This window comes from Platalea leucorodia (assembly GCF_965183815.1).
Source record: "Platalea leucorodia genome assembly, chromosome: 3".
In the NCBI taxonomy this organism is placed as follows: Eukaryota; Metazoa; Chordata; class Aves; order Pelecaniformes; family Threskiornithidae; genus Platalea; species Platalea leucorodia.
In genome coordinates this window covers 82,512,432-82,567,285 of record NC_138825.1, presented here as the reverse complement: position 1 = coordinate 82,567,285, position 54,854 = coordinate 82,512,432, and the positions used below count along the sequence as shown (strand labels likewise).

General features: G+C 42.7%; 2 protein-coding genes across 14 annotated transcripts; both read right to left on the bottom strand.

Annotated features, from left to right (window-relative positions):
- Nucleotides 1-6,999: 6,999 nt before the first annotated feature.
- On the bottom strand, nucleotides 7,000-19,822 carry COQ3 (coenzyme Q3, methyltransferase; the record flags this gene model as incomplete). Of its 9 annotated transcripts, none has more annotated exons than XR_014227599.1 (10): nucleotides 7,000-7,809; nucleotides 8,206-8,436; nucleotides 9,390-11,360; nucleotides 12,192-13,033; nucleotides 14,466-14,625; nucleotides 15,709-15,951; nucleotides 17,543-17,642; nucleotides 17,804-17,956; nucleotides 18,345-18,468; nucleotides 19,726-19,822. XR_014227599.1 is itself a non-coding variant. In XM_082306157.1 (7 exons), 7 exons carry the CDS (start codon nucleotides 19,820-19,822, stop codon nucleotides 12,837-12,839), a joined length of 1,074 nt encoding a protein of 357 aa, XP_082162283.1. In that variant the 3' UTR covers nucleotides 11,936-12,836. The 9 variants fall into 9 exon arrangements, 1 of the variants encoding a protein (XP_082162283.1); XR_014227600.1 differs by having other exon boundaries at nucleotides 7,000-8,436; nucleotides 9,390-9,623; nucleotides 10,739-11,360; XR_014227601.1 differs by having other exon boundaries at nucleotides 7,000-8,436; nucleotides 9,390-11,144; nucleotides 11,229-11,360.
- A 2,850-nt stretch (nucleotides 19,823-22,672) lies between these two features.
- On the bottom strand, nucleotides 22,673-52,985 carry PNISR (PNN interacting serine and arginine rich protein). 5 transcript variants are annotated; one of them, XM_082306007.1, is made up of 12 exons: nucleotides 52,893-52,985; nucleotides 39,988-40,106; nucleotides 38,541-38,726; nucleotides 35,301-35,524; nucleotides 33,430-33,616; nucleotides 32,974-33,164; nucleotides 32,227-32,364; nucleotides 30,965-31,064; nucleotides 30,173-30,226; nucleotides 28,709-28,879; nucleotides 24,942-26,043; nucleotides 22,673-24,689 (listed from the first exon to the last, which is right to left on the bottom strand). In XM_082306007.1, exons 2-12 carry the CDS (start codon nucleotides 40,073-40,075, stop codon nucleotides 24,659-24,661), a joined length of 2,472 nt encoding a protein of 823 aa, XP_082162133.1. In that variant the 5' UTR covers nucleotides 40,076-40,106; nucleotides 52,893-52,985; the 3' UTR covers nucleotides 22,673-24,658. The 5 variants fall into 5 exon arrangements, 4 of the variants coding, with proteins under 4 accessions (XP_082162133.1, XP_082162136.1, XP_082162134.1 ...); XM_082306010.1 differs by having other exon boundaries at nucleotides 24,942-26,040; XM_082306008.1 differs by lacking the exon at nucleotides 52,893-52,985 and adding an exon at nucleotides 43,243-43,323.
- Between the last annotated feature and the right edge of the window lie 1,869 nt (nucleotides 52,986-54,854).

The following is a 54,854-nucleotide window of genomic DNA, read 5'->3' as shown; positions in this document are numbered from 1 at the left end:
GCGGGAGGGGCGCAGCGGCGGGCCCCGTGGGGTGACCGTTCTCCGAAGTTCAGGGCGAAAAGCCCGGCCGCTGACCGCGCTTCACGCCCGGGGGCTGGCGTGGAAGCCGGTCCTGTAAAAGCATCCGCGACCCGCCGCTGCCTCACGGGGGAAGCGGGGCCCCGTGTTCTGTCCCGCGTCGGGGGCGAGAGGCGCCGCGCCGCCGCGGGCCGGTGCCGGGCCGCCGCGGGCGCTGCCCCAGGCGTCTGGGAGCTGCTGGCGTCCGCCGCCGTTCTCCGTCTGCCGTTCCGACGAGGCGAGGTGGCCGCGGAGAACAGCCCGACAGGCAGAAGGGCACAGGGAGAGGGCAGCAGAGCGACCCTGGAGCAAATCCCCCGAGATGTGTCTGGCACTGAGGGTCCCACTGCTCCCTTGCCTGCGGCCTCCCTGCCGCCGTGGGAGCCCTGGGTGCCCCGTGGTGCTATCAGCGGGACTTCGCGTGACATTCTGCCAAATACCCACAGCTCTGCACGTCACACTGACCCTAAACCGCTAACAACACCCTTTGTTTTGTGATTAATACCACTGCCCAAATTTAGTCCTTCATTAAATGCTGTGGTGTGTACACAGCTGCCCTGAAAAGCTCCCACAAGTTAGATATTTCATTCCTCCATCAGGGGCAATAGAAGCGACCCAATTCTTCACACAAATGGAGCAACTTCCAGTGTCCGGTTGCGGATAGGCAGGGTCTATGACCAGGGCTCTGTAGACACTTTACCTCAGGGTATGGGACAGATGAGACAAAGGAGGAAGATGAGGAAGGGGAGAGCCCTGAGCGAAGCCATGGAGTTCAGATCCGTGTGCCAACTTCCCCAAGTGCCAGCGGTGAACAGTTGCACTGGTGTGCAACATCGCTGAGAGCAAGGGTCTCTGCCTCCTGCCTGCACTCACCGGGAAGGCTGCTGTGCACTGACACTTCCCTGCGGTGGCTCCTTGCAGCATTTTATTTTATTCCTCGCTTTTAACTTGTTGTTTACAGGTATGCAGTAACCACAGGCTACAGTGCAAGAGCCCAGTGTTTGTTACATAGCACGTGTTTGATGCTGTGCTGATGCCCCGCTCTCGGGAATTAATGGGATCAGAGAGGTCCCAGGGACCTGGTAAATCTCGTTCCACAAACAGATTGCTCCCTCCAAAACCTGCTGTGCTCCTTTGCCCTCAACGAGGTGCTGGCTGAGCACCTTCTTCGCAGCTTTTGAGCCACTTCACACTACAGATGGCGCACAGGTAACGAAGTAAGAGTGGAAGGCAAGAGCAGCAGCCGCTTCATGCCACGACTGATCATTTGCAGCATGAGGTTTGGTTAAAGTCTTGTGACAGGGCAGCGAAGAGACAAAGAAGAAAAGCGCTTTTTCTCTGCTACAGCACCTGCAAATCTCAGGCTGAAGATTTGTTTCAAGTGGCAGACAGCCTAATAAATCTGGACTGTCACAGCCTGGTAGTTGGTCTCAGCTTTTGCTGCTGCAAGGGAGTTCCTCGCTGTGTCACAGATAAGAGGGATCCAGTTACAGATGGGACCTAAGCTTCTGTGAGGGCAGAGAAAAGTCCTGGGCATCCACATCCCAGCTGCTGCCACTTCTTGGCTTTCAGAGGCAAATGAGCTATCCTAAAACCTGCATTTTGAATCAGTGGCCAGCACAGCCAGGGAAGACCTGTGAGGGAGAGGAGAGTGGGAAGAAGGTATTAAACCATTCACCATTCCGGAGCTGCCCCAGACAAGGGAGGCAAACCTGGTGTCTGGAAGGAAGCGTTACTGCAATTTATGCTCTGGAAGTCAATGCTTTGTGTTGGTAGTCCTGGCTGCGCCTTTGCTGGCATTAAGATGCTGTACAGATGCAAGGGAGACAGTAAGACAAACCAGTTGCCCCAGGATTATTATTTAGTCAGGTGTTTAACATTTGTTCAGCAAGGAGATTGCCACCCTCCTTTTGGACATGGATCTTACGCTGTGCTGCTGCTGCTCTGGGTGCAGTGTTGCCCAGAGGCTACAAGGGTCCAGCACACAGTGATGCCACAGCGCGGGAAGTCCCAGCTGCAGATCCCCTGTGCCTCGGGGCGGGTGTTGGATACAGATCCCTGCAGACACCCTGGCAGCCTTGTCCTCCTGCTCGTAAACCAGATTTTAAGAGGTTGGTTATGACCTGCATGGCACTGACCAGACTTGGCCATTTAAAAGGTGTATGACTGAATGTCACATCTTGGTAGCCAGAGTTTAACAACAGTAAATAAAGAACATGGATAAAACACAAGTTCTGTACCCTCGTACCTGTCCCACACGGTTGACTCGCTAGCGGTGCTCTGCCAGCCTCTTCCTCGTGCTTTCAAAGTCTCCCACCAGAAGATACGGAATCAATTTGGCCAGGCAGTGTGGTAGTCAAGCTTATCGGCTGGCAAAACAGCAAAGAGCGTGTCCTCAGCCCGCCTTTTCCCTGGCTGTGGAAGAAGGCAGTGTCCATTCCTCCAGGGAAAGTGCACAACCTCGCAAGGCACCACTGTTGCCTGTGACCAATGATTTGTATTAGAGAGGTTTATCAGACGGTGGTAGTGCCCAGGAACCCAAGCCACGGCACTTCGTCCGGCGGTGGGTATCGCCTTCTGCTCCTGTGCATTTCAGGTGCTGCAGTCTGGGACTGGTTCCTGGCATACCTTTGGGTTTTCACACCTTTGCCTCAAAGAAGCTCACAGGTGATGCACGCCGGACTGACGGCCACCTCGCTCTCTCGCTCAGGGAGGGTGGGAATCCGGCTCTGCATCTTTGCTAAATTACCACTTTTCATTTTTCTGAGTGGGGAGAATAAGAGCTAACAGTGATACACCCACGTGCCTGTCTGGCTGCAAACTCACACCGAGCACGGCACAGTCTGGAGCAGTCATCCCTCAGACACATTGTGCAGAGCAGAAAAAGATCTATACCTTGAAGTATACTTTTATCTGTAATCTGTTCTAGTGTGGCTGCCTAAAGGAAGGGAGAATAATAGAATAAAATAAGTAGATTTTTCCAGTTAACATGAATCTAAGCCTACTTTGTTATATAGCAAGTCAAGTTTTCTGCTGAAGTCCGCAGTTTGATTTGGGGGCAGGGAGGCACTAATAAACTCATTAGTAGTACTGGCTTCTGCATATTGGTATAAAAACTCTTGATCTTCATTACATTAATCTGTTGGGGTTTTTTTTGTAATGTCTTTGGGTTCATTGCACCTCTTTAAAAAAAGACTGTGGTTATGTTGTAGTTTAACCCAGCAGGCAGCTAAATGCCACACAGCCATTTTCTCACCTCCCCCCCCCTGCAGTGGGATGGGGGAGAGAACTGGGGGAAAAAAAAGTAAAATTCATGGCTTGAGATAAAGGCAGTTTAACAGGACAGAAAAGGAAGGGAAAATTATAACAATAATGATAAAAGAATATACAAAATAGGTGATGTACAATGCGATTCCTCACCACTCGCCCACCAATGCTCAGCCAGTCCCCGAGTAGCGGTCCCCATCCCCCAGCCAACTCCCCCCAGTTTATATACTGGGCATGACGTCATACGGTATGGCATAGCCCTTTGGCCAGTCTGGGTCAGCCGTCCTGGCTGTGCCCCCTCCCAGCTTCTCACTGGCAGAGCATGGGAAGCTGAAAAGTCCTTGACTCGTGTAAACACTACCCAGCAACAACTAAAACATCAGTGTGTTATCAACATCATTCTCATCCTAAATCCAAAACACAGCACTATACCAGCTACTAGGAAAAAAAGATTAACTCTATCCCGGCCAAAACCAGGACAGGTTAGCATGGCAGGCTGCTTGCGGAGCTGCCGGTGGGTGCCAAAGCCACACTCTGAGCCCTGTGGTTGCGATGGGTCTTTGAGGAGTCCCACCGCAGAAGCTGTCCCGCCTGTATTTTGGCTGAGAACTAACGAAGCTTTTTAAAAATCAGGGCTCACGCCAAATACCTCACCCTGATTTTTGCTTTCCCGTACTGCTGCCAACTGGGTTTGAACAGCAGTTTCACGTGCCAAATCTCCCCCGGGACTTCAAGAAATAGGGCCACCCATTTTCTGCTTGTCTCCTGCACCGGTAGCACCCATGGCTTCTGCTCGTTGCCCTCTCTCTTCCAGCTGGCCAGAGTTTGGGCAGCACGAAGCTTTTAACAGCTCCGTTAATCGGTACAGGTTGTTTTTATGGGTTGCTCTGCCTGAAGCGAAAGCGCCTTGCCCTGCCCATGCACGGTGACCAGCTGTCCCCAGCCAAAGTGACACCCCTGCCCGGGCAGGGCTCTCACTTCATGTCCTGGCAGGGCAGCCTCCGGTGGTACGGAAATGCTTTCCTTCTCTTTCAAATAGCTCTTGTCTGCAGAAGGTTTAATTCAATAGGGTTTTGTGGTGAGGGCTGAGTTTATGAGAAGGTGAAAAAAGGCTTTTTCATCGCCAACAGGCTCTCCAGGATCCTTTTGAAATAATTGCTGACTGCTGCCAGGATTGGTTTTGTTGTAATATTAATGATCTCTCTGGGCACCTTGAGTTTCATATACACATCTTTTTAATTATTCAGGTAAAAGTAGCCAAGGTAAAGCTGCAAAACAGTCATGCCGCATTTCGGTTTGGATTTAGAAAAGGGGTTAATGATAACTTTAGTGACATACAAAGGTACAAATACATAGGAAACGCAAAACATCCAGAGTCCAAACTACTTCTACTGTGCTATACAGAAGTACCTGTATCTAAGTCCACATTAAGTGCAATTGCAGCAGTTCCCCAGTGTTTACCTTGCACTTTCTGGTAAACAAAGCCACTTTCTGACGTGATGCATACCCTGAGACTGCCCTGAATGATGTAAATAACTCAGCATTCCTTGCTTTCACAAAAAAAAAAAAAAAAAAAAAAAAGGCTTTGCATGAAACCTCCTTCTTTCTGCAGGTGGAAATACTCAGGCTGGCAGCTCGCTGCTAAGTTGGTCACATCCATAAGTTATTAATACAGAGCCAGATAAACAGAAAAAGATATTCAACTAACAGACCTCCAGTCTCACGATCCTTTAGTTGTTTTTATTTATTTACAAGCTTTTTGGATGACTGACAACCCTCGTAATGTTTTGGGGGCGGTTACACACTTTTATAGTCAGATCTTTCATGTAAAACTCGCTTGGTAGGAGAATAGCGTTGGGAACCAGCTACAGGTCGCTTGCCATAGCCCGGTGCGGTGGCTCCCAGTCTTTGCCCGTTTGTAAGCGCTCTCCCTCTCCCATTCACAGCATCCTCTGATCAGAAGAATTAAGATTTGCAGTACATACTGCTGTGACCTGCTTGGCGTCTCAGTCCATATTTGATTAATAATGGAGATATAGGAAGTTTTTGCAGATTTCCTTAAACAGCTTTCCTTTCCTTGCCCTATTTACTCTTTTCAAAAGATGCATACAGTCTTCAGATATAACCCTGTGAAGTAAGAGGTGTTTTCTGCGGGAAAACAAGTTGTTTAAGCATCTGCCTTAGATTAGCTAGCAACTAGCCTAAGGTGGTAACGACAGAGATAAAAGCGTGAGCTGCTGCAGACCCTGCAAAACGGGGCGATGTACCATTAGTGAGCACAAACCCTGCCTATCCAGGGCAATAGGACCACAAAATGCAAAGAGGGGATCATTCCAGCGCGACACATTTGCCTGCAAATCAACTCCCAGCTGAAGGCAGTGGGAGGAGAAGGAGAAGGAATGGAAACAGGGAGGAGGAGAGCCCCTTCCAGAGGACGTGTCCCTGAGGCCAGGGCTGTGCTTTCGTCTCCTGAGAGCTCTGGAAATAAAGAGGGATGGGAGAGACAGCGGCAGAGCTGATGGCCTGCTGTCTGCAGCCTCTGGGAAGGCGAACTGATGAGCACCATAGCAGATAGCAGGGGTTTGGTTTATTGTGAATTTGGTTGTGGAAAAAGGTGTTTGTCAAGTAGTCCTGTAAACAGCAGCTTTTTCCTTATCTACAGGTAGGACTCGATAAGGGAGAGATGCTGCAGAACCCACGGAACGCTGTCCTGCCTAGACAGGCCATTTGAAGTTTCTTTCATTACCCACTGCGAAGTCCTGCAGCCCATGGAGCTTCCTCCCTTTCTCGTCCTTTCACGGGACATCATCTCACCTGACTACAGCTGCAGAAACTTTGGCACCTAGGTTCACCCGGGGTCTCATGCTTCCTCTGGAGAAGGAAAAAACAAGGTGTCTCCAGGGTACTGTCTCAGCAGCTGTAGCAGGGTGACCCAGGTCTCATCCTCCCCACGCACATTTCTCCATAGCGGACACCCTTTGGCAGGACTTTTCTTACTGTGGTGTACCGAGAAAGGCTGTTCTGGTGACTCAGAATTCAGCGGGTCATTTTTCCCGGCTGCGGAGCAGAGGCTTCCAGGCAAACCCACGATCGGGGAACCCTCCCGTGTTCAAAAGCTTTCGAGGAGTTAAATGGTCTCGCTGTTAGGATGGGGTAGCCAGGTCCCCTTGGTTTTGTAAAGCATAACTTCAAGGTGGATCAAGGGAGGCAAGGCACTGAGCTGCCGCTTCTCCAACAGCTGGGAGGCAAAGCTGGGAATTAAAGCCCAAGTTTCAATGCTGAGGTTGTGCTCCATCAGAGGGCATTCAGGGTGAATCTGCTAACTTCTACAGTTACTTATGTGAGCTGGATACATTCTTCTGAGGTCTCCTTTTTATTGTATGTTTTGTGTACTTTCATTTTTATACATCTTCAAGTTGTATGTGCTTATTCTAATTCAGGAAAATAAACACCCGATCATTTTCTATATCTTCTATTATTGCAAGTTTTTATAATGCAACTACTGTACAAGGCACTATTAGCAGTTTAATCTCCAAGCTGTTTCAGGGTTGTTTGTTTTTTGGTTTTTGTTTTTCTTTTTTTTAAGTTAACACATCTCATGAGGACACAACAATGGTTTCAGATTTATTAATGGAACACTAATGGTCTTCACAATCCTTCCAAGCAGAAAACAATTTTATTTTTTAGAAAAAATGAATATTGATTATATCTCTGGAGTGACTCCACGTAGGAATAAAAGCACGATAAAATGCAGATCAAAGTATACATCCTGAATTCCTAATGGACTGAGAGGTGGCTGTGCAATTAATGCATGTGTAAGTCAAGACAGGTCAGGTGATTTTACATCCTAGGTGAAATCCCAGCCCTTCTGGCTAGAATAAAACATGACATCATTTTATATTGCTTCAAGAAAAAGGCGCATGTGTCAATACAAATAAAGTCTACTGTTAGGACAACCATTAAATGACTAGAATTTTATCCTGTAACCTGGAGGAACCAGGAGAAATACAGGCTGATTTTTATCACAAAAACATCATCTGAAAATAATGTTCTTTTTATTCAAATTGATAGTACTGCTCAATCTAAGCAGAATCAACTGATTTTGAAAGGGTTATAAAAGCAGCGTTCTACTTTCTAGTGGAGAAAGGGCTGGGAAAAAATACGTGGTTATGATGGCAAGACAGTGCATTACCTAAAAAGAACTATTTTTCAGTCACTCACCATGAAGCAGGAGACAAAGCAACAAAATTCACTCCGAGTTGGAAAAACAGAAAGTTATTCTGAAGCAGCACAGGACCAAACCACGAAGTCTGCTTCAGAGGTCCTGAAGGCTGATTGCACGCTGAGTGTTACTGCTCCCTCGCAGGCTCAGCAAAGCCCGGCAGAGGCAGTAAGGGAGAAGCGGTGCCGTCGAGCAGTTTGAGAACTTCAAAGGCGAGGTGACGGGGAAGAGAAACTATGCATTCGGGCTTCTGCATTTTTCCCCTTTAACAAGTTAATGTTAGTAATTTTATTAAATAAATGCTGAGTCGAGTCAATGGTGTTGCAGTTTTAGGATACAAGTTGTTCCTACCTGTGGGCATCTTGGGATAGACAGTGAAGAAGTTTGCTATAACTTATGCTCCTGGTAAAAGGTTATTAAATGCAAAGAAATACAGCGGGAATACATCTGCAAGTGGCAGGGTAAGAGATGCTCTACACCAACATGGGGAGCACCATGAATGAGGGAGCTGGCAGCTACCCATGAGCACTAAGTGACCAATATTCGGTTTGAAGCGAGAGGAGCCCACCTTTGCTTTGCAGGACATTGGCGGGGGTGTAGGCATTTGGAACAAGGCACTGGAGGTTAACATGCAAAAACAAGTGGGAGGCTGTGAATACCTGAACTGTTATGCCTCCATCTGACAAGAAGCCACTCTCCCAACCATCAGTAGTTCCTCGTTGAAGGCACACTTGAACCTGACTGTCCTGTATACCATTATTTCACATTTCTCATCTCCATTGGAATCACATTTATCTTCCAGGCATTGCTCTTCTCCCTTCTACAAGTTCTGGCTTTTCAATGCTGTCCTCCATTCTGGGTACTCCTGGATGCCTCTCAAATCCCTGCAACTACAGCATCAACACTGATGTGATGATTCATGTTCTGTCTCACTTTTTCTCCTCCAATCTGCTTCATCAGGCTGGCTAATTACAGAAGCTGAGCCTTTTGACTTCTAAACCTCTAGACTGCATGAAATTATTCTTTTCAAGCATTTCTTAGAAATGTGTGGAAAATAAGCTTTTTTTTTTTTTTTTTTTTTTAATTAAAGCTGAGATTTCAACCTAATGGAAGAAGTTCATAGAATCATAGAATGCTTTGGGATGGAAGGGACCTTTAAAGGCCATCTAGTCCATCCCCCCTGCAATGGGCAGGGACATCTTCAACTAGATGAGGTTGCTCAAAGCCCCATCCAGCCTGGCCTTGAGTGTTTCCAAGGATGGGGCACCTGCCACCTCTCTGGGCAACCCGTCCCAGGGTTTCACCAAGCTGAGAAGCTGTTTTCAGAAAAACTTTCTACAAGATAGTCTTTACTCTTGTCTCCACTCACAGCCACTACACATTTCTGTTCCCACTACTTTCTCCCTCCTCTTTTCCATTCCCTAAGAACCTGACACGGGGCATTTGTGGAAACATACGTAAAGTGTAAAGTTCTGTAGAAATGGCCATGAAATGTCACTGAACCACCAGGGAAGAATGGGCAATGAGATGCTGTAATGAGACATCATGGAAACCTCAAGTTCTGTTTTTATTTAAAAAGGAAATTAAATGCAAATCTCCTCTGAAGCTCTCCTACTACTTAAATTGGGCTTGAGTGCAATTAATGTTTCAGTTATTATCTGAAAGTGCCATTCCACAAGACAGGGTGAGCCAGCCCTGGCCCTGTGCTCCCGCTGCTTACCTCCTGGCTGGCGCTAGTCCTTGACAGTGGGAAAATTCAGCTCCCTGAACAGCACAACCGCCCCCAGCACCCCAAAAAAAAAAAAGAGAAAGAAAAAAAAAAAAAAAAGAAAAAAATATTTACAACTCAGAGAAGCATCAGTCTCAGCAAAGGGGGTGGGACTGGGACCGTGTGGACTGATGGGGGAGACAAGACAACGCGATGAGCCACATCAGAATAGCTGAGAGCCACATCTGAATAGCTGAGACTGCCCAGAACAACGTAGTCTGCTCTGCTGGATTTTTTGGCTAGATCAGCTCCTTGCTCCGATTGCTTGTGTTGCAGAAACAAATGGGTGGGAACAGCAGATTCAAGAGTCTACAACCACAAATAAACACAGAGGCTGAAAAAGATAAGGCCCGAATATGACTTTTTCCCAATCTCAAGGCAAGAATCACCTCTTGCCTCACCCCTAGTCTCAGATGTGTGCCTGGTACTATAATATTACCTTTTTTTCCTCCTACCACCCCTATTCCTGTAAGTGTCAAAGCTATGGCTCCATACTCATGAACAACTTGCAACAGGAAAGCCAAAGATTTCCAAATTTATTTGACTTAAATTCTGTCCACTTCAATAGCACCTATTAAATTTCCACAGCAACTGAGCTAAGAGAAGCGTGAAATCTCTATTGGTTTCCTATGCATAGATTTTAAGAAAAAAGTTTCTGCAGCACGAATACATAGTATGCATTCAGTGCACAGTATTGAATTTGATTACACTGTATCAGATGCACATTTATGAATAAAGCAAGGATTAAAAAAAAAAATCAGCTAAAAAGCAAGGTGTAAGATATTCTTGCAATGTTTGATATCTCACTAAAATGATCTCTAGTTCAATCATTTACTTTCTAGCTTACGAAGAGGTCGTTTTAACCAGAGGGATGAAATACAGACAGAATAGTTAGGATACTCCACCAGGAAAGGAAAACTGAGGACTAGAGACTGAGGATGGATCACATCAGGACATTTGGAGACACGCCGCGAGTACACGGACCCGTTCGAGCAGCCCCCGCTCCTTTGCCCACACCACTCACTAAACTCTCCTAGGTTGACGGGGCTCCTGTACGCATGCAGGAGCAAAAGGTCAGCTGCCTGCGATAAGGTTTTTGTCAAAAACAGGGGTATCCGTGGACAACCAGGTCCACGTGCTCGTTGCCTAAATGCCAGCCATTGTTAATGAGGTACATGAACCCTTTTGTGAGCGCAGGCAGAGAACCCAAGCAGCATCAAAGGCTTTCTGTGCTACGTGCAATAGAAATAGCAGTGAAAAAACCAGTTCCTCCCCCAGGCAGCTCACAGTTCAATAACAAAACACAAGCAAGTGGGAAGAAAGGAACAGACGAGAAAGCCAGGATAACAGCTAGTTGCACAAACATCTGGATTTAGGACTTTTAAAGCAAAGAAAATCTGCTGTTCTATCCCAGTTTTATCTACCTGTTTTTTCAGCTGACAGGTCTCCAAACAAGTAGGTGAAGGGGGGGCTGTCCCCCTTGGTAGATGTTTCTAGTCGACTACCCCAGGAATCTGTCCAGGTCTCAGTGCTTTTCGGATACTGTTTCTTTCAATTCACTGTTAGTAAAACTTGAAACAAAAGAGTCGTACAGTTGCAGTAACTTACAAGTTGATTACTTGGCTAGGGGAACTCACCCACATGCCGAAACACTCTTAGGAACAAAACCCGCTGGTTATCTGCTCGGGCTCCACGTTTTCCCCAGTGTCACTCCTCTCCTGACCGCTACGCGCTGCTTTGCATGCGTGACTGACGGAGCAGAGACTCCTGTCCACAAGAACATCAGGCAGGAGGACAGCGTTCGTCCTGCAGACAGCATTAGCAAGACCACTACTGAAATGCTGCATCCACTTCCACTGTCGTGCTTCAAAAAGGACGTTTACCACAAAATTTTATATGAACTCGGAAACTTACACTGTAGCAGTAACAGCTGTAGAGATAATATCCGTCCATTTATCTAAGAGAAAATTAAGGGGTGACTTGACTCAAAACTACAGCAACTACATTTACAAGACAGGGACAGCTGACAGCAGAGAGGTCCTCCACCTAAAAAACGAAAGCGTTAAGACGTCACTGGCTGGGATCTGAGGTTAAACCACTTCAACTAATGAACTTTTGGAACAAGTTACTTATCGACAGTGGCTTCTCCATCACTGAACTCTTTACATGAAGATGAATCTCCCTCCCAAAGCCAAGCTACAGCCTAAACAGATATTACAAAGCAGAATTTACTGCCATGGAAGTGATCACACTAGATAACCCTTTTCAGTCTTAGTACCTATGAATTACTATTATTTCCATTATAAATGAGCGATATTCTTCCGTGCATCATCAGGTCCATCATGAAACTTGGATCCCAAGGCAACATGCAGATGTAGCAAAGCAGCAAGAATGCAAATGTGTAATACAATAATACAGCCCACCAAACTTGTGCATTTCTCCTGCTGTAGAGAACAACAGCAAAAAACCCCAACCAACCAACCAACAACAAACAAACAAAAGACCCCACCCCAAACCTTTTGTTTTCATCCCTGCAAACTGTAAGTTAGAAAAACACAGCTGGCCCACCTCTCTACCCGTATACAAGCTGAGAAGAAGAGAGAAGAAAAGAGATACAGCCATGGACACACACAAGACATTTTATTTAGAAAGTCCTATTTCATTGTCCTATTTCATCATAGATCAACACTTTTCCTTAACCTGGCACTAGGACTTTAAGACTGAGTAGGTATGGCACTTCAGTCCTAGGACAGACTGCTAATGTATCATTCTTCTAGCAGAAAGCTCTGGTTGCTTAGTAAAATTTTACCTGCAAGTTTACTTCCCTTTATTTGGGTAGAGGGAGAAAGTTGAAATAATAGGCACAGATAGAAGTACCTTTTTGGTGAAGAGACTTCCGACAGCTGAGGCACTCTGGTCTAGGAGACTCTCCTGCTGCTGCAGTTAGCTCACATCAACTGTAGAAATAGCATGACCTGACAGAAAAAGTTTGCTGCTTTGGCTTTTTTTTCCTCTTCTCAGGGAGAAGGCATAATATAGAAACAAGTGTTTGTGGTTTTTAAGTGTTTTGTATATTTAACTGACTCAGTTGAGTAACTTAAATATCTAAGGCATTTTATTTATCATACATTATAGTGTTTTTAAACTGATTCTACATTTAAGCTATTATTCTATGGAGATCTGAGTTTTCCTGGTAGGACTGAAAAAGCCGTCAGATAAAAGGGGTTCCTCCAAGCTACTGACAGAATAATTTGCATCTCCCTGTCCAACAATTTGAAACTACTTTCTTATAAAAATACTTACTCTTTAAACACTCTTCTCATTTCAATCTTAAATGATTCCTGAGATAACGGGCACTTGTTTTTTTTTCTGAGACTGCCCTAAAATAGTTGGCCAAAACCAGCATAAGCATTATTAATGCAAACAGCAAGCTTGTTGTTACAAAAGGTTTTATTACGTCCATCTGGGTAAAACCATCTTTTCTGCTCCTGGTGGCAGTCCATCACCACACATCTCCGACAGTCACATGGTCGTGCCAGCTGCGGCTGAGGGCTGTTCCCCTTCCGTCTCTGACGGGGCGTCCCCGGGGCTCGACTGCCCCCGAGCCCCAGATTTCACGGCGTGCATTGCATAGTTAATGCTTGTGCTTTCCATCCAGCTCCACGACCCCGAGAGGGGATTATACAACATCCCATTCACAGACTTGACTGAAAAGCCATCTAGAAAAGGAAGAAGGCATAAAGTAACTGATGTTCTTAAATATTGTAAGTCGCTGCAACATCAAACCCTTTAGAACAGCAAGTCTGAAACACGCTTCTTCCCCCGAGCTGGGGAGCAGTGCTGCACGAGCTGGCCTTCGCCAGACACCGCCACAAGCAGCGGGAACAGGCACCACTGGTGACAGTGGGTTCTGCTACTGGCAGCAGCAGCGATAGCTCTGTGCCAAGCCACGCACCATTAGCACGCTATATGGTGAGCCGCTGCAAAGTGGGATGCTAGAAACCCCAGCTTCACAACACTGCATTTATGTGACTGGTAGCGTCTTCTGTAGGTGGAGACATTCTTCAGACTGACATCACACACTTCAAAGCAGAACACTAAGCATATCTTTGGAAGGATTCTGCAGATTTCCCTTAGGAATGGAAAATATAAGCGGCAGAAGAATGCCATCAAGGACTCAGTGCAAGTAGTGATTTAGCACTCCCTGCTGAGCAGCTCTCAGTTCACTGCACGGATCTGCTGTGTCCCAGCAGGATACAGGAGGGAAGGCAGAAAACAAAACACCCTATCAAAACAAATCACTCCACTGCACTTGCTTCTCCTTTTGAAGGCAGAACGGAAAGAACCACCAGCATCTGAACCGGTATTAGTCATGTTCCTTACTGCATCACTGCAAAGTGCCAGGAGAAGACCTTGCCAAGAGGATGGCTCAACTCATACTTCAGCTTCTTTACAGTGAACTAAAGCAAGGTGAAATATTCAGTGAGAGGGTTTTAAAACATCCGCAGGGAATGAGGGCAATGGGCGGAACTCTTCCCACCTCAGCGCTTTGTCTATTTTAAAAGCAATCAAACCAGAGCAATTCAGTTATTTCTTCAAATTAGTATTATATTGGCTAATGAATCCGTGGTAGGTTTCATCTTCACATTTTTGAAGAAATATTTTAGTAACGTAACATGGATAAAGAATGTGGTGCAGCAACCAAAAATAAAAACACCTTCTCCCAAGGGGAAGATGACAAACAAGGCAGTGGCAACAGTGCAGCTCTGGAGTGCCAATACAGTTATTTTCTCAAACCTGACCTAAAGGATACAAACCACTTCAGAGCGTACATTCTGCCACCAGAACAGGATGGAAAACCTTGGCATTTTCGCTTAGGCTATCAAACAGTGGAGCACCTGTAACGGTGATTTTGTCTGAGTAATCTCTGCATTCTTAGGACTCCACTTAGTTTATTTACTTTATGCAAAATCCAGTAAGGAGCAGTGTCTTTAAACCAGAAATGATACTCATAATATATGACTGGTAACTCACACAGGAAAGGCTGTGTACTGTGGTTAGCACTCACCCCACCTATCTTATCCCCTTGCCATTTCTATAGGGAGCATTTGAATATCTCTCTGCATTCCCATCATCTGGCCTGGAACTTACTTGATTCCAGGATGCGCTCCAGCTCTTCTGGGGGAACAAACTTCTCCCACTCATGTGTTCCTTCCGGTACAATGCCTATTATTTTTTCTGCAACCACAATTCCCAGGACATAGGATAACTGTGTTTTATTGATTGTAGTAATGAATAAAGAACCTTCAGGCTAATTAAAAGATTAAAATGTTCAATTAGAAGAATATCTTTTTTTAAATTGTAAACTTAATTGCATTAAAACACATAATTTGTCTATCTACAAGTCTACATGCTCATCATGTCATAATCAAAACAGTCAACATAACCAAAGTCTAGAATGGTCTGATACCATTTCCTTGCCCAAAAAACATCTAACAAAGTAACTTATAGCGTAACATTGCCTAGGAAATGGATAAGTAAAAGGTATTAAGGTATATATAATAGCTATTGTAAAAAGAAACTTTTTTTTAACTAAAACCAAACTAAAATGTGCAATACTGCCTAATTTTTGAGACTGCTGAATACCGTGCTTGTTTTAATGATTACAGGGTCAAAAAACAAAGCCAGATATGAATTCTAAGTACTAAAGAGACTGTTTGGTAGAGATAAAGGATAATTTCTACGTCCCCAGCTGGCTGAAAATTAGTTAAGTGTTCCATTCAAATAATCTATATTCCTTCTGATGACCCAAAAGATAAATCAAAAGATTAAAGGAAAGCTGCTGCTTGTGCACTGGGCCTACCATCCTTCTTTACAAATGAAATAATATCAAGAGGAATAAAGCAACACCTGATTATCTCCAAGCATAACTATGACCCTTTAAATGCAATCCAGGAGCACATCTGATGTGATGCTAGAGCTGGAATAGAATCTCATGAGTCAGAAACATCATTACAGTCAGTGTCAATGCAGCCTTGAGCCACAGCTGTCCATCAACAGCAGCACTGCCACGTTTTCTCTCACCTAGGTGAAATCAGATGCAACCAGATTTCTTAAGGTCTTGATGCAAAGCAACACCGCAATGCTAGGTAATGCCATTAACACCTTTCTAAGGCAGCGTTGGGGAAATAAATTTCCTCGTAACTTTAGTTACTGAAGTTGGGAAGACGTACTTGCATCATGGAAGAGAATGGAAGGCACCTCTGGAGCATGGTTCAGACTTCAAAGTGGAGAAACAAATGCAGATGTAGGTGTTTTCACATTCCTTGAAATGAAAGCCTTAATAATAAAAGAGAATAAATATTCCCAATAATGAAAGCAAAAACTCTCTTACCTTTAACACCTGAGAGCAACACTTGATAAACATTTCAAGGTCAGCCACATGCTCCACTACTTCAGAAGCTACGATTACATCAAAGGTTTCCATACACTCTTCCACAATCTCCTCCAGTGAACTGGACTTGTACTGTATTCTCTTGGCCAGGACCGGATCAAATGACTTGTGTTGATCTGCTGTTCTAATGTTGTCCTCCAGAGGATCAATTCCAGTAACCGAAGCTCCCAGTCTACCTAGAGGCTAATAATACGGAGTATAATTTATTCTCTGCATGAAAACAATTTACTTAAAGGTGTCTGCAACTTTGCAATGTACATACATGATGCAGAAAACATCTATCAGAGAAGACGACAAACAACAGTAAATGATGAGCTCTGATCCAGCAGTTTTATTTGAAATGTTTATTAAAGCAAAGAAATTAATACACCAGAATATACACATTTAAATTGTCTTTAAGAATAAATTTTCCTGAATCCATTTTGTTACACCAAATAAAGAGTTCATCCACTATTACCCTCAGATAGAGGAAAAACAAAGGGGGAAAATCAACACAGTACTTAAAGAGGGGAAAACAATGCCGTATTTAATTACTGTCATTACTTTCTTCAACATCCACCCGCAATGGTAAATCCTCATATCTTTTTAATGGTTACTTAATATATGATTATCTCTGGGACTTTCTCACTGATGAGAACTAAACACTGATGTTTACTAGGATAGCATCAGGCTTGGCTGTCACTCAAGTTTCTCCAGTGTCTTCTTACTCATGGGTTAACACCTCAGCCATCACCTCTTTTGAAACTGAAACACGCTGCAGAACATGACCACACGTATGTTATTCCAACCTGAAATTCACCGGTTGTTCAGCCTGAGAAGGTGAGGCAGCACACCAGTTTTGCCAGCCTTGCTGGAGAGCAGGCACTTGCAAGACTACAGGATTTTGCTCAGAAGAAAAGAAGAAAAAAAAAAAAAAAAAAACACGGGGAGAGATTCAAGTCCTTTTGTAACACCTCGTTTCAGGTGCTGATGAAGTTCCCAGAGTTACTCGGCCAGATCTGTAATCCTAAACTTGCAAGCCATCCCTAGTCTATTGATAGGACATAGAACCGTTCAGAGCCTGCGTGGCCACAGGGTTCCACCACAAATAGTTACGTCTCAGTCCCAGGTTTGTGTAGCCTCCTTGGAAAGCAGCTGTAACATCAGCCCCCATACCGGGAGAATCTCTCCTGACAGAGAGGAGGTATGTCTCAGGTGTTTGACATTATTCCACGCTTCTCCCATGAGATCAAAGCAAAGGCAAGAATCCCTACACCAATATAAAAAACTGAAGAGAAGCAATTCAAAGAAATGAATGTTTAAGAACGGGTTTATAATTGAAAATACTTCTTTGGTAATGAGGATTGTCATGATTAAAGTATTCTTGCCTAGGCGCCAAATTAAAAAAAAAAAAGGGAAAAGAAGGAAAAAAAAAAAAAAGAAAAAAAAGCTGTCATACTGTGACGGCTAGAAGCAAGCTAGAAGCCTTTTACATCATTCTTCCCCTCTCCTTTTCTTTACAGTGTTTGAAATCTTATTTTTCTGATGAACCCCAGGATTTTACAATTTCTCATTACCAATTCCCTGCTTTTCTGTAAACCACCACCACTACGCAAACCAAATATTCTGAGAGGTTCGTAGAACGCACTGCACTCCAGAACATTTGGTAACTAATATATCATAGAAGAGAAAAGCTCCTCTCCAGGGGATTAGAAATTAAACAGTGTAACAGTAAAACATTTCAAAACCTTTGTAGGCTTTTTAACAAGAGAAACCGGAGCACACTGTTTCTTACCTCACTTAGCAGTCCACCGCCACAGCCAACGTCGAGGATCTTTACTCCAGAAAGCGGAGTTCCCAGATGATAATTACTACTCATGTTCAACAGAGTATCTCTGAAAGAAAAGGGATGTGATTAAGGGCAAACACACAAGATGGTTTAGCAGATGCAATATGTAGTTACCTTAAGTACTGATAATTGTTTCTCTTTACAGTGTTTTCTGAGGTTATGCAGAAATAGTAGATATATAAAAAAAATCGGTCTTCAAAATCATACCTAATAAACGGCACTCTAATATCATTCATAGAATGAAGGGCTGAATATTCTCCTTCTTCATCCCACCACTTATGCGCCAGGAGCTGGAATTTTCTCATTTCCTTTGAATCCACTGATGAGTGTGAAGTGCTGAAAAGTCTCTTCATGGTGAGCCTAAATAATGAAAGCTGAATGTCATGAAACTAATACCGGTATTTCATGTCAGCTGAAATATGGGAAAAACAAACTCTGCAACAGAAAATGAAAAAAAAAAAAAACAAAACCAAAAAACCCTACTGTTCCTTTAGGGATTCTAGTTATACTTGATTAAAACCAAACAGATTTTATGCACTGTATGTGTAACGTATCTTCCAAAACAGATGGCTGCACACCTGTAATTTTTAAGTTATTAATTAGTAAAACAAAAATAGGCCACATCAAACATTTAAACATTTGTGAGATTTAAAAATTACTTCATGTGACACTGTCACAAAGTAAAACTGAATTATTATAGAAAATGATAGTCCTTGTCCCATAGGATTACTTGAGGTACAGTACTTACATGCTGCTTTTTATTTCAGTCCGAGAGACAGGCAGAGTACTACTGGATTTCAGCTGTATTTTCCAGTTGTAGTTCTGAAGGGTACCTCTCAGGCCTGTCTGAAAAGACAGATCAGCATGGTCATCTGCATAAATAAAAAAAAAAGCAACCAAATGGAAAACATCAGCTTTATGAGAGCTCACAGGCAAAACCCCTAGTTTAAAACAATGCTCCCCTCGAACAACAATACTAACTGTGCAAATCTTTACACGTTTACTCATTATTGTACTTAGGGAGTGCATGGGGATTAAATAAAAGAGCACATGCTAGTTTACCATCCCAGTACTTCTCAAAATACGTACGATGACATTTTTCAGAGCCTGAATGAAAAAGAACTTTTCACGCAGCTGAAACACTTCAGTTAGTGAGAATTTCACCAAAATGTTTACTCTGACCACAAGCTGTGCATACACACACACACTTAGAGTTAACACAGGGCTCCGATGTTTCATTACATATTGGAATAAGAAATGTCTGCATGCTCATTTTGTGTCGTATGAATTGGGTAAGGAAACATAAGTAAGAAAACCTGACGGGTGGCGCAGAGACAGGCCAAGGACAGAGTCTTAAAACCTGTTCTCCACGCCTGCTTCGGCAACGCACGCTCCCTCACCACCCAGCTGCTGCCCGGTCACCGGCAATCCCAAACCACAGCAATACCGCGCTGCCCCCAGAGCACCGGCCCCCTGAAGATGACTTTAGGCCGCAGCGAGCGATGGAGAGACCTGCAGGTACCCCTGGGAACACCATCGCGCCGAAGGGCTGCACGGGGGCCAGAGGAGGTGGCGGGGGGAAAGACGTCTCCCTTGGGAGAGCTCTGCCGGAGGTGTGGAGAGCCCGCCAGGGCCTGCCGCCGGAGGCCCGACGGGCTGGCGTTGGCGGGCTCGGCGCTAGGCTGGCTCACAGAGCAGCCTTGGCGGCACGACGGCGAGCACGAACGCGGTGCAACCGGGTGAGAAAGGCCGGTGCCTGCTGTGGGCGAAGAGCGGCAGCGCCGCAGCCCAGCTGGCCGCCGGTGGCCAGGCCGCTCCCGCCGAGGCTGCCGGGCGCCCTGGGGACAGGCGGAGGGGGCCAGGCCGCGGCCGGGACGCCGAGCCCAGGCCGGCCGGCGGGGCCGGGGGGACGCCGCCAGGGCCTGCCAGAAACGCCGGCCAGGCGGGGGCCGGTGGGAGGTCTGCGGGGCCCTGCGAGGGGGCTGGTGGAGCGACGCCCCGTTAGGCCAGCTCAGCCGCGGGGGGCGACGCGGGCCGGGCGGCCGCCGCCGCTCCCGGGCACCGCGCCGGGCCGGGGCCCTCCCTCCCTCCCGCCCGCGCCCTCCGCACCCGCCCGCCCGGCTGCTCACCGCCCGCAGCCCCCAGCAGCGCGGCCTCCGCCCGCCGGCGCCCGAGGGCGCGGGTGAGAGCGCGGGCCGCCCCGCCGCCGCCGCCGCCGCCCCACATCGTCGCGGCCGCCGGGCGTGCAGCGCCGAGACGGTGCCGGCTGCCTCCCGCGGCGGGCGCCGGGAAGGTTGGTTCCGCCCGGCGCTGGGGCCCGGCCTGGCCCTCGGCCCCCGCCCGCGGCCTCGCAGCCCGGCGGCGCTCGCCGTTGGCCGCGGGGCCGGGCCGGGCCGGGCGGGGCTTCCCTCCGGCCGCCGCCCGAGGCAGCGGCGGCTGCTGCCGCGCCGGGCGTTGTGGGGCTGCCCGCGGGGGCAACGCCGCCGTTTAGAATATTTCATAAAACCTGTGTATAGATATCTATAATATTTATTATTAAAATTTTACCAGTTTATTTTATAAAATCTAAGGGAAGCAAAACCAAAACGCCGGGCGGACCATTCCAAGCACTCGTCCGAGCTTGGTTTTTACAAAAGAAGATTCCGGCTTCGGAAGACGCGGCGCCAGCAGCAGGAAGCGGCGCGGCGCGGCGCGCACCTTTCCCCGCAGGGCGGGAGAGCCCTGCGCCGGCCGCTGCCTTGCGCCCTGCGGCCCTGCCGCCCGGGCTGCCCCGCGGGCGCAGCACCTGCGGGCTCTGCTGAAAATGAGCACAGTGGCGTTATTTAAATGTCTGCCCCCTTACTCCTGCACGTGGACCTGATCCTCGCGTGTCCTGGAACGAGAAAACGCTCCCTTAGCGTTGGCTTGTCGGGACGGCTGGGTGTCCGTCGTTACCAAGTGGCACGCTGGGCCTGCAGGGCAGGGCCCAGAGCGCAAGACGGCTGGGAGAGGGGAGCCACGGGCGAGAAGCGATACCCAACAGCCCGCAGTCCCCGTCTGTGGCACGGCGCAGAGCTCTTGGGCCCCCAAGATGGCCGGGCTTGAGCCAAACTCCCGAGCGCTTCCCCTTGGGAGCCGTCCTCGCTGGTTTGCTGCCTGCTGGGCGGTTTGCGGGCGAAGCCCGGGCTGCGGCCCCGGCGGGACCGGGCCGCCTGCCCCCCTCGGGTGCCGCGGCCCAGGGCCCCGCGCCGAGGCTCGGCTGAGGGGTTTGAATCCACGCGCCGCTGCGAGGGGCAGCGCTGGAGGTTCAGAGACGACAGCCGCAGGGAGCTCTGCCTCTCCGCTTTCCTCTTGGCGGGCTTCGGCATTTTCAGATCCCCACGGTGAGCTAGTTTAACATGTTTAACCGGTAAAGAATTAAGCCAGTTTTTTAAAAGAATCGTTTTCTGACACTTTATTGAGCCGTGGGCCTCATGAGAAAGCCCCACGAAAACCAAAGCTGGCTGGAGGGGAGCCATGCGGAGCAAGGCGGGGGCAAGCCACGCCGGCAGCAGCCGGCAGCGCTCCCGTGCTTCCCAGGCGGACGACGGCAGCGGCTGGGCTCCCTGCCCGGCCCTGCGGACGCTGGCACCTGCGGGCGGGGGGCATGGCCCGCGCAGAGCCAGGGGCAGGAGCACCCTCCAGGCAGCAGTGGGTTCGGAGTAGTGTAACCAGTCACGGTGTAACCAGTCACGGTTTGACTCGCTCCTCCCTCGATCCACTGCCAGTCTGTTTTATTAACTGACCTTGCTCGGTGCTACAACCCTCACGGCTTTGACACCTGCCCGTTTACAAGTCTCCTGTAAATATGGTATCTAGTAGTTAAAGTTTGGATTTTTTTTTTTTTAAAAAGCTAAATACGGACTACTGAAAGGTCTCAGAAGCTCGTCTCGGCAGCAATTAAATATATGACAAACCTGCTTAGCATGTACGTGCACTGCTTCTCGCCTACTTTCCATCCAGCAAAGCTGATGGTGCAGCGGACTTACGAGTCAGTAGCACCTCAGAGCTACTGCAAAAAGAGCTCAAAGAAATCCTTTATGCTAAGACACACTGTCTTCTGAAGACACAAAACTAAGCCTTCCTTCAAAGTGCGCTTCTGCATATTACTTAGGCAAATTAATTTATTACTTGTCATTTATTTAGCAAAGCAAATGCAAAATCTGGAGAGAGCGAGCCAATCCTTACGTTGCCATTGCTTTTATATTTGTGATTTTAAAAAATTTAGTAACAAGCAATTAAATACATGCACACTGGCAAGTATTTTACTTAACAGGGCAAGCTGGTTTTAAACTAGAGGTAGTTATTCCATTTTTCTATTATTAAACACAGACTTCAAGATAACAGCAGTTAAAAAGCAGCAGCCCAGACTCTAGCCTCTCCCACAAGACAGGGCCTCAAAGACATAAATAACAACAGATTTTTCCAAACCAGTTATTACACCATATTTGAAAAAGTGTGTAGTTACTCAATCTTTAAAGTTAGAATATTTTACCCAACTAGTCTTTCTTCGCCTATCCATGGCCACAGCTGGTTCCTCTTTCTTAGAGAGCGTAACTGGTACCTTGGGGTACATATCCACATTGGTTTTGTTGTAGTCATCTTCAAAACAATTTGCAGGGAAACCATTTTTCACTTGATTCCACACCATCCCTTATTTATTAAAAAAATTTTTCAAGGGAACTGCCTCTGAATGTCATGTTGCTGCATGACATTCAAAATTGTATGTATGTCTTGCTCTCCTGCAGTGCACTGAAACATTTTTGCAGTGGTTATTTTAAAATGTAAAAGAATAGAGCAACAACCCAATTTAGACTTTGCCAAAACGATACATTCCCATTTTTCTATATACTTGCATATGTTTTAATTTAAGATCACTTCAGATGTATGGAATTCAAGACTGGATGTTGTTTTAGCCTTTACCATTGAAAAACGTTCATAAGGGAGTTACTAAAACACAAAGAAGCCTCATGTATGTGAAGCTGACACGGTACCAATGTATTTTTAATTACTCGTGTGCTGAGTATGCTGTTTAGTAAGATTTCTGAAACAGTTAAATACAGAGATCGTATGCTCTTTTTATTGGCATACAGTCACTACCCATATAAGTGCATTTGTGTCAAAAAAATAATTCTCATATTTACAGGAAGTGACAGAATTCCAGTTGTTGGCAGAGTATATAAAGCTTTTCATACACAATCTTTTTTATTATTAGACAGAGAATATAAAATCTGAACTGAAAATCAAAATCAATGCATCATGGAAACTGTATTCCTCAATAGCTTTTCTTAAACTTAATTCTAGTTTCTTTCTCTCTCTCTCTCTCTCTCAAAAGACATCTTTCTAAGGCATCTGAACTGTTACGCTACCTACTGTTCAAAAAATCCCCACTTTTACCAAAAGCCAATAGTGTACTGAGATTGGATCAATACATCATTATTTATCCATACCAATACAAGTCAAATTAGCGTGTTGCAAATTATGCCTTATTTTGCTACGAGGTATGACTGCTTACTCTATGTGAAAGGACTTAATTGGAGGGGTATGTTATTTATAACTGATTAACTGATTATTTATCTGTAACAGTGTTTTGATAAACATGCATGTATTCCCCAGCCATTAGCTTGCTTAATAAACATATAGTTAAAATGTGCTTCTTTGCACTGAAGCAGTTTACTTCTGCATCTAATTTATGAAAAAAATTACACTGGCCAAAATGCTGCATAGCTGAATTCTAATTTTAGTTAAATGGATTAATCTGTTCATGAAGACATGCTTCGCAAGTTGCCTGTACTAGTGTATTTTTTTCTTAGAAGATACAGCCATCAAAGAGATCTTACTTTGATGTCAAGCCTTTTATCTTTTTCGCAATTGGTATCATACCAGACCTGCTAGGCACAGATCTCCAATCTTTTCCTGAATTAATGTTCTTCTGTAACAGTCACTTGCCTAGGGTTGTGTATTGGTTTGTTTTATTTTTCAGCTAGTATTATTTCACACTCTTGTTACTAACAGCAATAGTTCATTTCCTGAAGAAGGAGGTAATCAGTGACCTCTTTCACTTTATGGTGATATTAAAAACAAAAATTTAGTTACATTGCTGTCTAATCAATGTATTAGCTTTACAGGAATCACAATTCTCATAACACTAACAAAAATAACCAGCTTTAATGTTTACTACACAGTTAACGCCTGTGCCAAAATGTAAAGTTAACCTATTGTCAGTTTTTGAATGTGTACTGAGTGCCATTTATAAATATATTCCATAAAAACATCTAAAATACTGAGTCTTGTTCCTGTAATATCCCTGAACATCCAGAAAGTTCTCTCGGAAAACTGGGTGAGGAATATAGTTCCAGAGCTTAACACTGTCACACAAGATCAGTTAGTTGCACATATTCCTAATGGGGTTCAGTCTGTTTAAGTATAGCTTGTATTACAGTGCCCCATGTTTTACACACAGCATATATTACTTGCTAGTCCAAATAAAAAGGTTATTAAAAATCTATTACACATATCTAAAGAAAAAATAAGATGTCTTTTCTTTGTTCTTCCACACCCCCCCAATAGATCAATCTCATGTCCATGGATTACATATTTTGACAAGTGTTTTACGTTAAAATCTTTTTCAAGTACTTTAAAAATTTCTTATACCAAAAAAAGCTGCCTTTTTCTTTTGTTTCTTAAAAAGTACTTTCTACAATTTAACACAAAATTCAGGTGCAAGAATTTTAAACAAAAAATGAACTAAAGAGCTTTATTGACATCACAGTACATTCAATAGTAATTTTAAGAACATTACAGCTGAAAGAGAATGGCCTGGTTTATATTCTTAATAAGCACTACCGTTCTTGAAAAAATGTAATACAAAGAAATCCTATTAGGTATTTAATTCTGAGCAGCATTTGGAAAAAATACACCTATTTACAGATAAAAAAAGGATTCTGGTTTCACCTACATAGCCACAATGTGCCTCTATAATGAGACAAGCCTTTTATAACTCATGGAATTTTTAAACGTCATAGCACTGGTGCCATAAATTCCTCAGCGTTTACGACGAAGAGGAGTCGTTGATCTGAAAAATAAAGGAAAAGGGGGAAAAAGTTAATTGGAAAAAATAAAAGACCCCCAAACCCACACACACTTTAGGCTTAGTAATTAATAGTTCTAAAAGATTTTTCCAAAGTTACTTTTGCCTAAGACAAAAAATTTAATAAATACCATACTTTATTAAAAAAAGTTCATATGCCGTACACATGAAGACGAATATCAAAAAATTTAAAAAAAAAAAAAAAAAGTCAGACAAAATACTTAAAAAGTATACTACCTTGATCGTGACTTAGACTTGTGTTTGCGGCTTGCCTTCTTACCAGACCTTTGAGATTTCTCCATGGAGCATGACCGAATATGCTTCGATTTCTTAGCCTTCTTTTCTTTACTGCTTCCTGGTGATTCAGAACTACTCCTCGCACTAGATTCGGAGCCTGACCGTTTTTTGCTATCTTTGGTAGAAATTTTTTTGCTTTCTTGTCTGGAATCCTGTCTTATTATTTTCACACATATTGAATCACTGCGAGAGAAAGTTCTTTCGCTGTCTCTTTTTCTCTTTAATCTACTGTCGTCATGATTGCCAGCCTTACTCTCTTTTTCCTCTTTTTTGGGCTTATCTTTTCTTTTTTCCTGATCTCTCTCCCTTTCTCTGTTCTTTTTCCTGTCTTTATCTACACCTCCGCCCGGCTCCTTCTTCCTTTCTTGATCTTTACCCTCACTTTTATGTTTGTGCCTATTTCCAGTAGGGCTTCTACGCTGGTCTTCAGTTTTACGTCTATCCCTGCTTCTGCTGCGGCTCGCACGGTTAGCTCGCCTGTCTCTTGAACGGCTACTACTTCTACGTCTATCCCAGCTTCTCTCTCTCGAAGGACTCCGATTTCTTCGCCTCTCCCCTCTTTCAGCACTGCGATTTCGACTAGATCTTCTCCTTTCCCTTATCTTCTCCCTGCTCCTACTCCTCTCTCTCCTGTTTCTGTGGGAGTAACTCCTGCTTCTACTGCGCCTAACTTTATGTGAAGGCGTCCTACTGCGACTGTGTCTCTTCTTCCTTTTAGGAGAGGAAGAACGCGAAGAGCTGTGACTACTACCTGAGCTAGTGCTATAGGATGAACTAGATACAGTGCTGCTACTGCTACTGCTTCTGCTATTGCTGCTAGTGCTACCGCTGCTAGAGCTTCTTGACCCACTCCTTCCTGTCCTCTCTTTACCCTCTTTTTTGAGTTCTAGATCGGGTGCGATTGCATTTGGAGATCTTTTCTTTTCATGAACCATATCTGCTTCAAATTCTTTTGCCTCCTGCGATGCTGAGTTACTGTTTTGTTCTTTGTTGATAAATTCATTCATCTCTTTTGAAACTTTTTCATTTTGTAGCTTTTCTTCTGGAAAAAAAGTATACAAAAGAAAAATGCAATTGATTTGGAGTAATACATCAATAATTTCCATACATTTACTTTTGGCAAACCCAAATTTCCAAGCACCTTTCACAATACTTGCAATTAATACGCTGTCTGCCATCATACCAACTACCTACCAAACAACTTGTTATTTTCTTTTTTTATAATTCTAGAAAAGTTGTACACTTTTTCTAAACCAGGAGGACAACCCATACACTTTTAGAAGTCCTTGATGTTATTTCATGTTTCAGTGGTTTAAGACAAAGTTCTCAAACAAATATCCTGGACCATCAGAACTCCCAAATTCATCTACAGACACATACCTTTTCCTCCTGTGACCTTCTGACGCACCTGATTCTCCCCTTCTCCTCCCTACCACGCTCCTCTAGAGGCACCTACGCTTCCTGCCTGCCTTCCAGCCCCGTTCATCTGGGTTTCAGTAATCACTGGCTCGTCTGAAGAAGCTGCATTTTCCCACACAGTGCACAGGTGGCCTCTCAACCTCAGAACAACGCTGGCTGTACCTGTATGTTTTGTAGGCCTCATTACCCAAAAAAGTCTGAGAGAAGCACCTTCTGCTATAGCGACGCATGTCTGTTTTTTGGAAGAAAAATACTGGTTTCTGGCGTTTTCCGAGGACAACTTAGATTAGTCCTAAACGCTAACTAGTACAAGCAATTTACATTTTTACTTGTTTTTAACAGGTTTTATAGCCAATGAATTCCAAGGAAGGGAGGAATAGCATAAAAAAGGAGACTTGTAGATAATACTTTGCTTAAGACTCAGCTCAAAAGTAAAGACCACAGCATTTAATACAGGCAGATGGCGAAGCTCTTGCAAAACAAAAAGTTAATGTCAGTTGAGATTATATGTAATCTTGGTAGTCAGCAAATACTATAAACATGGTAAGAAGACAACATAAAAAAAAATTAAAAATACATTTCTCGAAAGTAACATAATAAGTATCAGGCCAAGATTTTCATATAGCAAAATAAAGAAATTCAGACCCTCAGAGCATTTTCCAGAGGTTTCCAACTTTAAAAAAGTTTAACTAATTTCTATTCAACCTAGGATCCTTTGCATCACTGGCCAAGTTTATCTCCCCTTCCCACTTTAAATTGAACCCAGAAAAAAATAACTGACATACAACATTTCTAGCCAAAAAATGGCCTTTTGATGTGGGCCATCAGTTTCTGAATTAACTTAGGGAATAAAACTGCATCCGGAAACCCAGAGTGATCCAAATGGCAACTGATGGTCAAATCTAACCCAGAAAACAATTCCATCTGGTCCCAGAGCTATTAGGTAATACAGGCAGAAGCCAGCGTACGTTAGAAGATGCTGTATTACGTATATGAAATCTTCTGCCTTTATTAAATGCTGCTACAAATGAGACCCTGCATTTAGTATTCTTCAGTGTTTTGGATCTACAGAATCGGTTTCTTCACTCTAGATTTAAATTTTTGTAAATAGCCCCATGGAGATGTCCTCAAACTGACATCTGGCTTCCTGCACTAGGAAGACCAAGGTCATAGGCCACCACTCAGTCACTCTCCATATGGCTATCTTTTTATGCATAGATCTTAAAACACTCAGAGAGAGACAGGAATATTAAGGAAACGAAAAGTTTAGCTAGTTCAGCCTTTTATTAAGGGATCCATATGTCTTATTTCTAGGCCTTTAAAATAAAAAGGAAGAAATCATCCATCTTAAAATAAGAAAAAAGTATGCTATCGTAATAGCACTTTCTTTCTCCTCCAGCTTATGAACTTGGATCACAACTTCTTACCATTGTATTCATCTGTTGATCTAGACTGCTCTTCAGCAGTGCAAGGTGACTGTGATACCCTTTTGACCTACATTATTGGTACAAAAGGACAAACCTTACCTTGTATGGAGAAGCAGAAGTAAACCACAGATTTTTTTTTTTTTTTTAAAATCAAGCCTGCCACCTTCTCAGAGGCTAAGTGTGAACTGACTGGGTTTAATAATCTTTCCCCAGTATTAGGTATAAAAATCCAGTTATGAAGACGCAGCATATGGAAACAAACCTCAACTACAACCGAGAACAGCGAGTTCAAAGAAACTGCAGCCCCCCACTATACGTTCTGAAAGGCACGCTGCTCAAGGTTATGCCACAGAAAAGCAAGTTTTTCAGATGACGTGAAATGTGCTGCATATACTTAAGAGTATACAACTTTAAGGAATCAATTTTATATAAACTGCAGTATGGTGGAAAAAGGTGAAGTTTACCCCCCAGTCACAACTAAGATACTCATGATTTTTAAAAAATACATTATACACACACACTCATTTTTATAAAGCAATACTATTATTTATATAGTACAATATCTATAGCATATAGATATATATATATGCACCATGTCTGCTCTTTTAACACTAAAGTAGAATAGTTCATGGAAAACACTACATGGATTTTTTTCTTATTAGAAAGAAAAGAAGCAAACCCCATTTTGACCAAGTAGCTCAAACATATTTTTTGTTAAAACTTTTTCATTCAATAAATTAATTTCTAAATTTGGCTTAATATTTTTTGGCTTAAAATGTGTTCTCTCTCCCACCAATTTACATATACTAAGTAGTAAACTCCATGGGCAGTAGCACAGTAAGAAGACATCATATGTTTTACCTTCTAGCTGTTTTTCTAGTAGTAGTTGCTGTTCTCTCTCTTTTCTCCAAAACGCTTCCTGTTTTTGCCTGATTCTGTGTCGTAATTCCTCATCATCAGTATCAGATGATTCAGAGCCTCTGTCACTCCTCTCATCTTCACTGTCTCCTGATCCATAACCACCCAGTCCACCTGCGTGCATAAAGTCCAGTCTATCACGAGGAAAGATTAAGCTTTGTTCTTAATATTTCTGTGGGGCAAAGAGGAGAGTAACATTGCCCTTCCTTCACTTCCTCTTCTCTGAAGAAGTCACTTTATTCTGGTAAGTGCCAGTGTTGTTTGACTGGTGTGATCAAGGCCCCCATATCTGCATTGATGCTCACTGTCTGGTTCTACTCCTTCTGGAACAGCTCGTCTATTTTCGGCAAGCAACCACTGTGATCACGGTACTTTTTCCATTGTATGGAAGGGCAAAAAAGCTCCCTGCAGAGATCGTAACAGTGCCTGCCTCTGTATCAGCAACCGGACAGAAAATGCCTGGGACCTTTCCCAGAAGACATCTCTGAAATGACTTCAGCCGCCTCCATAGTCCAAGGCTACAGAAATTCTGAATGCCATATCAATTTTTCTATATTGATTTAGAAAACACTGCACTTTGACAGGTACGGAGATGGAACAGAAATGAACTTTCTTCTCCCCTAGAGATATTACAACTACTGGACTGATAAGAAAGATAAAGTCAATTTAAGCATCTGACATGGAGATATTTTACTTTCTTTCAGTCTGAGGTTCTTATGATCTTTATTGAGCTAGCTTTAAAACATCTGAGTACTTGTGATGGTAACATTCAATCTAATTCATCGGAATTCCACATAATGAACACATAACTGATCACTGACACTGCTGAACGATGTTTTAAATGGCAAAAAGCATGTTGGAAAAGATCTTTTGCTTTGTGTCTCAAGCTGGAATTTCAATCTCTTTCTCCTGTGGTGTTTCTGGTAATATATGATACGGGAGCCTCTGTGCTTATGTAGCTTTTCAATAAAATAATAATTCCAAAGATTATAATATTTTTGTCTATAGACTTTGACATTACTCTTCTATCACCTTTCCCTTCTTGTTTGGATGGAGCAAAACAGGAGAAAAATATAAAACAGTATTCTCTGAAGACTGCAGTGTGCTTCTGAAACAATCATACTTTGAAAAGGAAATTTATCTAAAGTTTTTATGTATTTTCAAAATTAGAGCAAGATTCTCATACACTAACTCACACTGACTACTCCTTTACTCCAAAAACCATCCCACTTATATCAGTACGATCACCTGTGGAACAAACAAAGGTGCTGATAACGATAAAGTTATTGGAAAGTGACCCATACTCCTGGGCAATTACAATCTAGTTTCAAAATGCAATTTCTAGAAACGCAAGGCAAGAGTGAAACTCCCCCTTTAAGCCCTCTCGAAAATAAGGAACATACTTACCGAGTCCAGTGAGGGAAGCCAGTGCACTGGACTGTGCCAGCTGTTTTGCAGGAGCTTTGTATCACATCAACAACAGGAACAACATGTTAACACAAATAGCCACGATTTCATAGTCATGAGTCTATGGTATTGTTAAATCTACTACTATTGCTGTTCTTTGGAGGGAGAGAAAAAACATTAAAAACGCATCATCCATTTAAAACCAGTTCTAGATTTTCTGACCACGAAGATTTAGAATTTAACTGCAAATTAATAGTGAACAGAAAAAAACAAACATATACTCATAAATCACTTTCCAAGTTACAGCATCTGCACATAATTTTCAAGTTTCAGTAGTTACATATTTAGATTAACTCAGTTATGTTAAAAAAAAAAATCTGTTATGTAAGTACAATACATGTTAATAGTGAAAGCAAATGAATTACTAATTGAATACTCAAAGTTCGTCTCTTTTCACTTCTGAACAGCTAAGAACTTGAGATAAAGATGATAGCATTAAGAAACAGCTACAACTCAAGAGCCACTGACACACAGGTACCATTTTTACTAAATAAATGAATTGTGTGAAAGAAATGGAATAACTGAAGTAATTCACAATACACTGCACAGGACAACAGTACATGATTACTGGATTTGAACTCTACCAAGTTGGATGCATTATACTGGCACTGTTCTTGGGGGATAACTATGGAGGTTAAATGTTCTAGAGACATGCAAATATAGAATATTCACAGAAGAAACTAAAAAAAAAAAAAAAGAAAGAAAAAAAAAAAAAAAAAAGAACTGGCATACCTTTAGTTGCTTTACGGTGAACATCTTTGGCCACGTAATAAATTTCTTCATTTGTAACATCTAAGAGAATCTCTGTCAGCAGCATTTTTGTCAGCATCATCTGAAGAAAATTGTATATACAATTAAAGGCTAAACCCTCTTTGAATAAATGCTACATTCAAATTATATCCATAGAGCTTCACCTCTTTTGACGGATATGAAAGTACTCTCCTGCACATGTTATTTAATGATTTCTTTCAACAGATATGACTTAAAAATGTAAGTCTGAAATTGTTTAAATTTGACCTGATTTCAAAACTTTCAGAAGTTTGTATTTTGACTGTGAACTGTATCCACATGTATTACACACAACTATCCAGGGGACCGATTCCTAATGTCAAAGATGATACAACAAATGAATATGTAAATCAGAAATGTACTTAGACTGATCCCATTTATTCTTTTAAAAAATAAAGAGCACAATTCTGTCTGGTATGCTGCCTCACTGACCCCAATCCTGCAAAAATCATCAGAGGTTACTTACATAGGATTTTATTATTACATATTTATTACAAAAATTGAAATGTTGGTAGCTAGTTCTCCAAGCTGCTCAGTCTGGCCATGTGCTTTACAAAAATACATTCATCAAACTTTTCAGAATCCAGGGCCTTCACTAACAAGGTTTCAGTTGTACAATTCACATACAACTATGATTTCAAAGTATGAAGTTTCTGCAGACACAGTGAAATTGTTGCTGGTCTAGGACTTAGGTTTCTAGCACTTCCTTGCAAGAATACATTTCTTAATATCCCTTTCACAGGAACTGAGGGTGAAGCATAGATTTCATATGGGTGCATTTAATCATTAAAAGTTTTCAGGAATTTGACAAGTTAAGCCAAACCATAGAATTAATAATAATCAATCTAAAGATTACAGTCATAGAATGCCTTAGGCTGGAAGGGACCTTAAAGATCACCTAACTCCAACCCCCTGCCATGGGCAGGGACGCCACCCACTAGACCAGGTTGCTCAGGGCCCCATCCAACCTGGCCAGTCATTACATTCTTTCACTATTGCGCTAAATATGAGTTATATAACCTATATCCTCGTCTATATGAGAAAGCATTATAAAGAGACACGCAAATATAACCCTGCTTTACCGTATGATACGTACTATGCCTCTATTGACAGCATCAGGCAGAGGAAAAGCACTTTACATTGCTCATGTTTTTCAGGCATAGCAAATAGACAGAAATACTTAGTGAGAACTACAGTATTAATACCATTTGATACTCCTTTTCTTCTTCTGTCATTTCTGGTTCACTTTGCTCCTCTTGAGGAGCCGGGGATGGACTCCTGCTGATTTTCCCAACGCTTACAGCTTCCGTGTTTTCAGCATCTTCATCTTCCTCATCACTGTCCTACAAGAACAGCATCATACATTTCAGGGAAAACTTAGATGTGAATCTCATTAGTTTCTATTTATGATAGTCAACTTGATTTACTTTGTACTGAAATCTGTATTACAGTTACCATAAAATTCTATTTCTTTTCTCCCTTCCTAATAAACCTGTCTACCCACATGAGATAAGTAAATAGGTAGTTGTGAATTCACTGCCAGACAGGTACTCAGAACTGCAAACAAATGAGATAACTGCTAAAGTGAAGGCAACACAAGCTTTCCTAAATGGGCTCGGTTTAGCAAATACAGGTATCTGAATTTGTTCAGCTACTGATTTAGAATTCAAACCTTCAAAGACCATATATGTTCCCAAAATACAGAAAAGAAAAAAGCCCAATTTCAATGTTGTTTCTTTGCTACTACAGATCAAATAATATACTTTTACCTCTCAGACATTAACAACTACAAAACACCAAGTAAATATCAACAAAGCAGCAGCTTAACTTTACTTTAAGCAACAAAAACAAAGAGATAACCGGGAATACAGTGTCTCTCTTTTGAAGAGACCAAAAAGTTGATACCTTTCAGGAAATACAAACCTGATCAAAAAGCAAACCCTTCTACTTACAAATTTACTTTTCTGAGGTAACCGTGGGCCATCCCCTTCTTCAGCCTCCTCGCTTTCCTTTTTTTCTTTTTTAGACATCTGTGAACGTTGCTGCTCCATCCTTTCTTTTTCCAATTTTTTCTGTTTTTCTCGTTCCATCTTTTCCAAGCCCTCACGAATCCAGGCAGGCAGAGTTCTACGCTTCACAGCATCTACATAAGCAAGGTTTACAGTTTTGTACGATGAAAAAACCTTCCCCGCAAAAAAGAAAAAAACACCCAAGAACAAAGAAGCAAACCCTCCACCCCAATCCAAACAAGCCACAAATCTGATTGTGGGGAAAAAAACATTTACAATAGCTTTTTCTTTCCCTTCTTTTTTATTTTATTAAAAAAAAAAAAAAAGTCTTCAAATTTTGCAATTCTTTTCAAAACACAGCTTTTATGTTTTTTTCATTAAGGAGTGGTTAACATGTACCAATCTGTGGAGGCTCCTGCTTCACAGGCATCGCGATAGGTGAACGCTGTCTGTCTCTGAATGAGGGTCTTTCCCTTCGATTTTGAGGAGGTGCAGGAGGTGCTGGTGGACCTGGCGGCCCTGGTGGTCCTGGCTGCCAATAAGGTGGATGAAATCCACCTTGAGGTGGACCAAAAGCAGCCCCATGCTGAAAGAGTAATGCAGTTTATTTTTCTTCACATGTAACACTAAACACAGCATGTGCGCAAGTCGGTCTACAGAAATCCATGCAAGTAGGAATCCACGATTTCTAGGCTACTGAGATCTCTCAATCTCTTTTTCTGTGGTCCCCAAGAAACAAGTTTTCCTTAAATATTTAATGAGTAAACTTAAATTTAAGCAGGGATACTAACGAAGCTGAAAGGGCTTCAACCGATCTCCTTTCATATTGGGCTAAACATTAAGCCCTATAATCACCATCTATCTCCAGCAGTTCCTTGCCAGCTTATCATGACAGCATGCAGTTAAATGAAGAGTATACAAAATTAAGGTTTAAAAGTATAGCTATGTTAGCAGTCTTTCCTTGTAACTACAACGTGAGGACAAAAATGAAAAGTTCAAGCTTTTATTACAAAAGAATTTTGCACTGTGCACTTTCCAGTAATCATTCACGGATGTTATTAGTATGGCTGATTAAAATATTAAATGCATAAATATGCACATTTAGTACAGACCCTGGGTTCTGAGCAACCTGTATACAATCCAAAAGTCACAAGTCTTGAGGCATACATGAGGTGTTTTTTGTTTTAATATTTGCTGCCCAGAAATGCCTAGTGAAACTATTTAAGAGGAGAGTGTTTAGGAAGAAAGCTATAGCATCAAAGATTTATTTATTATCTTCTATTGACTATCTATTTAAGTCACTAGCGGTAGAAGCACTCTTCCACTACAATTTCAGGCCAAGCATCCCTCTGTATTTCACTGCAAAACAAGTCTTCTGTAGTACTTCAAGAAATTAATTTTAGGAGTTGGTCCCACAATAGTAAACAAAGGAAATTAAAATAAACTAGTGTATTTGAAAATATTGGTTCACTTCCTAACAATATTGCTGAACAAGAGAATTTAATAATAGAGAAAAGTAGGCCAGAAGACAGAAACACATTTCTGCCCGTCTTCCCTCGGGTTTGTTTATGAAAAGAAGGTAGGTGTTTTAACAGGTACAGTTTGTCATTTATATCAAGAGTTTTGAAAGAAAAATACTGACAATAGGGGAAAGACCCAAAACTTCTTTGTGTTTAAAGATTTGTGCAGTGCCCCCTGCTATTTATTAGTGCTAAAACCACCTACAGATTTATTATGCTATGCAACTTATATGCCAGAATGAAGAAAAAATTGGATGTGGATTTTTTAGAAATATCATTGTTTATTCAAAGAATCACAGTAGATAGATATGGAAAAGATCAATGGATCATCCAGTCTATCTCCCTGCAAATACAGGGCTGCTCCCTATGATACATTATCTAGTGTATTTAAGTATATATTTCTGAACCTTTTTTTTTCTCTCCTCCTCTTCTATTTTTTTTTTTTTTAAACACAAAACTACATAATGTTAATTTATATACTGGAACACAGTGATTCATTTTAATATCGCAGACAACAGCCATTTCTCATTACTAGTATAGGAAAAAAACCTCTTTGGCCTCACAACAGAACTGAAAACTCTAAAGTCTCTTCTGTAAAGTATTTGGTAAAAATGCATCTTAGCAGATAACAGATTCTGTAGATGTTTGTAGAACTGAAGAATGAAAGTCGCCGCTAGATGATATTAGAGGAACACATCCACGGAAGGGACTCTGCGCGTCTACAATATTAAAGCAACAAATATGTTTCACCTGATAGTCAAACTGGTTCACTGGCCCCATTGCAAAGTTATCGGGAGGTCCCCCAAAGTTGTGATTGTTCTGGTTAAATATATGCCTGTTGTCAGGAGCAAATTCCCCACTGTCCTGACTGTTGCTGTCTTCCGATGGAGGAACAATTTCCATTTGACCTGGGGTTGGAGCCATCCACTGCTGATCTGGAGGTGGGTGAGGGGGTTGGTGAGGCATTCCCCATTCTGTTTAGGATTTAGAATACAATTCAATACCAAGTTAGTACCATTTATACGAGTCACCAATCACTCAATGTTCTTGTATTTATCACAAGGTTCTTCAAAGCAACACAGATGATAAAGTTATGAAGAATCATCAATCTACAGACTGTATTATACTGTCTCAATAATTTCATCAACTAAATGAAGGAAATACAAATAGCTGTAGCTGAACATGGCGGCGGGGGAGAACTGAATGGACACAGAGACGTTGTGAATTTGTTTTTATAAATTTCCAGTGACATTGAGTCCACCATAACACTTAGGGATTTTGTAAACTGCTAAAGACCTGCTCCTACTTCTCTATTTCTATGTTGTTTCAACTTCCAAAGTAATGAGCTATTTTATTCCTTTGCATGATGGACTTAAAAGACCTATTATGGAAAGCAACTGGTTTTGTGAGCAGCAGAACCACTGAAACCTGCTTTCCAAAGTCTTGTGTCTTGATAATAGATGATTCCCTGGATTCTCCAATATCTAGCAGTGGTCCCAGCATAAGCTACAGTCCTAAGTCCTCAAACATAAGCTACAATTGGCTAACACAGTGAAAAGGGTTTAAGGAATGAATTAATAGCTTATGTGGCCAGAAGCTTTGTCTTCTTAGGAAATCAGTCTAAAAATTATATCCACTATACAGATATTTATAGACTGTGACAGAACTACCTTGTAACTTTCACCAGTAACAGAATTAATACCTTGCCTCTCAGGTTAACTCCTACCTTCCATCCAGTCCTTTAAGAATTCTTTCCATTTTTCTAATTTTTACTGTCCTTCCCATCTGCATCATAACTGGATTCATTACTGTAGCAACTAAAAAGGGTTAACATAGTTTTTCTACTTGGTTGTTCTTTTTTTGTATGTTCAAAGATTGTATCACTCCTTTCACTCTCACTGTCATCCTGGTAGGTCATGTTTAGCTGATTAACCAAACCTTTTTCCAGAGTCAATAGTCCTAAAGTATTCTAAGGGACAGAATCCTTTAAGTACAGCTTACAAGAGTTATTGTTTATAAATGTACGTGTTAACATTTGACACTATTTAAACGCCCAGTTTACTTCAAGTCAACTGACTTGAGAACTTGCAAGTCGCATACAACAGATGCTGTTTTCACTTGTGGAACATGAATCCCTTCAAAATTAATTGTCTGCTAGTTACGCAGTTGGTTTTCAGATTGCCATTTTGCTTTTTTATTAGTAATGCGTGAAGGACTTTTGAAAGAAATTTGGAAGGGTATGGAGAAAGATGAAGCTTTGCAGAAACACAGTAAGTACGTGAAGAGAACTTTGGCTAGCCATGCATGCTACGATTTAGTTTGTCTGCTGTGACTACTGCTACACAGTAAGAATGGTATTGCCGAAATTAAGGGAAGCTGGGTCATATCTGCATCAGCACGGTCTTTATCAGTGTCCAAAAAAACTGGGAAAACAACATATTCTTTGAACAATATACTCAATGATAACAAAACGCATTGGTACATTGTTTCCCATGAACAAAAGGTGTTACGTTATTCTCACTCCTAGATCTAAGATGTTTTCCTGTTCTGCATTTTCTGGGTGAGCTTGGGTGCCAAACATTTATAACTATCAGTGAAATGTCTTCCTCACTCTTACCATTCTGTGACTATTTGCAAAAACTACCACTTAAGGTATTATTCTCTTTCACCTCACAGAGGAAAAAGCACAGGAGGAAGAACTCACCACCACGGGATCATATGAAAAACAAAGTTGTCCAATAATGACACAGTATTTCTGTGAAAACCTCTACTTACTATACAGAAATACAGCTAGAATACACTCTATGTACTGCCACATAGTAATGTTAAAATTTTTACATGTGGCTACAATACCCAGGGCAAGAAGGTGAAACTTACGTGAAACCTGATGGCTCCCTCCCTTTTGTTATGCACATGTAAGAACTGCCAATGACATTTTAAGCCTACTTTTATTAAACATTGCACTTAAACAAATTTGAATAGTCGCAGTGAAAATTGGAGGTGTTATTCTTTCAATCATTACCAGAATCAAGCACGAAGTGCAGTTTTCACCAACACAAGAGAAGGCACGCACGCAGGCTTACTAACTACCTTGCTCGCATGTTTCGAATTGCATTACGGTGTGGTGGCGTAACAAACGTTTCAGAAAACAACTTCAGAAAAAGTCTTAGCAGAAAATACCCAATGTCTACCCCATGCTTATTGCCAGTGTTAATTTTATGAAGTTTTAAAAAGAAAATGAATTTTTGGCCAAAACGGAAGTTTTCAGGAAGTTATAAAGAACTGAAAATAATCAATACTAACAGAAGCGTTCAACCAACTTTAACTTACAATAACTGAAAAATTATGCAGATGACAATCAGACACATAAGTCAAAAAGGGCAAATACTAAGTATATGAGACATGTAATAAAAACGTATTTTACACACAGAATTTTGCTCATCTCCTTTTTCAAGATTTTAAGACACCTAAAGCCAGCATCTGCCAGTTATATCGTGAACTCATTCTACATGTCAAGATCATGCCAGAAGCAGGTATCACACTAGAGGAGAGGGCAACAGATGCTCTTTAATTCTGAGGCATCCTGTTGCCTTCAGTGCTGCTGTTCCTAGTGCAGCAGGATAAGCAACAAAACACATAAGATGTAAGAATGAGATCCAGGGAAATAATATATAACTGCAATTCACACTTTATCTTGCTACAACATTCAGGGACAGCAGAAATCTTCTGCAGATGTATATTATAAAGCCAATTTATTTATTTTATATAGATTACGGAGTTGTGTTATCAGACCTTTGTGTCTGTACTGTTACCCATCTTGTGGAACACCTGACTGTGTGATACTGCTGTGATACTCAGTTAATTAGTTGATGCTACTGGTAGTTTTGCATCTTGAAACCTGAGGGACAGGGCATATCCACACCAAAAAATGTCTGACAAAATAAAATTTCATTACATGACAAAAAGGAATGAATGGGACAGAAAACAAACCTGGCTGCCACATTCTGTTGAAGTTGGGGTCCCCCTGAAAATTATTATGGTTGTTTGGACCAGACTCTATTCCTGAAATATCCTGTCCATTTGGCATCATTCCTTGTTGTTCCACTACACTCTGTTGCCCTGAGGCTTCTCGCTGAGCAATCCATGCTTGAGCTAATGCAGCCCAGTCAATCTGGCCTAAAATAAACAGAGGAAATTTAAAAGGTTAGTATTCACACCTGAAGCTTAACACTGTTTCTCAATTACATGTCTCATTGCCCAAGAGAAACAGGCAACGTTTACCCTCAGCAAGTACCATGAACACCATTAAAACTTATTCACAGTGTACAGTAAACCAAACTGAAGGCAAATGTCAAAGTGTACATACTTGCTGAAGTACAGTTTCTCTGCGTACGTTCAAAATGCCATAAGGCAGATTATTTTAGGTTCACATTAGCACTGAATGGGTGGTAGTAATACACTTTTTTCGTAAGTGAACTAAGTTTGATATGAGAAAGAAATACATATAGCCTTAAATTCTAAATTCATTAAGATTAAGTGTAAGAAAGATACATAGTTAGAAAACTACATTTTGCAATGTGTACTCTTTGTAGAGCCCCTGATTTCTGGAATGCTATTTTATGTTAAGAGTTCTCTCCCCCTTTTTTTCTTTACTACCATTACTATTACTAAGTAAATAAATTGCACTCTCAGATGGGGACGCTAGTGTGTCTTCTGCTTGTTATCAAGTCAGGAAATCTCTCTACTGAAGTTACAGAAATTGAAGCGATGGAAAGCAACGTAAAACCAGTGTGCCTGATCACTCTGCCCAAGTATTAAACACACACCTCCACTCTCTTTACCCATTTCTGTATTTCTCTTGATACTTTGAATTGTTGTCACCTCGCTCTCAATTTAAGATATATCATATTCTATTCTTTAAAATGGGTTGGGTTTTTTTTGGTGGGGGAAAAAATCCAGACAAGAGATCATGATCATCACTGTTGTAACCTAAAGCAAGTATCACACTAATCTTTCGGTGAGAGTTTTTCTGTGTATACATCTGTATTAGCACTTCTGCCACACAGGCACTGAATAAAAAGCAGATTTTCTCAAATGAATGATTCAGCTTGGCTAAAGAACTGACAGGGATACAGATTCTGTAAAAGTACATGTGGTCTAAATGTTGATCTGTATGGCCGGTAAAATGTTGATAATGTGTCCAGGATAACTCAGGTTTCTTGCCTGTATTTTGCATATTAAATATTAACTACGTCAAAACATTTGGAATCGATCTATGTTTTCTATTTTTTCTAGTTCAGAAAAGCATCATAAATGTATTATCTTGAGAGCAGCTACAAAAAAGCAACTATTAGCCATGCTCTGTAACAAAGATTAAAAAATTCAAATGACAACAGATTAAAAATAAATTAATCCACAAAGCTTTCTATATACTTACTTGGATCTTGCTGGTGCTGAAATGACTGCATCCACTGCTGTTGGTTCAAAGGCCATTGCTGCCAAGGTTGTCCACCTTGATCCCACATCTTTTAAGTCTTTATATAGTCTATATTTCAACTAAAAATAATAGTTGTATGTTTAAATAGATGCCCATGAAATATCACATAACTGAAACTTACATAACTGCAGATATAGTTAAGCCTTGCAAAGCAAGCTGAAGCAATGCTGGCTTAATATTTTAAGCTGGAGGAAATGGTTCATCCTTTAGAGTAATATCTGAAAATATTACTGTAAGACTTCAGAAGCCTAGTATGCTTTCTCTGTATTTTCGCAAAGAAATTAACTAGAAAATGACGTTCAAGGAGGGATATGACAAGTTTGTAAGACAAGAACTCATCTGACAATAAATGCAATTTACAGTAAGTCAAAATATAAAAGACATTACTTAAATGATATCTTTGCCTGTTTCTTAGGGAAAAGATGTGTATTTTTCTATACAAGTGTCATGCAAGGCTGTTAAGCAAGACAAAGGAAAGTAACCGAATGGTAAAACACATCATTAACGATTGCACTGGAGAACCTCACAGGTACAAGACGGTGTCCACTTGCATTTTATGCATTGTACAGGCTCATTATAATCTCTAAATAATATATGCCTTCAAATCTGAGAAAGAAAAAAAAAAAAAAAAAAATCACTGCATAACTGCACATTTACCACATGGTCCCTTAACATCAGGAGAAATGGTTTTTGGTGCTGTGTATATCCTTACTGAGCAGGCAGCAGCAGTCCTAGGACCTGACAGCATGGGAGCTCCACAACCTGCTTGAAGTGAAGCTCTAGGACCAGCTTTGCCGGAATTCGATGAGGCACAGCAGTCTACCAGATAGGTACGTCTATAATGGCATACCAGTTCCTTCTGGCCATTTGTGCTTCCTGTGCACACCTACCCTGCTACACACGGAGGATCGGGGAGCAGCCACCTACACTGCTCCAAACACCTTTTCTGAAGACAAAGCCTGGGCACAGTTTTGAGAACACTTCACTCCAGGAACTGCTCCCAGTGCCAGCAGGGGTAAGACTGCACCATGCGCGACTCCCTCTGCCCTTTCCAGTCTGTTAACAACTTCTCAAGAGGCTTTCCACTCTCAATGAATATATCCTCACGCCATTCAACACACAATCCTTGATATCATGCTATAAAAGCATCACCCATGTAGGCTGTTTCAAACACTCCAAAGTTAAAAGAAACAGAGGAAAAATTTGTTCCCTGAGGTCACAGGAGCAGCACACAAGACCTAGTCGACGCTCACAGCCAGGTGCAATACAGAATAGATGAATACAGCCTGTCCGCTTCAGAGGAAGCTAGCTCAAAGCAGCCGGTGCCGCCCGGGTGGCCGGCCAGGAACATAACCCCAGCCCTTCTTACTGAGCAGGACGCACGCAGCCCCGCCGGCAGAGCCAGCTTTCGGCAGACACAAGAAGAGCAATTAGAGTGGATCCTGCTTGCAAAGGGATCTCGTGCTTAGCGCTTACACGTTCATATAAATAACTGCATGACTGCAAGGAAGAGAGCATCACACTACAAAAATGCACAACAAAAAAAGCTGTACATAACACTGTGGGGTGTTGGGTCATGCAGAATGAATGCAAGCTCATATTTTACATACTTCTGTCAAATTTTATTTTTAATCTGAAGAACTGTGGATCACCTGTTTTGAGACTGCTTACATTCAATCCAGTACAAAAACTACACACGTATGGCTCAGAAAAATTCAGCTGCAAATCCATTTTGGGGGCTTTAAACAAGACCAGATCAACTTTGGGAACGGGGGGGAGTATTGGGCAAAACCTACTTTTCTACTTTTGCAATCTTTTCTTGCCAAATTAAGTATTTGGGTTTTTTTCCTTTTCCATGCTATCTTTATGATATTCAAACTTTTAGTAGGTGAAGACAGTATCGTCCTTTTGGGTTTTTTTGGGTTATTTGTTATTTGTTTTTTGTTTTTCTTAAACATTTTGATCTGTACCTAGGAAGCCAACTTTCTTTCACCAGTTGAGAGTAAAGTGGCAGCTAATGCACACTTAATCCGACATTTAAGCTGGCCCTGCCACTCCTAGCTCTCCGAGTACTCAGATATACATTTCACACACAAAGTATTAAAAGGTAATTTCTCATACTATTTTCACCCTAAAGTAAGAAAAAAGTAAGTAACTGTTTCTTCCTCGCCTCAATTCATCTTGCCATCCAGAATCCAAATTCTTTCAATTGTCAAAATAAACTTGTTTACATCTTAAAACAAAGTTTTAACAATTGTGGTTCAAGATAACCACTAGCCTTGAAAGCACTGCACAGCCTCCCGGTGCTGCTCTCTTTGTTTCCAGCTGTTAAACCACACTAACGATAATAATTTCATGAATTCTGGTATCACTTTTTTACCTGAATACATAATACCTTGGAAAAAGTTTGTGAAATTTCACTAAAATAAACTCAGCAAAAGATTTAGAAGATTAAATTGTTCCACCAATAATAAAAGAGGCAGGTTTGCATATAACTGAATGCAAAAAAAAATCAATTTTTCAAACAGTTAAAGAGATTGTCAACTTCTCTTATGGAAGTGTAGCAATATTAAGAGCACCTCTACAAATTCACCCGAATTGGAACCTCCTACACACAGTTTTTACTTGATTGGATCAATGAGATTTATTTTTATTGGAATGGCTCTATCTCTGTCCTAAAATCCTGGACATTCAGGATTTTTTTTTTTTTACATGATCCAGCTAACAGAATTAGCTTGTAATAAACTTTTGTACCTGTTAAAACACCAGTTATCTGTTTCTCATGGATTCTGCACTGGAAAGGATGTTTAGTATTCTAGCCTTTTTTTCTTTATTCTCTCACTATGGACAAACTGAAGCACTAGTCTGGAGCGTAAGAAGGTCTAAGGTAACAAATTCCTCAAATCTCCTCTATATAACCTGTCTCCAAGATAGCAACTATATTACTATTTTACAAGGCGCTCAAAGAAATGAATTCAACTTTTTTTGTGGGGGAGATAAATTATTCCGCATCTATTATCAATTGGCATCTGCAAAGGTGACCAAGAGACAGAGAAGACAGACACTGACTTAAGGCAGCGGCAGCATTTGTTCCCCTCCTGGCTTCCCTCCTAGGCCACCGAGGCCAAGTCCGCGCTCCCAAGGGAAGCGGTGCTTAAGGACTTCACCATCTCCCCCTGAGAGAGCAGCACTGACCCGGGCCACCTCGCACTCCTCCGGGCTGCTCCCCAGCACGTTTCAGGTGTCAGCATGGACCTGGGACCCAGCAGGCAGTTGGGACGTGTCCGTTCTGGTTTGGAAGGTCAGAGACTTCCACTCAGTGCCAGCTGGCTTCACGGCCAGAGAAAAAAAAAAACAGTCGGGTTTTAGTTGTTAGCAAACATAGCTGCTTCTCCATCACTCTGCAATATAATATGGCCTAGAGTCCTCAGCTTTCCCCAGAGAGATTATTTCACCTTATTATTGCTATTTTGGGAAGAGAAATCAGGTGGGGAAGTGCGAAGTAAGAGGTCAAGGCACGGAGCTGATTTCTATTTTGATGCACAACAGTATGACAAGACAGCAACAACTGTGTAAAACCTTGAAGAACTTCAACATTTGGTTAATTCAATTTATGTCATCCAGAGCAGAGTGATTTAAAATCACTGCCATTTGAAATTGCTAATTTTAGTTTGTGAACTGTATTTGAAAGCTTTTAATTCTGTATTGCATTTGTACTTTCACTGTTATCCTGAAGAAACGTTGATTTTCATTGGCAACTATAAAACATGCTGGCTTTCAAGTACACAGATTTATTACCAAATTTAGTGCAAAAACTTTCTTTACTAATCAGAAATATGTACTACACAAATACTTATGCAATTACATCACTTTCTTCATGCATCTGTATATGTACACACAAAAGCCCTTTTTCAAATATCATGTGAAAACTGGCCAAAACTATTTCAGATTTTCTATTTATTTCAACTCATCTTCATTGTTGTGCTATTTTTTGGACAGAAACAGGAACTGGATATGGAAGGAACAAAATTAGCATCTTAACATGTTTATAAAACTAACCTTAAGATATACTGGCTAAAAGAGTACATATTCAAATTCTTTTAGTACTGAAAACCAAATGACGTATTGTAATATGCACTATTCAAAGGTAGTGAACAGAAGAGGTTTGTTCTAAGGCCTCCTTCTATACGGTGACCTGAAACAGCAGGACACCATCACTTTCTGAGAAACAGATTTCCCTGCTTTTTTGCTCCCTGCTTGGTTTCCTGCACTTTTTCCAAGTTTTCACTAACCAGTATATGGTAAACATGAAAAAGGTACTTGATGAAAAGTCTTAGCACTTACTACAGGGAGGCTACAAGCATTTAAAGGTGGCTTATTGTCTTCACAAGTTGTTTTGCTAAGCACTGCCGTGTTTAATGGTTTCATCTGCTTTTAAGTTTCAGAGGCAAACAAACTGGCTTTAGCTCTTCGTTTTAAGTTATCATATTCTAAAAGGTAGCTAAATAAGTCTTATATACACACATCTATTAAATTACACACATGTAGGCTATTTGATGTTACTCTTTTTTATGTAAAAAAGTAATGTAACTTTGTATACTGTTTGTAAAACTTTACTGAAAAGAGCATAAGAACTCAATATTGTCCCATCAGACATCACTGACATTTTCCTTTGCTAGTGATGCTATTTTAAAGGTGTCAAAAATAAAAACAGACAGGGGCAAGTCTTACCATAACGAACAAACCAGATGTGAGAGTTGCCAAAATAACACTCTTGAACCTCAGTGCCATAAACTGGAAAGGGCACAAACAACTTCGAAAAGAACTTACAAAACACAGTGAAGAAAATGTAACCTGTTCTCAGTAATTTTACATTTACTGCAAGGGATTCAACGCCACTACTGAAGGGGAAAAAAATAACACACCCAAAACCAACAAACAATGCCTCTCCCCCACCGAATCAGTAACTTAAAGGCTTGAAACAGCTTTCAAGCCTTTGTACCTCTTGTACTAATGTATGTGACAAGAAGCAAACATTATTTTCCTGAGACATCAAGTAGTAATAATGGAGAATCAAAGTCCTCTCCCACCCAATTAAAATCTGCATTGCCAAAACTAACTTAGGATGCTGCCACACAAATTATAGTTTTAATTTCTTACAAAGTTCCCAAATCAGCATCACCTGGAAGAAAGAGGCTTCACCTAACACAATGGACAGCTCTAAGCCTACTTCCCACTAGTGACACAAGACCAAATACCCAGCAGAGCATCCAAATTGCACCTTCCACTGAAGGGGGGGGGGGGTGTGAATACTGGCTAAAATCTACTAAATTCAAACATTAGCAAGACACTTACTTACTAACAGAGGGGTACATCAACTGAGAAGTCATTAGGACACTCTGGTTCTGATGTCACCAGTGTATACAACAGGTTTTGAAAAGAAAACATGTTCAAAGAATGGATCCAGTTTACAGGTATCTACTTGCAAAGGAAAATGCAGATACTACCCTCCCTTATGATGATGGGTTAAGGTTCTTTTACTTAGCTCTTCTACCCTTCAATTCAATTGGATATAGGCTTTCTGCTTTCTCTCTCTAGCAAACACGAATAAACAAAAGAACATTTATTGGTGCTTCAAGAGCCATTCCCTAATGTCAGCTCACAAACAGGAACCTGAATCTATTAAAAATCTGTTTACCAATGAAGAAATAGAAGCCAATTCAGGATTCATTTTGTTTTATACAGGAACACAATCACATGGGAAAAACATCCAGTCAATTCACATTTAATTTCTGTTGCATGTACTTAACATTTTATGAAAAGTTAATGTGATATCTCAAAATTTTGCTAGAGTTTTTAAGAGCAGATATGTTCTGTTTATGTTTTAAAAAAAAATCCTATTCAAAGGTTGGATGTACTGGAACTTTATTCAAAGGCAGGATCTGTTGAAGTTTTATTATAGCAAATTACTGGTACTAAAACGTGCCACCTTTGAGAGGATTGCTGGTGAAAGCTCCCCTGCTGGTGATAAACGCTGACATAGTGGCATAGATAGGACTTACCTTGATCTCCAGCAAATGGCAACCTCTGAGAGCCAACAGCACCCAGAAAAATGTAAAGTTGGTGTCAAACTCTCTACTGTACTTCAGTATTTTACCCAACAAAAAGCTGGGTTAAGACAGAGAAAGAAGACATATTTTTAAAAGTACCTTTCCATTCTCCTTAATTGTGATGTGCATCTCAGCTATGGATTACACTTCAGTGTTAACCTGTTCTTTTAGGAAAAAAGGCAACTTCTTCAACCTGCCTATTTGTCTGCACAATAAGGTATTTTCTGATATGGTTGTATGATGTGTTCAAACGCACCACACACACTGAAAAGTACACAATTAGATGCTACTTACCAGTAAAGTTTTGAGTGATAATTCATATGCTCACCTTTAACTCTGGCAGACTCTCCCCAGCACTCCCCACAAAACACAGTTACCTTGCAGCAAATTACAGACTTTCACACTGATGGGAATGCCACCCCATCAAGTAGAGCATGGTTTCATGACAACTTCCCAGTGGCACAGCGCTTGGTGAAGGCCCCCATAGTTAGTTGCCCACTGATGTCAAAGATGGGCCCGTTTTTCAGACAAGGCCACCAACAGAAGCTCTAACAGACTCACTCAGATTCCTCGGACAACTCTACCTCAGCAGTTTCACAGTGTAAGCTCAGAAAATCTGTTATCCAGTTCAACAGCACTTGTGCAGAGGTAACTACGCTCAGACCTCTCAACAAGGGAGAGGAGCAACCTTAGAGGAGTGAGGCTCAGTCCTGTGAATGTCAAAAGACAAAGCCCACTTGTCATCCTGGAGATGCTATTTTCCTGCCATGCCTTACGCCATCCGCTGCAGCAGAACTGAAAAATATCAAGAGATTTCCCCTGGAAAGATAGGCAAGACCTGCCCCAAAATATAATTTAATAGAGCTAATGGATAATCTGAATTGTTCCAATTCATGCAGACAGTCCAAGACAAGAAGCACAGAGACTTACAAAGTTAGCTCAGCTCCAGAAAAGCATCAGGAAGATAACTAACCATACCTAGTTGGCCAGATGAGTACATCTAGCAGATTCTCTCTTGCTTCTTCTAAGAACCTCCTGTCATTGTGACAATGTGCTTCGCCCCAGTATGAATGTTACGCAGCAACAGAACTACACAGAACACCTTACACATCAACAGCTTCTGCAGAAGAGGAGGTCTGGAGATTCTGAACAAGCCGTTCAGAATTTCCGTTCCCAGGAAATTCATGGAAGTGAAATATCTTGGCAATGAAAAACAAGTATTCTTTGGAAGATGAAATTAAATAGGATATTTGTTAGAAGCAAGATTACCTCAACTCCAAGAAATCAGGAGACAGGCCAGGACTCAGGCCGTCCCTAGGAGGAAAGTAGCAGGCACCTTCTGCTGTATCATGAGCTGAAGAGATCAAGGTTAGGAACTCCTACATCAGACATCAACATCATTTGACCGGATATCCAGGACACAACCTGGCAGTCTTGTTTATTCAGCCTTGTAGACAGGTAGACTAATGACAGATGATTCTGGAGCCTACAGAACCAGAACCAATAATCAAGCGCTTTCTGATGCAGAAGAGAGGCTGTTGCATCACCTTTCTGATAACGTTACTCATCATCCCTGAACGGCAGGTCCATATGTGACGTGAGATGGCCTGACAAGTTTTACTTGCAATCTGAGCTCTAATACATAGCTGCAGAAGTTCTTCTGGTGACTAAAGATCTTGTCTTGCAGGCCTTCCAAACAGCCACTGCATTTCAGCAAAGAAGTATCCATTACCTAAATAAACAAAGAAGCTGAAACCACAGGCCGTCATGCATACTTTGAGAACGCCTACACAGCTAGTCTTTGGACCCCAGGGTTTAAAGACAACACACTCTTTTTGATATTCCATTCATAGGTCAGATATCTAGGTAAAAAAACAGATGTTCCATCTCCTCTAAGATAACCTGCCACTGCAGCCATGACTTTTTGACTATCTTTAGGTCTACAGAGTAGCTGATGGGAAGGACCTCAAGAGGTAGGAGTCCTGGTTTGTAATAAACTGCAAGTATTGTTTTTGAAACAAATTAATATTAAATAAACAGTGTCATTAGCTAGGTAATCTTTTGGCATGAGCTCAAGACAACACAAGCAGCAAAGGTATATCAGTCTCTGTTTGATGTCTCTGTGGAATTCCTGGGCTGCAGGGAGTCATCTGTGTCACACCTTGAGAAGGATCTCAAAAGCACCACACACTCTGTGGGCAGAGCTTCTCTGTCCCATACAGGCTTAAGGCTCTGGAGATGGACCTAAAGGAAAATCGAGAGGTCTCAGAAGCAGAGGTCCTTGAAATCAACAGCCTGATCTCTTGATCTTTTGTGTGAGCGCCTTTTTCTAATATAAGGTCTTTTCATTCAAGGTAGTTGATATTGACTCCATGAAGTTTCAGCACAGTGACTGAAGGTTTATGGTGAATTTCCATGATAAGTTTTGTGGAACCATTCAGTTGCAAACAGGATAAATCTAAGCATACATTCACAACACCTGCAGCAAAGCAGATAGTAGAAAGACAGGAATCAGACCAATGCCACCAAGAGTTTAAGCTGAACAGTGTTGCTTCAGAGCTGTTTTTTTCCCCCCCCTTCCTCCCACTACGCTATTGCTTCATCAAGGTCATGATAGCATAGACATCGCTGATGAGGCTGGAAGGACTAGTGGGTAAATACTCTAGGGATACAACCCCAACAGTTCACATGTTTCTCCCAAGGAATTACATAGAGCAGCTCATCCATGGTATTACTGACATCCAACCAAGCTGGAATCCAAAGTCAATAAAGGGCACAGACTGTACAAACTCCAAGAATATCTATCTCAACATGCTCCAAACTGGAAGGAAACAGAAACTGGGCACTTCTTCCACGACCGTGTCACTGGAATAAAGAATACTTTACTGTAAGAATCTGTACACAACAGGTGTGACTGAAAAGAGAGATGCAAAGGAAAAATGGCTTTGCACACCTGGAGGAGCCCCTCTACCAAGAAGAAAAATTTAATGCAGAAAGTGTGCCACGAGAATCATCAGCTGGTGGTCTTAATGTGGGAGACCCAGGTAAGTCAGAATACCTCTGCAGCTGAAAAGATCTGGGAGTATGGAAAACCACTGCACCCTATGGACCCGTGTAGGAATGAACTCCAGGAGTTACTACAGAAGGGCTGCAGACACGCATTCACTCAGAGTCAGAATAAACGCATACCATCACTCAAACAAAAACATACCAGCTTCCATTTTAATTAGGGAAGTGAATATTTACCACTATATTATACTCAGCTGCTGATTAGAAAATTAAACATTTATGGGGTGAGTTAAGTTTGCAATAAATCAGAAAAAAAAGTTAAAATAACTATCTTGACCGCTAACTACTCTGTTTCACCCGTCCCACCTTTAGTTGGCCAAAGACTTCTCTACATCACCCTAAGTTGTTGCAGGTATTTAATGCCGAGATACTGTGCATCTTTTCTCTCCCTGAGAACCAGAAGCTACACCAACGTGCCTGCTGAGATCTGTTAGCAAGACGCCCCGTCAAAAAATGTGTAAAATTCTTCCAGCCCATTTACAGTTGTGTATCACTAGAATGCTGGCAGTCAACTTTAGGTACTCCACTGTATTTTTTAACATCAGAACTACTCTTTCTCAGATTGAAGAACAGAGGCTTTCCAAATGCGTGACCAAGACCCAAAATACAGAACCAGAAAAAGAACTGAAGAAAACAGCTTGTTCGGTATCTACAAAGTCTTCCAGAACCTGGTTCACACGTCAGCATGTCTGACTAATATTTACAGTGCTACCAAGATGAAGCAGGCTGAACAAAGGCCAAATTAAAAAAAAAAAAAGAAAGTACTATGAAAACTTCTTCAGTGAGTCATTCAAGGAGTGTAGCTTCCAAGGTCTGTTATTTTAAACTTAAATCCACATATCCACTGAGCTGAAGCCAACCCTTTTAAAAGGCCAAAAGAACCAGATATTGGCAACTCGGGTATCATTTACTTATTTTTTGTATTTTGAAGACATAAGGACAAAAACATGCTTTGATTATCGTAAAGCACCAAAACCACTGTTAAAACATTCACTATCACAGAAACATCATAGGAATTTAAGTAGTTTGAGTCAGAACTCTTTTGGGTTGGGGGGGGGAAGTCTGATCTGATTATTTTTTGCACTTATCATTCCACTAGAAGACCTGATCCTAGGTTTTTAATTAGCTATATAACACAGCATTATGTTTTTTTCTGAACTGTCCATCTGCAACTTCCTCCTTGATGAACATGCTCTGTACAAAAAATGAATAGTACCAATAGCTAAATAAACAAACAACTATTCCTCGCTGCTCATGAGCCAATATTACCCTCAATGATAAATACGGTTATCACTTAAGGAAGAGAGATCAGCTAGTGATCAAAGTAAGAACGTTTAATAAAACCTACCCACAGAATTATTTGTTGCCAAATGCAAACTTATGATTATCACGTACCTCAGTCATGAAAAGAAGGGAGACTGGACACTCTTGTCTGCATAATATCTTTGCATAATCCTGCACCTAACTGAAAATCAAACATGGTTAAGACTCCTCTCTACCACTACAGGTTATATGGCCAGTTGCCCACTAAAAATTTGTGGAACTATGCTAAATTTGTAGTCTCTTAAGCCCTGCAATACTTTGGAGCCCAAAGGTGGAGAAACCACTCTTTCAGAGCAGGAGTTTGCATGTCACATGTGACAAAAGACGATACAGGAAGCCTCGTAATGGCATAATAGCAGAGATGACACAAGGTTTGCTGCTGCCCCAGACAAATTAAAAATCAGTAGTTTGTCTTCTGATTTGCCACTGAATTGTCAGCAACCTATCCCTCGACAAGGGCGAGGCTCCCAGTTCCTCCTGTGCAGTCAGGGGTTGCCGCAGCATCTGTCACCTCTGCGAGAGGCACCATCTCTCAGCCCAGCCTGACTAGAACTCAAAAGGGGTTTCTTACTCCTACACATGATACAGCTATTCAGCTGGACTTGACTGTTATTTGTAACTTTGTCTTTGTAAAATGACGTTTGAATGCTGTCTGCTGGTAGACATGCCTTATGCTTTGAAGACTACTCTTCCTCATCTTTAAAAGGTGGCTGACCCTTTGCCTTAAATTATTTAGAGCATCCCTTGCTCCCTGTATCCCACACCTTTCAATAAAGACTGTTTGCATACAAACATTTACAGGTATGACAAGAAATGAACAACCAAGGTGGCTGAATACTCTGTAGAGTAATTTGTTTCAGAAGCTTGGTATATTTCAGCTGGGGTAGCACACCACAGAATCATCCAATGGTTTGGGCTGGAAGGGACCTTCAAAGACCATCCAGCCCAACCCTCCTGCCCTGGGCAGGGGCATCTTTCACTAGACGAGGTTGCTCAGAGCCCTGTCCAACCTGACCTTGAACACTTCCAGTGATGGGGCATTCACAACTTCCCTAGGCAACCTGTCCCAGTGTCTCACCACCCTCATTGTAAAAAATTTCTTCCTTATGTCCAGTCTAAAGCTACCCTCTTTCAGTTTAAAACCATCGCCCCTTGTCCTGTTACTACAGGCCCTGGTAACAAGTCTTCCTCCATCTTTCTTATAAGCCCCCTTTACATATTGAAAGGCCACAATCAGGTCTCCCTGGAACCTTCTCTTCTCCAGACTGAACAACCCCAACTTTCTCAGCCTTTCTTCAGAGGAGAGGTGTTCCAGCCCTCTGGCCATTTTTGTGGCCCCATCCAAAGCCCAGCACATCTCATCCAAGTTTAGTTCAACACTGAACTTTGTGGGATCGTCTAAAAAAGTACTGAGAATCTATGTGGATAAGTGCTTGATGCAAAAAGGCTTGCAAACCTGTGGTCTGTTTAAGGATCGATTTAGAAACATCTGGCATTAGCTGAGCTACTGAACCAGGTTCAGGTATCTTACAAACGCTGCTGCGTGTGATGATGTTGTTAATTTTAGTTCTCTGGAGCCCTCCAGTGGAACGACCTCACGAGAATAGCCACGAAACCCATGAAACAGCACGAATATCCCACAGAGACGCTTTCTCTGCAGGAGCCAGGCTGTTGACACCGTCAGCTACCAAATCCCCGTGCACGTGTTGCTGCCTAACGAGGGTACCGGCTAAACAAGCGGACGCTCTCCCCTGCGGCCCGGCGGGCGTTGCTGCACCAGCAACGGCAGCGCTCCTTCGGCAGGTCCCGGGCCAGCGCCGCGCTGCCCCCGCCGGCCTCTCCCGCTCACCCCGCAGGGCCGACGGCACCCACGGCGGCTTCACCCCCGGCAGGGGCGGGGCCGGGCCCCCCGCCCGGCCCCGGGGCAGGCGCACCGGCGGGGAACGGGGCCCGGCCCCGGCGGCCACCGGGGACCCCCGGCGGGGCGGCGGCGCATGCGCGCCGGGCGGGACGGGGCCCCGAGGGATCCCCGGCGCCGGCCGCCCCTCGTCCCCCCGCCGCGCATGCGCAGCGGGCCGCCCGCCCGGCCGGCCGGCGGGGCAGGCCCAGGAGATCGACTCTTCCCTTCTCGTCTAGGCCGACGGTGTCCGCTCGGGGCGGCGCGGCGCCGCCGGCTCCTCACGCCCGGCGAGGAGCTGCCGCCACGGCGCGGGGCGCCCTCCAACGCCTCCCGGCTCGGCTCGGCTGGGGGAGGAGGAGGAGGAGCGAAGGGGAAGATCGGGTCAGCTCGACACCCGCCGGCCCCCGGGAGCGCTGGCGAGCGCAGCCTGCCCCGCTACTTACGCTCTCCCCCGCCTCCCGCCGCAGGCGTTGCCGCTGCTACCGCTCCGCCGCCGCTTTCTCCCCTCTTTCGCTCCTCGTCTTCACGAACAAGACAATATGGCGCCTACTGGCGCTCACCCGGAAGTAAAACGCGTCACGGTGTTGACCCTTGCCAGGGACACGCGAACGCCTCTCGCCACCATCTTTGCTAAGGGCTGGCGGCGGGCGGGCGGCGCCTCCCTTCCTCCCCCCCCCCCCGGCGGGAAGCGGGCGGCCGCGGGCAGCGTCCCGCCGCCGCCATCTTTACTGTGGGCAGCCACACACGTTCCGGTCGCCGGCCGCTCTCCATGGCAGCCGCGGCGGGGGAGGAAGGCGGGACCCTCCCTCGGCCCTCATCCCCTTACCAGCGCAGGGCGCCCCGGGGGCCGCCCCGAGGCCTCCCGCGGCCGGGCTGCGGGGCTGGAGCGCAGCTGGGAGCGGTGGGAAGCGACCGGGGTTCACCTTGCCGCCTGCAGGCGTTAGTGTGAGGAGAGCCGGGGGCCGCTCGTCAGCTCGGCGGCCCCCGCAGGTAACTGCTCGTCAGAGGGCGTGATCCGTGGCTGCGGTGCGGAGGGCAGAGCCTGCCCGCAGAAGTACGTAAAGCTGCTTCGGTAAGTGGATGTCGCTGTGGGCAACGATACTGCGTTGAAACAGGCGAGTGACTTAGGTGTTGCGGAGCCGCAGGGTGTCGGCGTCCTGGGCACGTCAGGTCAGCGTATGCACGTCAGGAGCGCTCGCGGAGCAGGACAGTTCTTTCAAGTATTCAGAACACCCAAATTAACTTCTAAGTTGCCGTGAGGTTTGCCTTCAAATTATCATTCTATTTTAATGCATGAAGATAAACCAAAATCATCCTCGGTAAATAGCTCTTCTTGTGTTGGCATTGGGGTTGATTCTGTAGGCAAGGACTCGGTGGCTGCATTGCTTTTTTGTGGAACAGATTTTCATTAGCTAGCACGTTACTTACTGCTGTGATCACTGCTTTTCCTTCTTTAGCATCGTCTGATGTAAATGCCTAAAACATCCATAATCTCTTTGATCATTGGATAAAGTAGCATTAATACCCACAAGGAGTAAAAGAATAAATTAACTTTTATAGATCTATAGAAAATGGAAAGCTTCGAGAAACTTGTGCTTTACTTCATCTAACGATTTCATTGTAAGATTTGTTGGTGCCACTTACGCTACATATTACTGTTAACTGAAGTGTTCTAGACTTTTCCCTTTTTGTGTCACAAGGAATGGCTGGACCGAGAATGCTTTCCATGGACAGAAGTGTTCTGGAAGTTTTAAGTCTGCCCAGCGTCAGCTGACGCGCAGCTGGAGCCCTGGAGTGGTACTTCTGGATGGGCAAGGTTTAAGCTACTACTGAAACTGGGGACGTGAGGGCGACCCACTCTTGGTCCTGGTCTTATCACAGCATTACAGAACTCGGTTCTTGTAAAGGGAACAAACTGTCTCTTAATCTATGACCCATGCCACAGCTGGCAAGGCAGGGGGAAACAAGTGGCATAGCTTAAGTGTTCAAGGATATGGACTCACCTCTGGGTAGCTCTTCCAAGTGCAGTAAAGTTGTGACACAAGATGAAAGAAAAAATATTCTCTCTTTAGTTGGAAAAAAAATGGAAGCTTTGTGAACTCGATTGTACAACATACAGCTTATATTTAAACAATATAGTTTTCCAAATGGTTGGATGTTTTATTTATACATTTGTGTGTATATATACATACATACATATAAATACATGTATAACACAGATGAGAAGACAAAATGAATAGAAGACAGATGGTGGCTTTATTCCGAGGAACTTGTTAAAGCACTTGGTAGACTGGAAAACTGTCCAGACTTTTTGTTTTTTAAATACAGTCTCTGTTTGAGGCCCTGTTTACTTAGTAATATTTGGAATTAGAAATCTACAAATAAAGTATACAATGTGTCAGTGC

Bases quoted from the DNA above. Each gene is read 5' to 3' on its own strand.
- PNISR (XM_082306007.1), bottom strand. From the start codon at position 40,075: ATGTGGGATCAAGGTGGACAACCTTGGCAGCAATGGCCTTTGAACCAA. The intron at 30,227-30,964 runs GTATGCCAGTTC...TGTGATACAAAG, and splicing joins TCACCGTAAAGCAACTAAAG to CTCCTGCAAAACAGCTGGCA. The intron at 24,690-24,941 runs GTAGTATACTTT...TTTATTTTTCAG, and splicing joins AAGTCTAAGTCACGATCAAG to ATCAACGACTCCTCTTCGTC.